This window comes from Heterodontus francisci, unplaced genomic scaffold, assembly GCF_036365525.1.
Source record: "Heterodontus francisci isolate sHetFra1 unplaced genomic scaffold, sHetFra1.hap1 HAP1_SCAFFOLD_52, whole genome shotgun sequence".
Classification (NCBI taxonomy): domain Eukaryota; kingdom Metazoa; phylum Chordata; class Chondrichthyes; order Heterodontiformes; family Heterodontidae; genus Heterodontus; species Heterodontus francisci.
In genome coordinates this window covers 7640594-7712682 of record NW_027141175.1, presented here as the reverse complement: position 1 = coordinate 7712682, position 72089 = coordinate 7640594, and positions in this window count along the sequence as shown.

Below are 72089 nucleotides of genomic sequence, written 5' to 3'. Positions count from 1 at the left end.
TTTGACATACACTGACACCAAGTAACAAAGACATACACTGATACCCAGTCACACAGACACACACTTACAACAAGTAACAAAGACGTACACTGACACCAAGTAACAACGACACACACTTACACCAAGTAACACAGACATACACTGACACCAAGTAACAAAGACATACACTGATACCCAGTAACACAGACACACACTTACACAAAGTAACAAAGACATCCACTGACACCAAGTCACAAAGACACACACTGACACCCAGTAACAAAGACATACACTGACACTAAGTCACAAAGACATACACTGATACCCAGTAACACAGACACACACTTACACCAAGTAACACAGACATACACTGACACCAAGTAATAAAGACATACACTGATACCCAGTAACACAGACACGCACTTACACCAAGTAACAAAGATACACACTGACACCAAGTAACACGGACACACACTGACACCCAGTAACAAAGACATACACTGATACCAAGTCACAAAGACACACACTTCTACCAAGTAACAGAGACACACAGTGACAACCAGTAACACAAACAAACACACTGACACCAAGTGAAACAGACATACACTGACACCAAGTCACAAAGACATACACTGACAGCATGTAACAAAGACACACACTTCCACCAAGTAGCACAAACACGCACTTACACCAAGTAACAAAGACATTCACTGACACCAAGTAACAAAGACATGCACTGATACCCAGTAACACAGACACACACTTCCACCAAGTAACAAAGACAGACACTGCTACCCAGTAACACAGACACACGCGGACACCAAGTAACAAAGACACACACTTCTACCAAGTAACAGAGACACACAGTGACACCCAGTAACACAAACAAACACACTGACACCAAGTGAAACAGACATACACTGACACCAAGTCACAAAGACATACACTGACACCAAGTAACAAAGACACACACTTACACCAAGTAGCACAAACACGCACTTACACCAAGTAACAAAGACATTCACTGACACCAAGTAACAAAGACATGCACTGATACCCAGTAACACAGACACACACTTCCACCAAGTAACAAAGACATACACTGATACCCAGTAACACAGACACACACTTACACAAAGTAACAAAGACATCCACTGACACCAAGTCACAAAGACACACACTGACACCCAGTAACAAAGACATACACTGACACCAAGTCACACAGACATACACTGATACCCAGTAACACAGACACACACTTACACCAAGAAACACAGACATACACTGACACCAAGTAACAAAGACATACACTGATACCCAGTAACACAGACACGCACTTACACCAAGTAACAAAGATACACACTGACACCAAGTCACAAAGACATACACTGACACCAAGTAACACAGACACACACTTACACCAAGTAGCACAAACACACACTTACACCAAGTGACAAAGACATTCACTGACACCAAGTAACAAAGACATGCACTGATACCCAGTAACACAGACACACACTTCCACCAAGTAACAAAGACAGACTCTGCTACCCAGTAACACAGACACACACGGACACCAAGTAACAAAGACACACACTTCCACCAAGTAACACAGACACACACTGACACCCAGTAACACAAACAAACACACTGACACCAAGTAACACAGACATACACTGACACCAAGTAACAAAGACATGCACTGATACAAAGTAACACAGACACACACTTCCACCAAGTAACAAAGACAGACACTGACACCAAGTCACAAAGACATACACTGACACCAAGTAACACAGACACACACTTACACCAAGTAGCACAAACACACACTGACACCAAGTAACACAGACATACACTGACACCAAGTAACAAAGACATGCACTGATACAAAGTAACACAGACACACACTTCCACCAAGTAACAAAGACAGACACTGCTACCCAGTAACACGGACACACACGGACACCAAGTAACAAAGACACACACTTCTAACAAGTAACACAGACACACACTGACACCCAGTAACACAAACAAACACACTGACACCAAGTAACACAGACATACACTGATACCCCGTAACACAGACACACACTTACACCAAGTAACAAAGACATACACTGACACCAAGTAACAAAGACATACACTAATACCCAGTAACACAGACACACACTTACACCAAGTAACAAAGACAGACACTGATACCCAGTAACACAGACACACGCTTACACACTGTAACAAAGACATACACTGACACCCAGCAACAAAGACACACACTTACACCAAGTAACACAGACATACACTGACACCAAGTAACAGAGACATACACTGATACCCAGTAACACAGGCACACACTGGGGGTGTGGGTGGGGGATGGGGGGCACATCGGCGCTGTGGTTAGCACCGCAGCCTCACAGCTCCAGGGACCCGGGTTCGATTCTGGGTACTGCCTGTGGTGAGTTTGCAAGTTCTCCCTGTGTCTGCGTGGGTTTCCACCGGGTGCTCCGGTTTCCTCCAACATGCCATAGACTTGCAGGTTGATAGGTTAATAGGCCATCATAAATTGCCCCTACTATAGGTAGGTGGTAGGGAAATATATATGGATAGGTGGGGATGTGATAGGAATACGGGATTAGTGTAGGATTAGTATAAATGAGTGGTTGATGGACGGCACAGACTCGGTGGGCCGAAGGGCCTGTTTAAGTGCTGTATCACTAAACTAAACTAAATACTGACTCCTAGTGTCACTGTCACCCAGTAACACAAACAAACACATACTGACACCCAGTGACACAGAGAAACACTGATACACAGTAACAAAGACATACACTGACACCAAGTAAAACAGACACACACTGACACCCAGTAACAAAGACATACACTGATACCAAGTCACAAAGTCATACACTGATACCCAGTAACACAGCCACACACTTACACCAAGTAACAAAGACGTACACTGACACCAAGTAACAAAGACACACACTTACACCAAGTAACACAGACATACACTGACACCAAGTAACAAAGACAAACACTGATACCCAGTAACACAGACACACACTTACACAAAGTAACAAAGACATACACTGACACCAATTAACAAAGACACACACTGACACCCAGTAACAAAGACATACACAGACACCAAGTCACAAAGACATACACTGCTACCCAGTAACACAGACACACACTTACACCAAGTAACACAGACATACACTGACACCAAGTAACAAAGACATACACTGATACCCAGTAACACAGACACACACTTACACCAAGTAACAAAGACAGACACTGATACCCAGTAACACAGACACACACTTACACCAAGTAACAAAGACATACACTGACACCCAGTAACAGAGAAACACTGATACACAGTAACAAAGACATACACAGACAAGAAGTAACACAGACACACACTGACACCCAGTAACAAAGACATACACTGATACCAAGTCACAAAGACATACACTGATACCCAGTAACACAAACAAACACACACTGACACACAGTAACACAGAGAAACACTGATACACAGTAACAATGACATGCACTGACACCAAGTAACACAGACACACACTGACACTTAGTAAAAAAGACATATACACTGACACCAAGTCACAAAGGCATACACTGATACCAAGTCACAAAGACAGACACTTACACCAAGTATTTTGACATACACTGACACCAAGTAACAAAGACATACACTGATACCCAGTAACACAGACACACACTTACACCAAGTAACAAAGACATACACTGACACCAAGTCACAAAGACACACACTGATACCCAGTAACACAGACACACACTTACACCCAGTAACAAAGTCATTCACTGACACCAAGTCACAAAGACATACACTGATACCCAGTAACACAGACACAAACTTACACCAAGTAACACATGCATACACTGACACCAAGTAACAAAGACATACACTGATACCCAGTCACACAGACACACTCTTACAACAAGTAACAAAGACGTACACTGACACCAAGTAACAACGACACACACTTACACCAAGTAACAAAGACATACACTGACACCAAGTAACAAAGTCATACACTGATACCCAGTAACACAGACACACAATTATACAAAGTAACAAAGACATCCACTGACACCAAGTCACAAAGACACACACTGACACCCAGTAACAAAGACATACACTGACACCAAGTCACAAAGACATACACTGATACCCAGTAACACAGACACACACTTACACCAAGTCACACAGACATACACTGACACCAAGTAACAAAGACATACACTGATACCCGGTAACACAGACACGCACTTACACCAAGTAACAAAGATACACACTGACACCAAGTAACACGGACACACACTGACACCCAGTAACAAAGACATACACTGATACCAAGTCACAAAGACACACACTTCTACCAAGTAACAGAGACACACAGTGACACCCAGTAACACAAACAAACACACTGACACCAAGTGAAACAGACATACACTGACACCAAGTCACAAAGACATACACTGACACCAAGTAACAAAGACACACACTTACACCAAGTAGCACAAACACGCACTTACACCAAGTAACAAAGACATTCACTGACACCAAGTAACAAAGACACACACTTACACCAAGTAACACAGACATACACTGACACCAAGTAACAAAGACATACACTGATACCCAGTAACAAAGACAGACACTGATACCCAGTCACAAAGACATACACTGATACCCAGTAAAAGAAACAAACACACACTGACACACAGTAACACAGAGAAACACTGATACACAGTAACAATGACATGCACTGACACCAAGTAACACAGACACACACTGACACCCAGTAAAAAAGACATATACACTGACACCAAGTCACAAAGGCATACACTGATACCAAGTCACAAAGACATACACTTACACCAAGTATTTTGACATACACTGACACCAAGTAACAAAGACATACACTGATACCCAGTAACACAGACACACACTTACACCAAGTAACAAAGACATACACTGACACCAAGTCACAAAGACACACACTGATACCCAGTAACACAGACACACACTTACACCTAGGAACACATGCATACACTGACACCAAGTAACAATGACATACACTGATACCCAGTCACACAGACACACACTTGCAACAAGTAACAAAGACGTACACTGACACCAAGTAACAACGACACACACTTACACCAAGTAACACAGACATACACTGACACGAAGTAACAAAGACATACACTGATACCCAGTAACACAGACACACACTTACACAAAGTAACAAAGACATCCACTGACACCAAGTCACAAAGACACACACTGACACCCAGTAACAAAGACTTACACTGACACCAAGTCACAAAGACATACACTGATACCCAGTAACACAGACACACACTTACACCAAGTAACACAGACATACACTGACACCAAGTAACAAAGACATACACTGATACCCAGTAACACAGACACGCACTTACACCAAGTAACAAATACATACACTGACACCAAGTAACACGGACACACACTGACACCCAGTAACAAAGACATACACTGATACCAAGTCACAAAGACACACACTGATACCCAGTAACACAGACACACAATTACACAAAGTAACAAAGACATCCACTGACACCAAGTCACAAAGACACACACTGACACCCAGTAACAAAGACATACACTGACACCAAGTCACAAAGACATACACTGATACCCAGTAACACAGACACACACTTACACCAAGTAACACAGACATACACTGACACCAAGTAACAAAGACATACACTGATACCCAGTAACACAGACACGCACTTACACCAAGTAACAAAGATACACACTGACACCAAGTAACACGGACACACACTGACACCCAGTAACAAAGACATACACTGATACCAAGTCACAAAGACACACACTTCTACCAAGTAACAGAGACACACAGTGACACCCAGTAACACAAACAAACACACTGACACCAAGTGAAACAGACATACACTGACACCAAGTCACAAAGACATACACTGACACCAAGTAACAAAGACACACACTTACACCAAGTAGCACAAACACGCAATTACACCAAGTACCAAAGACATTCACTGACACCAAGTAACAAAGACACACACTTACACCAAGTAACACAGACATACACTGACACCAAGTAACAAAGACATACACTGATACCCAGTAACAAAGACAGACACTGATACCAAGTCACAAAGACATACACTGATACCCAGTAAAAGAAACAAACACACACTGACACACAGTAACACAGAGAAACACTGATACACAGTAACAATGACATGCACTGACACCAAGTAACACAGACACACACTGACACCCAGTAAAAAAGACATATACACTGACACCAAGTCACAAAGGCATACACTGATACCAAGTCACAAAGACATACACTTACACCAAGTATTTTGACATACACTGACACCAAGTAACAAAGACATACACTGATACCCAGTAACACAGACACACACTTACACCAAGTAACAAAGACATACACTGACACCAAGTCACAAAGACACACACTGATACCCAGTAACACAGACACACACTTACACCTAGGAACACATGCATACACTGACACCAAGTAACAATGACATACACTGATACCCAGTCACACAGACACACACTTGCAACAAGTAACAAAGACGTACACTGACACCAAGTAACAACGACACACACTTACACCAAGTAACACAGACATACACTGACAACAAGTAACAAAGACATACACTGATACCCAGTAACACAGACACACACTTACACAAAGTAACAAAGACATCCACTGACACCAAGTCACAAAGACACACACTGACACCCAGTAACAAAGACTTACACTGACACCAAGTCACAAAGACATACACTGATACCCAGTAACACAGACACACACTTACACCAAGTAACACAGACATACACTGACACCAAGTAACAAAGACATACACTGATACCCAGTAACACAGACACGCACTTACACCAAGTAACAAAGACATACACTGATACCAAGTCACAAAGACACACACTTCTACCAAGTAACAGAGACACACAGTGACACCCAGTAACACAAACAAACACACTGACACCAAGTGAAACAGACATACACTGACACCAAGTCACAAAGACATACACTGACACCAAGTAACAAAGACACACACTTACACCAAGTAGCACAAACACGCACTTACACCAAGTAACAAAGACATTCACTGACACCAAGTAACAAAGACATGCACTGATACCCAGTAACACAGACACACACTTCCACCAAGTAACAAAGACAGACACTGCTACCCAGTAACACAGACACACGCGGACACCAAGTAACAAAGACACACACTTCCACCAAGTAACACAGACACACACTGACACCCAGTAACACAAAAAAACACACTGACACCAAGTAACACAGACATACACTGATACCCCGTAACACAGACACACACTTACACCAAGTAACACAGACATACACTGACACCAAGTAACAAAGACATACACTAATACCCAGTAACACAGACACACTCTTACAGCAAGTAACAAAGACAGACACTGATACCCAGTAACACAGGCACACACTGGGGGGGGGGGGGGGGGGGGGGGGGGTTGGGGGGCACATCGGCGCTGTGGTTAGCACCGCAGCCTCACAGCTCCAGGGACCCGGGTTCGATTCTGGGTACTGCCTGTGCTGAGTTTGCAAGTTCTCCCTGTGTCTGCGTGGGTTTCCACCGGGTGCTCCGGTTTACTCCCACATGCCATAGACTTGCAGGTTGATAGGTTAATAGGCAATCATAAATTGCCCCTACTATCGGTAGGTGGTAGGGAAATATATCGGGACAGGTGGGGATGTGATAGGAATACGGGATTAGTGTAGGATTAGTATAAATGGGTGGTTGATGGACGGCACAGACTCGGTGGGCCGAAGGGCCTGTTTAAGTGCTGTATCACTAAACTAAACTAAATACTGACTCCTAGTGTCACTGACACCCAGTAACACAAACAAACACATACTGACACCCAGTAACACAGAGAAACACTGATACACAGTGACAAAGACATACACTGACACCAAGTAAAACAGACACACACTGACACCCAGTAACAAAGACATACACTGATACCAAGTCACAAAGTCATACACTGATGCCCAGTAACACAGCCACACACTTACACCAAGTAACAACGACGTACACTGACACCAAGTAACAAAGACACACACTTACACCAAGTAACACAGACATACACTGACACCAAGTAATAAAGACAAACACTGATACCCAGTAACACAGACACACACTTACACAAAGTAACAAAGACATACACTGACACCAAGTCACAAAGACACACACTGACACCCAGTAATAAAGACATACACAGACACCAAGTCACAAAGACATACATTGCTACCCAGTAACACAGACACACACTTACACCAAGTAACACAGACATACACTGACACCAAGTAACAAAGACATACACTGATACCCAGTCACACAGACACACACTTACACCAAGTAACAAAGACAGACACTGATACCCAGTAACACAGACACACACTTACACCAAGTAACAAAGACATACACTGACACCCAGTAACAGAGAAACATTGATACACAGTAACAAAGACATACACTGACACGAAGTAACACAGACACACACTGACACCCAGTAACAAAGACATACACTGATACCAAGTCACAAAGACATACACTGATACCCAGTAACACAAACAAACACACACTGACACACAGTAACACAGAGAAACACTGATACACAGTAACAAAGACATACACTGATACCCAGTAACACAGACACGCACTTACATCAAGTAACAAAGATACACACTGACACCAAGTAACACGGACACACACTGACACCCAGTAACAAAGACATACACTGATACCAAGTCACAAAGACACACACTTCTACCAAGTAACAGAGACACACAGTGACACCCAGTAACTCAAACAAACACACTGACACCAAGTGAAACAGACATACACTGACACCAAGTCACAAAGACAGACACTGACACCAAGTAACAAAGACACACACTTGCACCAAGTAGCACAAACACGCACTTACACCAAGTAACAAAGACATTCACTGACACCAAGTAACAAAGACATGCACTGATACCCAGTAACACAGACACACACTTCCACCAAGTAACAAAGACAGACACTGCAACCCAGTAACACAGACACACGCTGACACCAAGTAACAAAGACACACACTTCCACCAAGTAACACAGACACACACTGACACCCAGTAACACAAACAAACACACTGACACCAAGTAACACAGACATACACTGATACCCCGTAACACAGAAACACACTTACACCAAGTAACACAGACATACACTGACACCAAGTAACAAAGACATACACTAATACCCAGTAACACAGACACACTCTTACAGCAAGTAACAAAGACAGACACTGATACCCAGTAACACAGGCACACACTGGGGGGGGTGGGGGGGGGAGGGATGGGGGGCACATCGGCGCTGTGGTTAGCACCGCAGCCTCACAGCTCCAGGGACCCGGGTTCGATTCTGGGTACTGCCTGTGCTGAGTTTGCAAGTTCTCCCTGTGTCTGCGTGGGTTTCCACCGGGTGCTCCGGTTTCCTCCCACATGCCATAGACTTGCAGGTTGATCGGTTAATAGGCAATCATAAATTGCCCCTACTATAGGTGGGTGGTAGGGAAATATATAGGGACAGGTGGGGATGTGATAGGAATACGGGATTAGTGTAGGATTAGTATAAATGGGTGGTTGATGGACGGCACAGACTCGGTGGGCCGAAGGGCCTGTTTAAGTGCTGTATCACTAAACTAAACTAAATACTGACTCCTAGTGTAACTGACACCCAGTAACACAAACAAACACATACTGACACCCAGTAACACAGAGAAACACTGATACACAGTAACAAAGACATACACTGACATCAAGTAAAACAGACACACACTGACACCCAGTAACAAAGACATACACTGATACCCAGTCACACAGACACACACTTACACCAAGTAACAAAGACAGACACTGATACCCAGTAACACAGACACACACTTACACCAAGTAACAAAGACATACACTGACACCCAGTAACAGAGAAACATTGATACACAGTAACAAAGACATACACTGACACGAAGTAACACAGACACACACTGACACCCAGTAACAAAGACATACACTGATACCAAGTCACAAAGACATACACTGATACCCAGTAACACAAACAAACACACATAGACACACAGTAACACAGAGAAACACTGATACACAGTAACAAAGACATACACTGATACCCAGTAACACAGACACGCACTTACATCAAGTAACAAAGATACACACTGACACCAAGTCACAAAGGCACACACTGACACCCAGTAATAAAGACATACACAGACACCAAGTCACAAAGACATACATTGCTACCCAGTAACACAGACACACACTTACACCAAGTAACACAGACATACACTGACACCAAGTAACAAAGACATACACTGACACCCAGTAACACAGACACACACTTACACCAAGTAACAAAGACATACACTGACACCAAGTAACAAAGACATACACTGATACCCAGTAACACAGACACACACTTACACCAAGTAACAAAGACATGCACTGACACCAAGTAACAAAGACATAGACTGACACCCAGTAACACAGACACACACTTACACCAAGTAACAAAGACATACACTGACACCAAGTAACAAAGACGTACACTGATACCCAGTAACACAGACACACACTTACACCAAGTAACAAAGACAGACACTGCTACCCAGTAACACAGACACACACTTACACCAAGTAACAAAGACATACACTGACACCCAGTAACAAAGACATACACTGACACCCAGTAACACAGACGCACACGGACACCAAGTAACAAAGACACACACTTACACCAAGTAACACAGACGCACAATGACACCCAGTAACACAAACAAACACACACTGACACCCAGTAACACAGAGAAACACTGATACACAGTAACAAAGACATACACTGACACCAAGTAACGCAGACATACACTTACACCCAGTAACAAAGACATACACTGATACAAAGTCACAAAGTCATACACTGATACCCAGTAACACAGCCACACACTTACAACAAGTAACAAAGACGTACACTGACACCAAGTAACAAAGACACACACTTACACCAAGTAACACAGACATACACTGACACCAAGTAACAAAGACATACACTGATACCCAGTAACACAGACACACACTTACACAAAGTAACAAAGACATCCACTGACACCAAGTCACAAAGACACACACTGACACCCAGTAACAAAGACATACACTGACACCAAGTCACAAAGACATACACTGATACCCAGTAACACAGACACACACTTGCACCAAGTAACACAGACATACACTGACACCAAGGAACAAAGACATACACTGATACCCAGTAACACAGACACGCACTTACACCAAGTAACAAAGATACACACTGACACCAAGTCACAAAGACATACACTGACACCAAGTAACACAGACACACACTTACACCAAGTAGCACAAACACACACTTACACCAAGTAACAAAGACATTCACTGACACCAAGTAACAAAGACATGCACTGATACCCAGTAACACAGACACACACTTCCACCAAGTAACAAAGACAGACACTGCTACCCAGTAACACAGACACACACGGACACCAAGTAACAAAGACACACATTTCCACCAAGTAACACAGACACACACTGACACCCAGTAACACAAACAAACACACTGACACCAAGTAACACAGACATACACTGACACCAAGTAACAAAGACATGCACTGATACAAAGTAACACAGACACACACTTCCACCAAGTAACAAAGACAGACACTGCTACCCAGTAACACGGACACACACGGACACCAAGTAACAAAGACACACACTTCCACCAAGTAACACAGACACACACTGACACCCAGTAACACAAACAAACACACTGACACCAAGTAACACAGACATACACTGATACCCCGTAACACAGACACACACTTACACCAAGTAACAAAGACATACACTGACACCAAGTAACAAAGACATACACTAATACCCTGTAACACAGACACACACTTACACCAAGTAACAAAGACAGACACTGATACCCAGTAACACAGACACACGCTTACACACTGTAACAAAGACATACACTGACACCCAGCAACAAAGACACACACTTACACCAAGTAACACAGACATACACTGACACCAAGTAACAGAGACATACACTGATACCCAGTAACACAGGCACACATTGGGGGTGTGGGTGGGGGATGGGGGGCACATCGGCGCTGTGGTTAGCACCGCAGCCTCACAGCTCCAGGGACCCGGGTTCGATTCTGGGTACTGCCTGTGCTGAGTTTGCAAGTTCTCCCTGTGTCTGCGTGGGTTTCCACCGGGTGCTCCGGTTTCCTCCCACATGCCATAGACTTGCAGGTTGATAGGTTAATAGGCCATCATAAATTGCCCCTACTATAGGTAGGTGGTAGGGAAATATATATGGATAGGTGGGGATGTGATAGGAATACGGGATTAGTGTAGGATTAGTATAAATGAGTGGTTGATGGACGGCACAGACTCGGTGGGCCGAAGGGCCTGTTTAAGTGCTGTATCACTAAACTAAACTAAATACTGACTCCTAGTGTAACTGACACACAGTAACAGAAACAAAGACATACACTGACACCAAGTAAAACAGACACACACTTACACCAAGTAACAAAGACAGACACTGATACCCAGTAACACAGACACACACTTACACCAAGTAACAAAGACATACACTGACACCCAGTAACAGAGAAACACTGATACACAGTAACAAAGACATACACTGACACGAAGTAACACAGACACACACTGACACCCAGTAACAAAGACATACACTGATACCAAGTCACAAAGACATACACTGATACCCAGTAACACAAACAAACACACACTGACACACAGTAACACAGAGAAACACTGATACACAGTAACAATGACTTGCACTGACACCAAGTAACAAAGACACACACGGACACCCAGTAAAAAACACATATACACTGACACCAAGTCACAAAGGCATACACTGATACCAAGTCACAAAGACATACACTTACACCAAGTATTTTGACATACACTGACACCAAGTAACAAAGACATACACTGATACCCAGTAACACAGACACACACTTACACCAAGTAACAAAGACATACACTGACACCAAGTCACAAAGACACACACTGATACCCAGTAACACAGACACACACTTACACCAAGTAACACATGCATACACTGACACCAAGTAACAAAGACATACACTGATACCCAGTCACACAGACACACACTTACAACAAGTAACAAAGACGTACACTGACACCAAGTAACAACGACACACACTTACACCAAGTAACACAGACATACACTGACACCAAGTAACAAAGACAAACACTGATACCCAGTAACACAGACACACACTTACACAAAGTAACAAAGACATCCAATGACACCAAGTCACAAAGACACACACTGACACCCAGTAACAAAGACATACACTGACACCAAGTCACAAAGACATACACTGATACCCAGTAACACAGACACACACTTACACCAAGTAACACAGACATACACTGACACCAAGTAACAAAGACATACACTGATACCCAGTAACACAGACACGCACTTACACCAAGTAACAAAGATACACACTGACACCAAGTAACACGGACACACACTGACACCCAGTAACAAAGACATACAATGATACCAAGTCACAAAGACACACACTTCTACCAAGTAACAGAGACACACAGTGACACCCAGTAACACAAACAAACACACTGACACCAAGTGAAACAGACATACACTGACACCAAGTCACAAAGACATACACTGACACCAAGTAACAAAGACACACACTTACACCAAGTAGCACAAACACGCACTTACACCAAGTAACAAAGACATTCACTGACACCAAGTAACAAAGACATGCACTGATACCCAGTAACACAGACACACACTTCCACCAAGTAACAAAGACAGACACTGCTACCCAGTAACACAGACACACGCGGACACCAAGTAACAAAGACACACACTTCCACCAAGTAACACAGACACACACTGACACCCAGTAACACAAACAAACACACTGACACCAAGTAACACAGACATACACTGATACCCCGTAACACAGACACACACTTACACCAAGTAACACAGACATACACTGACACCAAGTAACAAAGACATACACTAATACCCAGTAACACAGACACACACTTACACCAAGTAACAAAGACAGACACTGATACCCAGTAACACAGGCACACACTGGGGGGGGGGGGGGGGGGGGGTGGGGGGGGGGATGGGGGGCACATCGGCGCTGTGGTTAGCACCGCAGCCTCACAGCTCCAGGGACCCGGGTTCGATTCTGGGTACTGCCTGTGCTGAGTTTGCAAGTTCTCCCTGTGTCTGCGTGGGTTTCCACCGGGTGCTCCGGTTTCCTCCCACATGCCATAGACTTGCAGGTTGATAGGTTAATAGGCAATCATAAATTGCCCATACTATAGGTAGGTGGTAGGGAAATATATAGGGACAGGTGGGGATGTGATAGGAATACGGGATTAGTGTAGGATTAGTATAAATGGGTGGTTGATGGACGGCACAGACTCGGTGGGCCGAAGGGCCTGATTAAGTGCTGTATCACTAAACTAAACTAAATACTGACTCCTAGTGTCACTGACACCCAGTAACACAAACAAACACATACTGACACCCAGTAACACAGAGAAACACTGATACACAGTGAAAAAGACATACACTGACACCAAGTAAAACAGACACACACTGACACCCAGTAACAAAGACATACACTGATACCAAGTCACAAAGTCATACACTGATACCCAGTAACACAGCCACACACTTACACCAAGTAACAAAGACGTACACTGACACCAAGTAACAAAGACACACACTTACACCAAGTAACACAGACATACACTGACACCAAGTAACAAAGACAAACACTGATACCCAGTAACACAGACACACACTTACACAAAGTAACAAAGACACACACTTACACCAAGTCACAAAGACACACACTGACACCCAGTAACAAAGACATACACAGACACCAAGTCACAAAGACATACACTGCTACCCAGTAACACAGACACACACTTACACCAAGTAACACGGACATACACTGACACCAAGTAACAAAGACATACACTGATACCCAGTCACACAGACACACACTTACACCAAGTAACAAAGACAGACACTGATACCCAGTAACACAGACACACACTTACACCAAGTAACAAAGACATACACTGACACCAAGTAACAAAGACACACACTTACACCAAGTAACACAGACATACACTGACACCAAGTAACAAAGACAAACACTGATACCCAGTAACACAGACACACACTTACACAAAGTAACAAAGACATACACTGACACCAAGTCACAAAGACACACACTGACACCCAGTAACAAAGACATACACAGACACCAAGTCACAAAGACATACACTGCTACCCAGTAACACAGACACACACTTACACCAAGTAACACGGACATACACTGACACCAAGTAACAAAGACATACACTGATACCCAGTCACACAGACACACACTTACACCAAGTAACAAAGACAGACACTGATACCCAGTAACACAGACACACACTTACACCAAGTAACAAAGACATACACTGACACCCAGTAACAGAGAAACACTGATACCCAGTAACACAGACACACACTTATACCAAGTAACAAAGACATACACTGTCACCCAGTAACACAGAGAAGCAATGATACACAGTAACAAAGATGTACACTGACACGAAGAAACACAGACACACACTGACACCCAGTAACAAAGACATACACTGATACCAAGTAACAAAGACATACACTGATACCCAGTAACACAGACACACACTTACACCAAGTAACAAAGATACACACTGACACCAAGTAACACGGACACACACTGACACCCAGTAACAAAGACATACACTGATACCAAGTCACAAAGACATACACTGATACCCAGTAACACAAACAGACACACACTGACACACAGTCACACAGAGAAACACTGATACACAGTAACAATGACATACACTGACACCAATTAACACAGACACACACTGACACCCAGTAAAAAAGACATACAAAGACACCAAGTCACAAAGACATACACTGATACCAAGTCACAAAGACATACACTTACACCAAGTATTTTGACATACACTGACACCAAGTAACAAAGACATAAACTGATACCCAGTAACACAGACACACACTTACACCAAGTAACAAAGACATACACTGACACCAAGTCACAAAGACACACACTGACACCCAGTAACAAAGTCATGCACTGACACCAAGTCACAAAGACATACACTGATACCCAGTAACACAGACACACACTTACACCAAGTAACACATGCATACACTGACACCAAGTAACAAAGACATACACTGATACCCATTAACACAGACACACACTTACAACAAGTAACAAAGACAGACACTGACACCCAGTAACACAGACACACATTTACACCAAGTAACAAAAACATACAGTGACACCCAGTAACACAGAGAAACACTGATACACAGTAACAAAGATACGCACTGACACCAAGTAACACAGACACACACTGACACAAAGTAACAAAGACTTACACTGATACCAAGTCACAAAGACATACACTGATACCCAGTAACACAAGCAAACACACACTGACACCCAGTAACACAGAGAAACACTGATACACAGTAACAATGACATACACTGATACCCAGTAACACAGACACACACTTACACCAAGTAACAAAGATACACACTGACACCAAGTAACAAAGACACACACTGACACCCAGTAAAAAAGACATACAATGACACCCAGCAACAAAGACACACACATACACCAAGTAACACAGACATACACTGACACCCAGTAACAAAGTCATGCACTGACACCAATTCACAAAGACATGCACTGATACCCAGTAACACAGACACACACTTACACCAAGTAACAAAGACAGACACTGCTACCCAGTAACACAGACACACACTTACACCAAGTAACAAAGAATTACACTGACACCCAGTAACGCTGACACACACGGACACCAATTAACAAAGACACACACTTACACCAAGTAACACAGACACACAATGACACCCAGTAACACAAACAAACACACACTGACACCCAGTAACACAGAGAAACACTGATGAACAGTAACAAAGACATACACTGACACCAAGTAACACAGACACACACTGACACCCAGTAACAAAGACATACACTGACACCAAGTCCCAAAGACGTACACTGACACCAAGTAACACAGACACACACTGACACCCAGTAACAAAGACATACACAGATACCCAGTAACACAGACACACACTGACACCAAGTAACAAAGACAGACAATTACACCAAGTAACAAAGACATACACTTACACCAAGTATTTTGACATACACAGACACCAAGTAACAAAGACATACACTGATACCCAGCAACAAAGACACACACTTACACCAAGTAACAAAGACATACACTGACACCAAGTCACAAAGATACACACTGACACCCAGTAACAAAGACATGCACTGATACCCAGTAACACAGACCCAAACTTACACCAAGTAACACAGACATACACTGACACCCAGTAACACAGACACACACTTACACCAAGTAACAAAGACATACACTGACACCCAGTAACGCTGACACACACGCACACCAAGTAACAAAGACACAGACTTACACCAAGTAACACAGACATACACTGACACCAAGTAACCAATACATACAGTGATTCCCAGTAACACAGGCACACATTGGGGGTGGGGGGGGGGGCACATTGGCACAGTGGTTAGAACCGCAGCCTCACAGCTCCAGGGACCCGGGAACGATTCTGGGTACTGCTTCTGCGGAGTTTGCAAGTTCTCCCTGTGCCTACGTGGGTTTCCTCCGGGTGCTCCGGTTTCCTCCCACATGCCAAAGACTTGCAGGTTGATAGGTTAATTGGCCATCATAAATTGCCCATAGTATAGGTAGGTGGTAGGGAAATATATAGGGACAGGTGGAGATGTGAGAGGAACACGGGATTAGTGTAGGATTAGTATAAATGGGTGGTTGATGGTCGGCACAGACTCGGTGGGCCGAAGGGCCTGTTTAAGTGCTGTATCTCTAAACTAAACTAAATACTGACACCTAGTGTCACTGACACCCAGTGACACAAACAAACACACACTGACACCCAGTAACACAGAGAAACACTGACACACAGTAACAGAGACATACACTGACACCAGGTAACACAGACACACACTGACACCCAGTAACAAAGACATACACTGATACCGAGTCACAAAGACGTACACTGACACCAAGTAACAAAGACGTACACTGCTACCCAGTAACACAGACACACACTTACACCAAGTAACAAAGACGTACACTTACACTTAGTAACAAAGACTTACACTGACACCAAGTAACAAAGACGTACACTGCTACCCAGTAACACAGACAAACACTTACACCAAGTAACAAAGACATACACTGACATCAAGGAACAAAGACACACACTTACACCAAGTAACACAGACATACACTGACACCAAGTAACACAGACACACACTGACACCCAGTAAAAAAGACATACAATGACACCAAGTCACAAAGACATACACTGATACCAAGTCACAAAGACAAACACTTACACCAAGTATTTTGACATACACTTACACCAAGTAACAAAGACATACACTGATACCCAGTAACACAGACACACACTTACACCAAGTAACAAAGACATACACTGACACCAAGTCATAAAGACACACACTGACACCCTGTAACAAAGTCATACACTGACACCAAGTCACAAAGACATACACTGATACCCAGTAACACAGACACACACTTACACCAAGTAACACAGACATACACTGACACCAAGTAACAAAGACATGCACTGATACCCAGTAACACAGACACACACTTACACCAAGTAACAAAGACAGACACTGCTACCCAGTAACACAGACACACACTTACACCAAGTAACAAAGACATACACTGACACCCAGTAACAAAGACATACAGTGACACCCAGTAACACTGACACACACGGACACCAAGTAACAAAGACACACACTGCTACCCAGTAACACAGACACACACTTACACCAATTAACAAAGACACACACTTACACCAAGTAACACAGACATACACTGACACCAAGTAACAAAGACATGCACTGATACCCAGTAACACAGACACACACTTACACCAAGTAACAAAGACAGACACTGCTACCCAGTAACACAGACACACACTTACACCAAGTAACACAGACACACAATGACACCCAGTAACACAAACAAACACACACTGACACCCAGTAACACAGAGAAACACTGATGAACAGTAACAAAGACTTACACTGACACCAAGTAACACAGACACACACTGACACCCAGTAACAAAGACATACACTGACACCAAGTCACAAAGACGTACACTGACACCAAGTAACACAGACACACACTGACACCAAGTAACAAAGACAGACAATTACACCAAGTAACAAAGACATGCACTTACACCAAGTATTTTGACATACACAGACACCAAGTAACAAAGACATACACTGATACCCAGTAACAAAGACACACACTTACACCAAGTAACAAAGACATACACTGACACCAAGTCACAAAGACACACACTGACACCCAGTAACAAAGACATGCACTGATACCCAGTAACACAGACACACACTTACACCAAGTAACACAGACATACACTGACACCCAGTAACACAGACACACACTTACACCAAGTAACAAAGACATACACTGACACCCAGTAACGCAGACACACACGCACACCAAGTAACAAAGACACAGACTTACACCAAGTTCACAGACATACACTGACACCAAGTAACCAATACATACACTGATTCCCAGTAACACAGGCACACATTGGGGGTGGGGGGGGCACATTGGCACAGTGATTAGAACAGCAGCCTCACAGCTCCAGGGACCCGGGAACGATTCTGGGTACTGCTTCTGCGGAGTTTGCAAGTTCTCCCTGTGTCTACGTGGGTTTCCTCCGTTTGCTCCGGTTTCCTCCCACATGCCAAAGACTTGCAGTTTGATAGGTTAATTGGCCATCATAAATTGCCCATAGTATAGGTAGGTGGTAGGGAAATATATAGGGACAGGTGGGGATGTGATAGGAATACGGGATTAGTGCAGGATTAGTATAAATGGATGGTTGATGGTCGGCACAGACTCGGTGGGCCGAAGGGCCTGTTTAAGTGCTGTATCTCTAAACTAAACTAAATACTGACACCTAGTGTCACTAACACCCAGTGACACAAACAAACACACACTGACACCCAGTAACACGGAGAAACACTGACACACAGTAACAAAGACATACACTGACACCAAGTAACACAGACACACACTGACACCCAGTAACAAAGACATACACTGATAACAAGTCACAAAGACGTACACTGCTACCCAGTAACACAGACACACACTTACACCAAGTAACAAAGACATACTCTTACACTTAGTAACAAAGACTTACACTGACACCAAGTAACAAAGACGTACACTGCTACCCAGTAACACAGACAAACACTTACACCAAGTAACAAAGACATACACTGACATCAAGGAACAAAGACACACACTTACACCAAGTAACACAGACATACACTGACACCAAGTAACAAAGACATACACTGATACCCAGTAACACAGACACACACTGACACCAAGTAACAAAGACATACACTGACACCAAGTCACAAAGACACACACTGACACCGAGTAACACAGACACACACTTACACCAAGTAACACAGAGAAACACTGATACACAGTAACAAAGACATACACTGACACGAAGTAACACAGACACACACTGACAGCCAGTAACAAAGACATACACTGATACCAAGTCACAAAGACATACACTGATACCCAGTAACACAGACACACACTTACACCAAGTAACAAAGACATACACTGACACCAAGTAACAAAGACACACACTTACACCAAGTAACACAGACATACACTGACACCCAGTAACAAAGACATACAATGATACCCAGTAAGAAAGACACACACTTACACCAAGTAACAAAGACATGCACTGACGCCAAGTCACAAAGACACACACTGACACCCAGTAACAAAGACATACACTCACACCAAGTCACAAAGACATACACTGATACCCAGTAACACAGACACACACTTACACTAAGTAACAAAGACAGACACTGATACCCAGTATCACAGACACACACATACACCAAGTAACAAAGACATACACTGACACCCAGTAACAAAGACATACACTGACACCCAGTAACACAGACACACACGGACACCAAGTAACAAAGACATACACTGACACCAAGTAACAAAGACACACACTTACACCAAGTAACACAGACATACACTGACACCAAGTAACAAAGACACACACGTACACCAAGTAACAAAGACATACACTGATACCCAGTAACACAGGCACTCACTGTGGCGGGGGGGGGGAGGGGGGGCACATTGGCGCAGTGGTTAGCACCGCAGCCTCACAGTTCCAGGGACCCGGGTTCTATTCTGGGTACTGCCTGTGCGGAGTTTGCAAGTTCCCCCTGTGTCTGCGTGGGTTTCCTCCGGGTGCTCCAATTTCCTCTCTCATGCCAAAGACTTGCCGGTTGATTGGTTAATTGGCTATCATAAATTGCCCCTAGTATAGATAGGTGGTAGGGAAATATATAGGGACAGGTGGGGATGTGATAGGAATACGGGATTAGTGTGGGCTTAGTATAAATGGGTGGTTGATGGTCGGCACAGACTCGGTGGGCCGAAGGGCCTGTTTAAGTGCTGTATCACTAAACTAAACTAAATACTGACACCCAGTGTCACTGACACCCAGTAACACAAACAAACACGCACTGACAAACAGTAACAAAGACATACACAGACACCATGTAACACAGACACCCACTGACACCCAGTAACAAAGGCATACACTGATACCAAGTCACAAAGACATACACTGATCCCCAGTATCACAGCCACAAACTTACACCAAGTAACAAAGACATACACTGACATCAAGTAACAAAGACACACACTTACACCAAGTAACACAGACATACACTGACACCAAGTAACAAAGACATACCCTGATACCCAGTAGCACAGACACACACTTACACCAAGTAACAAAGACATACACTGACACCAAGTCACAAAGACACACACTGAAACCCAGTAACAAAGACATACACTGACACCAAGTCACAAAGACATACACTGATACCCAGGAACACAGACACACACTTACACCAAGTAACACTGACATACACTGACACCAAATCACAAAGACACACACTGACACCCATTAACAAAGACATACACTGTCACCAAGTCACAAAGACATACACTGATACCCAGTAACACAGACACACACTTACACCAAGTAACACAGACATACACTGACACCAAGTAACAAAGACATACACTGACACCCATTAACACAGACACACACTTACACCAAGTAACAAAGACAGACACTGATACCCAGTAACACAGACACACACTTACACCAAGTAACAAAGACGTACAATGACACCCAGTAACAAAGACACACACTGACACCCAGTAACAAAGACACACACTTACACCAAGTAACACAGACATACACTGACACCAAGTAACAAAGACATACACTGATACCCAGTAACACAGGCACACACTGGGAGGGGGCGGGGGGGGGGCGGGTGGAGGCACATCGGCGCTGATGTGAGCACCGCAGCCTCACAGTTCCAGGGACCCGTGTTCGATTCTGGGTAATGCCTGTGCGGAGTTTGCAAGTTCTCCCTGTGTCTGCCTGGGTTTCCTCCGGGTGCTCCGGTTCCCTCCCACATGCCAAAGACTTGAAGGTTGATAGGTTAATTGGCCATCATAAATTGCCCCTCGTATAGGTAGGTGGGAGGGAAATATATCGGGACAGGTGGGGATGTGATAGGAATACGGGATTAGTGTAGGATGAGTATAAATGGGTGGTTGATGGTCGGCACAGACTCGGTGGGCCGAAGGGACTGTTTAAGTGCTGTATCTCTAAACTAAACTAAATACTGACACGTAGTGTCACTGACACCCAGTAACACAGACATACACTGATACCAAGTCACAAAGACATACACTGATACCCAGTAACACAGACAAACAATGACACCCACTAACAAAGACATACACTGACACGAAGTAACACAGACACACACTGACACCCACTAACAAAGACATACACTGATACCAAGTCACAAAGACATACACTGATACCCAGTAACACAGACAAACAATTACACCAAGTAACAAAGACATACACTGACACCAAGTAACAAAGACATACACTTACACCAAGTAACACAGACATACACTGACACCCAGCAACAAAGACATACACTGATACCCAGTAACACAGACACACACTTACAGCAAGTAACAAAGACATACACTGACACCAAGTCACAAAGACACACACTGACACCCAGTAACAAAGACATAAACTGACACCAAGTCACAAAGACATACACTGATACCCAGTAACACTGACACACACTTACACCAATTAACACAGACATACACTGACACCAAGTAACAAAGACATACACTGATACCCAGTAACACAGACACACAATTACACCAAGTCACAAAACAATACACTGATACCCAGTAACACAAACAGACACTTACACCAAGTAACACAGACATACACTGACACCAAGTAACAAAGACATACACTGATACCCCGTAACACAGACACACACTTACACCAAGTCACAAAAAAATACAATGATACCCAGTAACACAGACACACACTTACACCAAGTAACACAGACATACACTGACAGCAAGTAACAAAGACATACATTGATACCCAGTAACACAGACACACACTTAAACCAAGTAACACAGACATACAGTGATACCCAGTAACACAGACACACACTTACACCAAGTAACAAAGACAGACACTGATACCCAGTAACACAGACACACACATGCACCAAGTAACAAAAACATACACTGACACCCAGTAACAAAGACATAGACTGACACCAGGTAACACAGACACACACTGACACCCAGTAACAAAGACATACACTGACACCAAGTCACAAAGACGTACACTGATACCAAGTCACAAAGACATACACTGATACCCAGTAACACAGACACACACTGACACCAAGTAACAAAGACAGACAATGACACCAAGTAACAAAGACATACACTTACACCAAGTATTTTGACATACACAGACACCAAGTAACAAAGACATACACTGATACCCAGTAACAAAGACACACACTTACACCAAGTAACAAAGACATACACTGACACCAAGTCACAAAGACACACACTGACACCCAGTAACAAAGACATGCACTGATACCCAGTAACACAGACACACACTTACACCAAGTAACACAGACATACACTGACACCCAGTAACACAGACACACACTTACACCAAGTAACAAAGACATACACTGACACCCAGTAACAAAGACATACACTGACACCCAGTAACGCAGACACACACGCACACCAAGTAACAAAGACACAGACTTACACCAAGTAACACAGACATACACTGACACCAAGTAACAAAGACATACACTGATTCCCAGTAACACAGGCACACACAGGGGGTGTGGGGGGCACATTGGCACAGTGGTTAGAAACGCAGCCTCACAGCTCCAGGGACCCGGGAACGATTCTGGGTACTGCCTTTGCGGAGTTTGCAAGTTCTCCCTGTGTCTACGTGGGTTTCCTCCGGGTGCTCCGGTTTCCTCCCACATGCCAAAGACTTGCAGGTTGATAGGTTAATTGGCATCATAAATTGCCCATAGTATAGGTAGGTGGTCGGGAAATATATAGGGACAGGTGGGGATGTGATAGGAATACGGGATTAGTGTAGGATTAGTATAAATGGGTGGTTGATGGTCGGCACAGACTCGGTGGGCCGAAGGGCCTGCTAAAGTGCTGTATCTCTAAACTAAACTAAATACTGACACCTAGTGTCACTGACACCCAGTGACACAAACAAACACACTCTGACACCCAGCATCACAGAGAAACACTGACACACAGTAACAAAGACATACACTGACACCAAGTAACACAGACACACACTGACACCCAGTAACAAAGACATACACTGATACCAAGTCACAAAGACATACACTGACACCAAGTAACAAAGACGTACCCTGCTACACAGTAACACAGACACACACTTACACCAAGTAACAAAGACATACACTTACACTTAGTAACGAAGACTTACACTGACACCAAGTAACAAAGACGTACACTGCTACCCAGTAACACAGACACACACTTACACCAAGTAACAAAGACATACACTGACATCAAGGAACAAAGACACACACTTACACCAAGTAAAACAGACAGACACTGACACCAAGTAACAAAGACATACACTGATACTCAGTAACACAGACACACACTGACACCAAGTAACAAAGACATACACTGACACCAAGTCACAAAGACACACACTGACACCGAGTAACACAGACACACACTTACACCAAGTAACAAAGACATACACTGACACCAAGTAACAAAGACACACACTTACACCAAGTAACACAGACATACACTGACACCCAGTAACAAATACATACACTGATACCCAGTAAGAAAGACACACACTTACACCAAGTAACAAAGACATGCACTGACGCCAAGTCACAAAGACACACACTGACACCCAGTAACAAAGACACACACTTACACTAAGTAACAAAGACAGACACTGATACCCAGTAACACAGACACACACATACACCAAGTAACAAAGACATACACTGACACCCAGTAACAAAGACATACACTGACACCCAGTAACACAGACACACACGGACACCAAGTAACAAAGACATACACTGACACCAAGTAACAAGACACACACTTACACCAAGTAACACAGACATACACTGACACCAAGTAACAAAGACATACACTGACACCCAGTAACAAAGACATACAGTGACACCCAGTAACACTGACACACACGGACACCAAGTAACAAAGACACACACTGCTACCCAGTAACACAGACACACACTTACACCAATTAACAAAGACACACACTTACACCAAGTAACACAGACATACACTGACACCAAGTAACAAAGACATGCACTGATACCCAGTAACACAGACACACACTTACACCAAGTAACAAAGACAGACACTGCTACCCAGTAACACAGACACACACTTACACCAAGTAACACAGACACACAATGACACCCAGTAACACAAACAAACACACACTGACACCCAGTAACACAGAGAAACACTGATGAACAGTAACAAAGACTTACACTGACACCAAGTAACACAGACACACACTGACACCCAGTAACAAAGACATACACTGACACCAAGTCACAAAGACGTACACTGACACCAAGTAACACAGACACACACTGACACCAAGTAACAAAGACAGACAATTACACCAAGTAACAAAGACATGCACTTACACCAAGTATTTTGACATACACAGACACCAAGTAACAAAGACATACACTGATACCCAGTAACAAAGACACACACTTACACCAAGTAACAAAGACATACACTGACACCAAGTCACAAAGACACACACTGACACCCAGTAACAAAGACATGCACTGATACCCAGTAACACAGACACACACTTACACCAAGTAACACAGACATACACTGACACCCAGTAACACAGACACACACTTACACCAAGTAACAAAGACATACACTGACACCCAGTAACGCAGACACACACGCACACCAAGTAACAAAGACACAGACTTACACCAAGTTCACAGACATACACTGACACCAAGTAACCAATACATACACTGATTCCCAGTAACACAGGCACACATTGGGGGTGGGGGGGGGGCACATTGGCACAGTGATTAGAACAGCAGCCTCACAGCTCCAGGGACCCGGGAACGATTCTGGGTACTGCTTCTGCGGAGTTTGCAAGTTCTCCCTGTGTCTACGTGGGTTTCCTCCGTTTGCTCCGGTTTCCTCCCACATGCCAAAGACTTGCAGTTTGATAGGTTAATTGGCCATCATAAATTGCCCATAGTATAGGTAGGTGGTAGGGAAATATATAGGGACAGGTGGGGATGTGATAGGAATACGGGATTAGTGCAGGATTAGTATAAATGGATGGTTGATGGTCGGCACAGACTCGGTGGGCCGAAGGGCCTGTTTAAGTGCTGTATCTCTAAACTAAACTAAATACTGACACCTAGTGTCACTAACACCCAGTGACACAAACAAACACACACTGACACCCAGTAACACGGAGAAACACTGACACACAGTAACAAAGACATACACTGACACCAAGTAACACAGACACACACTGACACCCAGTAACAAAGACATACACTGATACCAAGTCACAAAGACGTACACTGCTACCCAGTAACACAGACACACACTTACACCAAGTAACAAAGACATACTCTTACACTTAGTAACAAAGACTTACACTGACACCAAGTAACAAAGACGTACACTGCTACCCAGTAACACAGACAAACACTTACACCAAGTAACAAAGACATACACTGACATCAAGGAACAAAGACACACACTTACACCAAGTAACACAGACATGCACTGACACCAAGTAACAAAGACATACACTGATACCCAGTAACACAGACACACACTGACACCAAGTAACAAAGACATACACTGACACCAAGTCACAAAGACACACACTGACACCGAGTAACACAGACACACACTTACACCAAGTAACACAGAGAAACACTGATACACAGTAACAAAGACATACACTGACACGAAGTAACACAGACACACACTGACAGCCAGTAACAAAGACATACACTGATACCAAGTCACAAAGACATACACTGATACCCAGTAACACAGACACACACTTACACCAAGTAACAAAGACATACACTGACACCAAGTAACAAAGACACACACTTACACCAAGTAACACAGACATACACTGACACCCAGTAACAAAGACATACAATGATACCCAGTAAGAAAGACACACACTTACACCAAGTAACAAAGACATGCACTGACGCCAAGTCACAAAGACACACACTGACACCCAGTAACAAAGACATACACTCACACCAAGTCACAAAGACATACACTGATACCCAGTAACACAGACACACACTTACACTAAGTAACAAAGACAGACACTGATACCCAGTATCACAGACACACACATACACCAAGTAACAAAGACATACACTGACACCCAGTAACAAAGACATACACTGACACCCAGTAACACAGACACACACGGACACCAAGTAACAAAGACATACACTGACACCAAGTAACAAAGACACACACTTACACCAAGTAACACAGACATACACTGACACCAAGTAACAAAGACACACACGTACACCAAGTAACAAAGACATACACTGATACCCAGTAACACAGGCACTCACTGTGGCGGGGGGGGGGAGGGGGGGCACATTGGCGCAGTGGTTAGCACCGCAGCCTCACAGTTCCAGGGACCCGGGTTCTATTCTGGGTACTGCCTGTGCGGAGTTTGCAAGTTCCCCCTGTGTCTGCGTGGGTTTCCTCCGGGTGCTCCAATTTCCTCTCTCATGCCAAAGACTTGCCGGTTGATTGGTTAATTGGCTATCATAAATTGCCCCTAGTATAGATAGGTGGTAGGGAAATATATAGGGTCAGGTGGGGATGTGATAGGAATACGGGATTAGTGTGGGCTTAGTATAAATGGGTGGTTGATGGTCGGCACAGACTCGGTGGGCCGAAGGGCCTGTTTAAGTGCTGTATCACTAAACTAAACTAAATACTGACACCCAGTGTCACTGACACCCAGTAACACAAACAAACACGCACTGACACACAGTAACAAAGACATACACAGACACCATGTAACACAGACACCCACTGACACCCAGTAACAAAGGCATACACTGATACCAAGTCACAAAGACATACACTGATCCCCAGTATCACAGCCACAAACTTACACCAAGTAACAAAGACATACACTGACATCAAGTAACAAAGACACACACTTACACCAAGTAACACAGACATACACTGACACCAAGTAACAAAGACATACCCTGATACCCAGTAGCACAGACACACACTTACACCAAGTAACAAAGACATACACTGACACCAAGTCACAAAGACACACACTGACACCCAGTAACAAAGACATACACTGACACCAAGTCACAAAGACATACACTGATACCCAGGAACACAGACACACACTTACACCAAGTAACACTGACATACACTGACACCAAATCACAAAGACACACACTGACACCCATTAACAAAGACATACACTGACACCAAGTCACAAAGACATACACTGATACCCAGTAACACAGACACACACTTACACCAAGTAACACAGACATACACTGACACCAAGTAACAAAGACATACACTGACACCCAGTAACACAGACACACACTTACACCAAGTAACAAAGACAGACACTGATACCCAGTAACACAGACACACACTTACACCAAGTAACAAAGACGTACAATGACACCCAGTAACAAAGACACACACTGACACCCAGTAACAAAGACACACACTTACACCAAGTAACACAGACATACACTGACACCAAGTAACAAAGACATACACTGATACCCAGTAACACAGGCACACACTGGGAGGGGGCGGGGGGGGCGGGTGGAGGCACATCGGCGCTGATGTGAGCACCGCAGCCTCACAGTTCCAGGGACCCGTGTTCGATTCTGGGTAATGCCTGTGCGGAGTTTGCAAGTTCTCCCTGTGTCTGCCTGGGTTTCCTCCGGGTGCTCCGGTTCCCTCCCACAGGCCAAAGACTTGAAGGTTGATAGGTTAATTGGCCATCATAAATTGCCCCTCGTATAGGTAGGTGGGAGGGAAATATATCGGGACAGGTGGGGATGTGATAGGAATACGGGATTAGTGTAGGATGAGTATAAATGGGTGGTTGATGGTCGGCACAGACTCGGTGGGCCGAAGGGACTGTTTAAGTGCTGTATCTCTAAACTAAACTAAATACTGACACGTAGTGTCACTGACACCCAGTAACACAAACAAACACACACTGACACCCAGTAACACAGAGAAACATTGATACACAGTAACAAAGACATACACTGACACGAAGTAACACAGACACACACTGACACCCACTAACAAAGACATACACTGATACCAAGTCACAAAGACATACACTGATACCCAGTAACACAGACAAACAATTACACCAAGTAACAAAGACATACACTGACACCAAGTAACAAAGACATACACTTACACCAAGTAACACAGACATACACTGACACCCAGCAACAAAGACATACACTGATACCCAGTAACACAGACACACACTTACAGCAAGTAACAAAGACATACACTGACACCAAGTCACAAAGACACACACTGACACCCAGTAACAAAGACATAAACTGACACCAAGTCACAAAGACATACACTGATACCCAGTAACACTGACACACACTTACACCAATTAACACAGACATACACTGACACCAAGTAACAAAGACATACACTGATACCCAGTAACACAGACACACAATTACACCAAGTCACAAAACAATACACTGATACCCAGTAACACAAACAGACACTTACACCAAGTAACACAGACATACACTGACACCAAGTAACAAAGACATACACTGATACCCCGTAACACAGACACACACTTACACCAAGTCACAAAAAAATACAATGATACCCAGTAACACAGACACACACTTACACCAAGTAACACAGACATACACTGACAGCAAGTAACAAAGACATACATTGATACCCAGTAACACAGACACACACTTAAACCAAGTAACACAGACATACAGTGATACCCAGTAACACAGACACACACTTACACCAAGTAACAAAGACAGACACTGATACCAAGTAACACAGACACACACATGCACCAAGTAACAAAAACATACACTGACACCCAGTAACAAAGACATAGACTGACACCAGGTAACACAGACACACACTGACACCCAGTAACAAAGACATACACTGACACCAAGTCACAAAGACGTACACTGATACCAAGTCACAAAGACATACACTGATACCCAGTAACACAGACACACACTGACACCAAGTAACAAAGACAGACAATGACACCAAGTAACAAAGACATACACTGATACCCCGTAACACAGACACACACTTACACCAAGTCACAAAAAAATACAATGATACCCAGTAACACAGACACACACTTACACCAAGTAACACAGACATACACTGACAGCAAGTAACAAAGACATACATTGATACCCAGTAACACAGACACACACTTAAACCAAGTAACACAGACATACAGTGATACCCAGTAACACAGACACACACTTACACCAAGTAACAAAGACAGACACTGATACCAAGTAACACAGACACACACATGCACCAAGTAACAAAAACATACACTGACACCCAGTAACAAAGACATAGACTGACACCAGGTAACACAGACACACACTGACACCCAGTAACAAAGACATACACTGACACCAAGTCACAAAGACGTACACTGATACCAAGTCACAAAGACATACACTGATACCCAGTAACACAGACACACACTGACACCAAGTAACAAAGACAGACAATGACACCAAGTAACAAAGACATACACTTACACCAAGTATTTTGACATACACAGACACCAAGTAACAAAGACATACACTGATACCCAGTAACAAAGACACACACTTACACCAAGTAACAAAGACATACACTGACACCAAGTCACAAAGACACACACTGACACCCAGTAACAAAGACATGCACTGATACCCAGTAACACAGACACACACTTACACCAAGTAACACAGACATACACTGACACCCAGTAACACAGACACACACTTACACCAAGTAACAAAGACATACACTGACACCCAGTAACAAAGACATACACTGACACCCAGTAACGCAGACACACACGCACACCAAGTAACAAAGACACAGACTTACACCAAGTAACACAGACATACACTGACACCAAGTAACAAAGACATACACTGATTCCCAGTAACACAGGCACACACAGGGGGTGTGGGGGGCACATTGGCACAGTGGTTAGAAACGCAGCCTCACAGCTCCAGGGACCCGGGAACGATTCTGGGTACTGCCTTTGCGGAGTTTGCAAGTTCTCCCTGTGTCTACGTGGGTTTCCTCCGGGTGCTCCGGTTTCCTCCCACATGCCAAAGACTTGCAGGTTGATAGGTTAATTGGCATCATAAATTGCCCATAGTATAGGTAGGTGGTCGGGAAATATATAGGGACAGGTGGGGATGTGATAGGAATACGGGATTAGTGTAGGATTAGTATAAATGGGTGGTTGATGGTCGGCACAGACTCGGTGGGCCGAAGGGCCTGCTAAAGTGCTGTATCTCTAAACTAAACTAAATACTGACACCTAGTGTCACTGACACCCAGTGACACAAACAAACACACTCTGACACCCAGCATCACAGAGAAACACTGACACACAGTAACAAAGACATACACTGACACCAAGTAACACAGACACACACTGACACCCAGTAACAAAGACATACACTGATACCAAGTCACAAAGACATACACTGACACCAAGTAACAAAGACGTACCCTGCTACACAGTAACACAGACACACACTTACACCAAGTAACAAAGACATACACTTACACTTAGTAACGAAGACTTACACTGACACCAAGTAACAAAGACGTACACTGCTACCCAGTAACACAGACACACACTTACACCAAGTAACAAAGACATACACTGACATCAAGGAACAAAGACACACACTTACACCAAGTAAAACAGACAGACACTGACACCAAGTAACAAAGACATACACTGATACTCAGTAACACAGACACACACTGACACCAAGTAACAAAGACATACACTGACACCAAGTCACAAAGACACACACTGACACCGAGTAACACAGACACACACTTACACCAAGTAACAAAGACATACACTGACACCAAGTAACAAAGACACACACTTACACCAAGTAACACAGACATACACTGACACCCAGTAACAAATACATACACTGATACCCAGTAAGAAAGACACACACTTACACCAAGTAACAAAGACATGCACTGACGCCAAGTCACAAAGACACACACTGACACCCAGTAACAAAGACACACACTTACACTAAGTAACAAAGACAGACACTGATACCCAGTAACACAGACACACACATACACCAAGTAACAAAGACATACACTGACACCCAGTAACAAAGACATACACTGACACCCAGTAACACAGACACACACGGACACCAAGTAACAAAGACATACACTGACACCAAGTAACAAGACACACACTTACACCAAGTAACACAGACATACACTGACACCAAGTAACAAAGACATACACTGACACCCAGTAACAAAGACATACAGTGACACCCAGTAACACTGACACACACGGACACCAAGTAACAAAGACACACACTGCTACCCAGTAACACAGACACACACTTACACCAATTAACAAAGACACACACTTACACCAAGTAACACAGACATACACTGACACCAAGTAACAAAGACATGCACTGATACCCAGTAACACAGACACACACTTACACCAAGTAACAAAGACAGACACTGCTACCCAGTAACACAGACACACAATTACACCAAGTAACACAGACACACAATGACACCCAGTAACACAAACAAACACACACTGACACCCAGTAACACAGAGAAACACTGATGAACAGTAACAAAGACTTACACTGACACCAAGTAACACAGACACACACTGACACCCAGTAACAAAGACATACACTGACACCAAGTCACAAAGACGTACACTGACACCAAGTAACACAGACACACACTGACACCAAGTAACAAAGACAGACAATTACACCAAGTAACAAAGACATGCACTTACACCAAGTATTTTGACATACACAGACACCAAGTAACAAAGACATACACTGATACCCAGTAACAAAGACACACACTTACACCAAGTAACAAAGACATACACTGACACCAAGTCACAAAGACACACACTGACACCCAGTAACAAAGACATGCACTGATACCCAGTAACACAGACACACACTTACACCAAGTAACACAGACATACACTGACACCCAGTAACACAGACACACACTTACACCAAGTAACAAAGACATACACTGACACCCAGTAACGCAGACACACACGCACACCAAGTAACAAAGACACAGACTTACACCAAGTTCACAGACATACACTGACACCAAGTAACCAATACATACACTGATTCCCAGTAACACAGGCACACATTGGGGGTGGGGGGGGGGCACATTGGCACAGTGATTAGAACAGCAGCCTCACAGCTCCAGGGACCCGGGAACGATTCTGGGTACTGCTTCTGCGGAGTTTGCAAGTTCTCCCTGTGTCTACGTGGGTTTCCTCCGTTTGCTCCGGTTTCCTCCCACATGCCAAAGACTTGCAGTTTGATAGGTTAATTGGCCATCATAAATTGCCCATAGTATAGGTAGGTGGTAGGGAAATATATAGGGACAGGTGGGGATGTGATAGGAATACGGGATTAGTGCAGGATTAGTATAAATGGATGGTTGATGGTCGGCACAGACTCGGTGGGCCGAAGGGCCTGTTTAAGTGCTGTATCTCTAAACTAAACTAAATACTGACACCTAGTGTCACTAACACCCAGTGACACAAACAAACACACACTGACACCCAGTAACACGGAGAAACACTGACACACAGTAACAAAGACATACACTGACACCAAGTAACACAGACACACACTGACACCCAGTAACAAAGACATACACTGATACCAAGTCACAAAGACGTACACTGCTACCCAGTAACACAGACACACACTTACACCAAGTAACAAAGACATACTCTTACACTTAGTAACAAAGACTTACACTGACACCAAGTAACAAAGACGTACACTGCTACCCAGTAACACAGACAAACACTTACACCAAGTAACAAAGACATACACTGACATCAAGGAACAAAGACACACACTTACACCAAGTAACACAGACATACACTGACACCAAGTAACAAAGACATACACTGATACCCAGTAACACAGACACACACTGACACCAAGTAACAAAGACATACACTGACACCAAGTCACAAAGACACACACTGACACCGAGTAACACAGACACACACTTACACCAAGTAACACAGAGAAACACTGATACACAGTAACAAAGACATACACTGACACGAAGTAACACAGACACACACTGACAGCCAGTAACAAAGACATACACTGATACCAAGTCACAAAGACATACACTGATACCCAGTAACACAGACACACACTTACACCAAGTAACAAAGACATACACTGACACCAAGTAACAAAGACACACACTTACACCAAGTAACACAGACATACACTGACACCCAGTAACAAAGACATACAATGATACCCAGTAAGAAAGACACACACTTACACCAAGTAACAAAGACATGCACTGACGCCAAGTCACAAAGACACACACTGACACCCAGTAACAAAGACATACACTCACACCAAGTCACAAAGACATACACTGATACCCAGTAACACAGACACACACTTACACTAAGTAACAAAGACAGACACTGATACCCAGTATCACAGACACACACATACACCAAGTAACAAAGACATACACTGACACCCAGTAACAAAGACATACACTGACACCCAGTAACACAGACACACACGGACACCAAGTAACAAAGACATACACTGACACCAAGTAACAAAGACACACACTTACACCAAGTAACACAGACATACACTGACACCAAGTAACAAAGACACACACGTACACCAAGTAACAAAGACATACGCTGATACCCAGTAACACAGGCACTCACTGTGGCGGGGGGGGGGAGGGGGGGCACATTGGCGCAGTGGTTAGCACCGCAGCCTCACAGTTCCAGGGACCCGGGTTCTATTCTGGGTACTGCCTGTGCGGAGTTTGCAAGTTCCCCCTGTGTCTGCGTGGGTTTCCTCCGGGTGCTCCAATTTCCTCTCTCATGCCAAAGACTTGCCGGTTGATTGGTTAATTGGCTATCATAAATTGCCCCTAGTATAGATAGGTGGTAGGGAAATATATAGGGACAGGTGGGGATGTGATAGGAATACGGGATTAGTGTGGGCTTAGTATAAATGGGTGGTTGATGGTCGGCACAGACTCGGTGGGCCGAAGGGCCTGTTTAAGTGCTGTATCACTAAACTAAACTAAATACTGACACCCAGTGTCACTGACACCCAGTAACACAAACAAACAAGCGCTGACACACAGTAACAAAGACATACACAGACACCATGTAACACAGACACCCACTGACACCCAGTAACAAAGGCATACACTGATACCAAGTCACAAAGACATACACTGATCCCCAGTATCACAGCCACAAACTTACACCAAGTAACAAAGACATACACTGACATCAAGTAACAAAGACACACACTTACACCAAGTAACACAGACATACACTGACACCAAGTAACAAAGACATACCCTGATACCCAGTAGCACAGACACACACTTACACCAAGTAACAAAGACATACACTGACACCAAGTCACAAAGACACACACTGACACCCAGTAACAAAGACATACACTGACACCAAGTCACAAAGACATACACTGATACCCAGGAACACAGACACACACTTACACCAAGTAACACTGACATACACTGACACCAAATCACAAAGACACACACTGACACCCATTAACAAAGACATACACTGACACCAAGTCACAAAGACATACACTGATGCCCAGTAACACAGACACACACTTACACCAAGTAACACAGACATACACTGACACCAAGTAACAAAGACATACACTGACACCCAGTAACACAGACACACACTTACACCAAGTAACAAAGACAGACACTGATACCCAGTAACACAGACACACACTTACACCAAGTAACAAAGACGTACAATGACACCCAGTAACAAAGACACACACTGACACCCAGTAACAAAGACACACACTTACACCAAGTAACACAGACATACACTGACACCAAGTAACAAAGACATACACTGATACCCAGTAACACAGGCACACACTGGGAGGGGGCGGGGGGGGGCGGGTGGAGGCACATCGGCGCTGATGTGAGCACCGCAGCCTCACAGTTCCAGGGACCCGTGTTCGATTCTGGGTAATGCCTGTGCGGAGTTTGCAAGTTCTCCCTGTGTCTGCCTGGGTTTCCTCCGGGTGCTCCGGTTCCCTCCCACAGGCCAAAGACTTGAAGGTTGATAGGTTAATTGGCCATCATAAATTGCCCCTCGTATAGGTAGGTGGGAGGGAAATATATCGGGACAGGTGGGGATGTGATAGGAATACGGGATTAGTGTAGGATGAGTATAAATGGGTGGTTGATGGTCGGCACAGACTCGGTGGGCCGAAGGGACTGTTTAAGTGCTGTATCTCTAAACTAAACTAAATACTGACACGTAGTGTCACTGACACCCAGTAACACAAACAAACACACACTGACACCCAGTAACACAGAGAAACATTGATACACAGTAACAAAGACATACACTGACACGAAGTAACACAGACACACACTGACACCCACTAACAAAGACATACACTGATACCAAGTCACAAAGACATACACTGATACCCAGTAACACAGACAAACAATTACACCAAGTAACAAAGACATACACTGACACCAAGTAACAAAGACATACACTTACACCAAGTAACACAGACATACACTGACACCCAGCAACAAAGACATACACTGATACCCAGTAACACAGACACACACTTACAGCAAGTAACAAAGACATACACTGACACCAAGTCACAAAGACACACACTGACACCCAGTAACAAAGACATAAACTGACACCAAGTCACAAAGACATACACTGATACCCAGTAACACTGACACACACTTACACCAATTAACACAGACATACACTGACACCAAGTAACAAAGACATACACTGATACCCAGTAACACAGACACACAATTACACCAAGTCACAAAACAATACACTGATACCCAGTAACACAAACAGACACTTACACCAAGTAACACAGACATACACTGACACCAAGTAACAAAGACATACACTGATACCCCGTAACACAGACACACACTTACACCAAGTCACAAAAAAATACAATGATACCCAGTAACACAGACACACACTTACACCAAGTAACACAGACATACACTGACAGCAAGTAACAAAGACATACATTGATACCCAGTAACACAGACACACACTTAAACCAAGTAACACAGACATACACTTACACCAAGTAACACAGACATACACTTACACCAAGTAACAAAGACAGACACTGATACCAAGTAACACAGACACACACATGCACCAAGTAACAAAAACATACACTGACACCCAGTAACAAAGACATAGACTGACACCAGGTAACACAGACACACACTGACACCCAGTAACAAAGACATACACTGACACCAAGTCACAAAGACGTACACTGATACCAAGTCACAAAGACATACACTGATACCCAGTAACACAGACACACACTGACACCAAGTAACAAAGACAGACAATGACACCAAGTAACAAAGACATACACTTACACCAAGTATTTTGACATACACAGACACCAAGTAACAAAGACATACACTGATACCCAGTAACAAAGACACACACTTACACCAAGTAACAAAGACATACACTGACACCAAGTCACAAAGACACACACTGACACCCAGTAACAAAGACATGCACTGATACCCAATAACACAGACACACACTTACACCAAGTAACACAGACATACACTGACACCCAGTAACACAGACACACACTTACACCAAGTAACAAAGACATACACTGACACCCAGTAACAAAGACATACACTGACACCCAGTAACGCAGACACACACGCACACCAAGTAACAAAGACACAGACTTACACCAAGTAACACAGACATACACTGACACCAAGTAACAAAGACATACACTGATTCCCAGTAACACAGGCACACACAGGGGGTGTGGGGGGCACATTGGCACAGTGGTTAGAAACGCAGCCTCACAGCTCCAGGGACCCGGGAACGATTCTGGGTACTGCCTTTGCGGAGTTTGCAAGTTCTCCCTGTGTCTACGTGGGTTTCCTCCGGGTGCTCCGGTTTCCTCCCACATGCCAAAGACTTGCAGGTTGATAGGTTAATTGGCATCATAAATTGCCCATAGTATAGGTAGGTGGTCGGGAAATATATAGGGACAGGTGGGGATGTGATAGGAATACGGGATTAGTGTAGGATTAGTATAAATGGGTGGTTGATGGTCGGCACAGACTCGGTGGGCCGAAGGGCCTGCTAAAGTGCTGTATCTCTAAACTAAACTAAATACTGACACCTAGTGTCACTGACACCCAGTGACACAAACAAACACACTCTGACACCCAGCATCACAGAGAAACACTGACACACAGTAACAAAGACATACACTGACACCAAGTAACACAGACACACACTGACACCCAGTAACAAAGACATACACTGATACCAAGTCACAAAGACATACACTGACACCAAGTAACAAAGACGTACCCTGCTACACAGTAACACAGACACACACTTACACCAAGTAACAAAGACATACACTTACACTTAGTAACAAAGACTTACACTGACACCAAGTAACAAAGACGTACACTGCTACCCAGTAACACAGACACACACTTACACCAAGTAACAAAGACATACACTGACATCAAGGAACAAAGACACACACTTACACCAAGTAAAACAGACAGACACTGACACCAAGTAACAAAGACATACACTGATACTCAGTAACACAGACACACACTGACACCAAGTAACAAAGACATACACTGACACCAAGTCACAAAGACACACACTGACACCGAGTAACACAGACACACACTTACACCAAGTAACAAAGACATACACTGACACCAAGTAACAAAGACACACACTTACACCAAGTAACACAGACATACACTGACACCCAGTAACAAATACATACACTGATACCCAGTAAGAAAGACACACACTTACACCAAGTAACAAAGACATGCACTGACGCCAAGTCACAAAGACACACACTGACACCCAGTAACAAAGACACACACTTACACTAAGTAACAAAGACAGACACTGATACCCAGTAACACAGACACACACATACACCAAGTAACAAAGACATACACTGACACCCAGTAACAAAGACATACACTGACACCCAGTAACACAGACACACACGGACACCAAGTAACAAAGACATACACTGACACCAAGTAACAAGACACACACTTACACCAAGTAACACAGACATACACTGACACCAAGTAACAAAGACACACACTTACACCAAGTAACAAAGACGTACACTGATACCCAGTAACACAGGCACACACTGTGGCGTGGGGGTGGGGGGCACATTGGCGCAGTGGTTAGCACCGCAGCCTCACAGCTCACGGGACCCGGGTTCTATTCTGGGTACTGCCTGTGCGGAGTTTGCAAGTTCTCCCTGTGACTGCGTGGGTTTCCTCCGGGTGCTCCGGTTTCCTCCCACATGCCAAAGACTTGCCGGTTGATTGGTTAATTGGCCATCATAAATTGCCCCTAGTATAGGTAGGTGGTAGGGAAATATATAGGGACAGGTGGGGATGTGATAGGAATACGGGATTAGTGTAGGATTAGTATAAATGGGTGGCTGATGGTCGGCACAGACTCGGTGGGCCGAAGGGCCTGTTTAAGTGCTGTATCTCGAAACTAAACTAAATACTGACACCCAGTGTCACTGACACCCAGTAACACAAACAAACACGCACTGACACCCAGTAACACAGACACCCACTGACACCCAGTAACAAAGGCATACACTGATACCAAGTCACAAAGACATACGCTGATCCCCAGTATCACAGCCACACACTTACACCAAGTAACAAAGACATACACTGACATCAAGTAACAAAGGCACACACTTACACCAAGTAACACAGACATACACTGACACCAAGTAACAAAGACATACACTGATACCCAGTAACACAGACACACACTTACACCAAGTAACAAAGACATACACTGACACCAAGTCACAAAGACACACACTGACACCCAGTAACAAACACATACACTGACACCAAGTCACAAAGACATACACTGATACCCAGTAACACAGACACACACTTACACCAAGTAACACAGACATACACTGACACCAAATCACAAAGACACACACTGACACCCAGTAACAAAGACATACACTGACACCAAGTCACAAAGACATACACTGATCCCAAGTAACAAAGACATACACTGATACCCAGTAACACAGACACACACTTACACCAAGTAACACAGACATACACTGACCCCAAGTAACAAAGACATACACTGATACCCAGTAACACAGACACACACTTACACCAAGTAACAAAGACAGACACTGATACCCAGTAACACAGACACACACGGACACCAAGTTACAAAGACGTACAATGACACCCAGTAACAAAGACACACACTGACACCCAGTAACAAAGACACACACTTACACCAAGTAACACAGACATACACTGATACCAAGTAACAAAGACATACATTGATACCCAGTAACACAGGCACACACTGGGGGGGGGGGGGCGGGAGGGGGGCACATCGGCGCTGTTGTTAGCACCGCAGCCTCACAGCTCCAGGGACCCGGGTTCGATTCTGGGTACTGCCTGTGCGGAGTTTGCAATTTCTCCCTGTGTCTGCCTGGGTTTCCTCCGGGTGCTCCGGTTCCCTCCCACATGCCAAAGACTTGAAGATTGATAGGTTAATTGGCCATCATAAATTGCCCCTCGTATAGGTAGGTGGGAGGGAAATATATAGGGACAGGTGGGGATGTCATAGGAATACGGGATTAGTGCAGGATTAGTATAAATGGGTGGTTGATGGTCGGCACAGACTCGGTGGGCCGAAGGGCCTGTTTAAGTGCTGTATCTCTAAACTAAACTAAATACTGACACATAGTGTCACTGACACCCAGTAACACAAACAAATACACACTGACACCCAGTAACACAGAGAAATATTGATACACAGTAACAAAGACATACACTGACACGAAGTAACACAGACACACACTGACACCCAGTAACAAAGACTTACACGGATACCAAGTCACAAAGACATACACTGATACCCAGTAACACAGACACACACTTACACCAATTAACACAGACACACACTTACACCAAGTAACACAGACATACACTGACACCAAGTTAGAAAGACATACACTGATACTCAGTAACACAGGCACACACTGGGGGGGCGGGGGGGGGGGGGGGGGGGGGCACATCGGCGCTGTGGTTAGCACCGCAGCCTCACAGCTCCAGGGACCCGGGTTCGATTCTGGGTACTGCCTGTGCGGAGTTTGCAAGTTCTCCCTGTGTCTGCCTGGGTTTCCTCCGGGTGCTCCGGTTCCCTCCCACATGCCAAAGACTTGAAGGTTGATAGGTTAATTGGCCATCATAAATTGCCCCTCGTATAGGTAGGTGGGAGGGAAATATATAGGGACAGGTGGGGATGTGATAGGAATACGGGATTAGTGCAGGATTAGTATAAATGGGTGGTTGATGGTAGGCACAGACTCGGTGGGCCGAAGGGCCTGTTTAAGTGCTGTATCTCTAAACTAAACTAAATACTGACACATAGTGTCACTGACACCCAGTAACACAAACAAATACACACTGACACCCAGTAACACAGAGAAATATTGATACACAGTAACAAAGACATACACTGACACGAAGTAACACAGACACACACTGACACCCAGTAACAAAGACATACACTGATACCAAGTCACAAAGACATACACTGATACCCAGTAACACAGACACACACTTACACCAATTAACACAGACACACACTTACACCAAGTAACACAGACATACACTGACACCAAGTCACAAAGACATACACTGATACCCAGTAACACAGACACACACTTACACCAAGTAACAAAGACATACACTGACACCAAGTAACAAAGACATACACTTACACCAAGTAACACAGACATACACTGACACCCAGCAACAAAGACATACACTGATACCCAGTAACACAGACACACACTTACAGCAAGTAACAAAGACATACACTGACACCAAGTCACAAAGAGACATACTGACACCCAGTAACAAAGACATACACTGACACCAAGTCACAAAGACATACACTGATACCCAGTAACACAGACACACACTTACACCAATTAACACAGACATACACTGACACCAGGTAACAAAGACATACACTGATACCCAGTAACACAGACACACACTTGCACCAAGTCACAAAACAATACACTGATACCCAGTAACACAAACACACACTTACACCAAGTAACACAGACATACACTGACACCAAGTAACAAAGACATACACTGATACCCAGTAACACAGACACACACTTACACCAAGTAACAAAGACATACACTGATACCCAGTAACACAGACACACACTTACACCAAGTAACAAAGACAGACACTGATAACCAGTAACACAGACACACACATACACCAAGTAACAAATACATACACTGCACCCAGTAACAAAGACATACACTGACACCCAGTAACACAGACATACACGGACACCAAGTAGCAAAGACACACACTTACACCAAGTAACACAGACACACACTGACACCCAGTAACACAGACACACACTTACACCAAGTAACACAGACATACACTGACATCAAGTAACAAAGACATACACTGATACCCAGTAACACAGACACACACTTACACCAAGTATCAAAGACAGACACTGCTACCCCGTAACACAGACACACACGGACACCAAGTAACAAAGACACACACTTACGCCAAGTAACACAGACACACACTGACAGCCAGTAACACAATCAAACACACAGACACCAAGTAACACAGACATACACTGACACCAAGTAACAAAGACATACACTGATACCCAGTAACACAGGCACACAATTACACCAAGTAACACAGACATACACTGACACCCAGTAACAAAGACATACACTGATACCTAGTAACACAGACACACACTTACACCAAGTAACAAAGACATACACTGACACCAAGTCACAAAGACACACACTGACACCCAGTAACAAAGACATACACTGACACCAAGTAACAAAGACAGACACTGATACCCAGTAACACAGACACACACATGCACCAAGTAACAAAGACATACACTGACACCCAGTAACAAAGACATACACTGAAACCCAGTAACACTGACACACACGGACACCAAGTAACAAAGACACACACTTACACCAAGTAACACAGACACCCAGTAACACAGATACACACTTGCACCAAGTAACACAGACATACACTGACACCAAGTAACAAAGACATACACTGATACCCAGTCACACAGACCCACACTTACACCAAGTAACAAAGACAGACACTGCTACACAGTAACACAGACACACACGTACACCAAGTAACACAGACATACACTGACACCAAGAAACAAAGACATACACTGATACCCAGTAACACAGACACACACTTACACCAAGTAACAAAGACATACACTGACACCAAGGAACAAAGACATACACATACAACAAGTAACAAAGACAGACAATTACACCAAGTAACAAAGACATACACTTACACCAAGTCTTTTGACATGCACTGACAACAAGTAGCAAAGACATACACTGATACCCAGTTACACAGACACACACTTACAACAAGTAACAAAGACATACACTGACACCAAGTCACAAAGAGACACACTGACACCCAGTAACAAAGACATACACTGACACCAAGTCACAAAGACAAACACTGATACCCAGTAACACAGACACACACTTACACCAAGTAACACAGACATACACTGACACCAAGTTACAAAGGCATACACTGATACCCAGTAACGCAGACACACACTTACACCCAGTAACACAGACAAACACTTACACCAAGTAACACAGACATACACTGACACCAAGTAACAAAGACATACACTGATACCAAGTGACAAACACACACACTGACACGAAGTAACAAAGACATACACTGATACCCAGTAACACAGACACACACGGACACCAAATAACAAAGACACACACTTACACCAAGCAACACAGTCACACACTGACACCCAGTAACACAAACACACACTCTGACACCCAGTAACACAGACACACACTGACACCAAGTAACAAAGACATACACTGACACCCAGTAACACAGACACACACTGGGAGGCACAGTGGCGCATTGGTTAGCACTGCAGCCTCACAGCTCCAGGGACCCGATTTCGATTCTGGGTACTGCCTGTGCGGAGTTTGCAAGTTCTCCCTGTGTCTGCGTGTGTTTCCTCCGGGTGCTCTGGTTTCCTCCCACATGCCAAAGACTTGCAGGTTGATAGGTTAATTGGCCAAAATAAATTGCCCCTAGTATAGGTAGGTGGTAAAGAAATATATATGGACCGGTGGGGATGTTATTGGAATATGGGATTCGTGTAGGATTAGTATAAATGGGTGGTTGATGGTCGGCACAGGCTTGGTGGGCCGAAGGGCCTGTTTCAGTGCTGTATCTCTAAACTAAACTAAATACTGACACCTAGTGTCACAGACACACACTGACACCAAGTAACAAAGACATACACTTACACCAAGTAACAAAGACACACATTTACACCAAGTCACACAGACATACACTGACACCAATTAACAAAGACATACACTGACACCAAGTAACAAATACATACACTTACACCAAGTAACAAAGACAGACAATTACACCAAGTAACAAAGACATACACTTACACCAAGTAACAAAGACATACACTGACACCAACTAAAAAGACATACACAGATACCCAGTAACACAGACACACACTTACACCAAGTAACAAAGACATACACTGACACCAAATCACAAAGACACACACTGACACCCAGTAACAAAGACATACACTGACACCAAGTCACAAAGACATACACTGATACCCAGTAACACAGACACACACTTACACCAAGTAACACAGACATACACTGACCCCAAGTAACAAAGACATACACTGATACCCAGTAACACAGACACACACTTACACCAAGTAACAAAGACAGACACTGATACCCAGTAACACAGACACACACGGACACCAAGTTACAAAGACGTACAATGACACCCAGTAACAAAGACACACACTGACACCCAGTAACAAAGACACACACTTACACCAAGTAACACAGACATACACTGATACCAAGTAACAAAGACATACATTGATACCCAGTAACACAGGCACACACTGGGGGGGGGGGGGGGGGCGGGAGGGGGGCACATCGGCGCTGTGGTTAGCACCGCAGCCTCACAGCTCCAGGGACCCGGGTTCGATTCTGGGTACTGCCTGTGCGGAGTTTGCAATTTCTCCCTGTGTCTGCCTGGGTTTCCTCCGGGTGCTCCGGTTCCCTCCCACATGCCAAAGACTTGAAGATTGATAGGTTAATTGGCCATCATAAATTGCCCCTCGTATAGGTAGGTGGGAGGGAAATATATAGGGACAGGTGGGGATGTCATAGGAATACGGGATTAGTGCAGGATTAGTATAAATGGGTGGTTGATGGTCGGCACAGACTCGGTGGGCCGAAGGGCCTGTTTAAGTGCTGTATCTCTAAACTAAACTAAATACTGACACATAGTGTCACTGACACCCAGTAACACAAACAAATACACACTGACACCCAGTAACACAGAGAAATATTGATACACAGTAACAAAGACATACACTGACACGAAGTAACACAGACACACACTGACACCCAGTAACAAAGACTTACACGGATACCAAGTCACAAAGACATACACTGATACCCAGTAACACAGACACACACTTACACCAATTAACACAGACACACACTTACACCAAGTAACACAGACATACACTGACACCAAGTTAGAAAGACATACACTGATACTCAGTAACACAGGCACACACTGGGGGGGCGGGGGGGGGGGGGCACATCGGCGCTGTGGTTAGCACCGCAGCCTCACAGCTCCAGGGACCCGGGTTCGATTCTGGGTACTGCCTGTGCGGAGTTTGCAAGTTCTCCCTGTGTCTGCCTGGGTTTCCTCCGGGTGCTCCGGTTCCCTCCCACATGCCAAAGACTTGAAGGTTGATAGGTTAATTGGCCATCATAAATTGCCCCTCGTATAGGTAGGTGGGAGGGAAATATATAGGGACAGGTGGGGATGTGATAGGAATACGGGATTAGTGCAGGATTAGTATAAATGGGTGGTTGATGGTAGGCACAGACTCGGTGGGCCGAAGGGCCTGTTTAAGTGCTGTATCTCTAAACTAAACTAAATACTGACACATAGTGTCACTGACACTCAGTAACACAAACAAATACACACTGACACCCAGTAACACAGAGAAATATTGATACACAGTAACAAAGACATACACTGACACGAAGTAACACAGACACACACTGACACCCAGTAACAAAGACATACACTGATACCAAGTCACAAAGACATACACTGATACCCAGTAACACAGACACACACTTACACCAATTAACACAGACACACACTTACACCAAGTAACACAGACATACACTGACACCAAGTCACAAAGACATACACTGATACCCAGTAACACAGACACACACTTACACCAAGTAACAAAGACATACACTGACACCAAGTAACAAAGACATACACTTACACCAAGTAACACAGACAGACACTGACACCCAGCAACAAAGACATACACTGATACCCAGTAACACAGACACACACTTACAGCAAGTAACAAAGACATACACTGACACCAAGTCACAAAGAGACATACTGACACCCAGTAACAAAGACATACACTGACACCAAGTCACAAAGACATACACTGATAGCCAGTAACACAGACACACACTTACACCAATTAACACAGACATACACTGACACCAGGTAACAAAGACATACACTGATACCCAGTAACACAGACACACACTTGCACCAAGTCACAAAACAATACACTGATACCCAGTAACAGAAACACACACTTACACCAAGTAACACAGACATACACTGACACCAAGTAACAAAGACATACACTGATACCCAGTAACACAGACACACACTTACACCAAGTAACAAAGACATACACTGATACCCAGTAACACAGACACACACTTACACCAAGTAACAAAGACAGACACTGATAACCAGTAACACAGACACACACATACACCAAGTAACAAATACATACACTGCACCCAGTAACAAAGACATACACTGACACCCAGTAACACAGACATACACGGACACCGAGTAGCAAAGACATACACTTACACCAAGTAACACAGACACACACTGACACCCAGTAACACAGACACACACTTACACCAAGTAACACAGACATACACTGACATCAAGTAACAAAGACATACACTGATACCCAGTAACACAGACACACACTTACACCAAGTATCAAAGACAGACACTGCTACCCAGTAACACAGACACACACGGACACCAAGTAACAAAGACACACACTTACACCAAGTAACACAGACACACACTGACACCCAGTAACACAATCAAACACACAGACACCAAGTAACACAGACATACACTGACACCAAGTAACAAAGACATACACTGATACCCAGTAACACAGGCACACAATTACACCAAGTAACACAGACATACACTGACACCCAGTAACAAAGACATACACTGATACCTAGTAACACAGACACACACTTACACCAAGTAACAAAGACATACACTGACACCAAGTCACAAAGACACACACTGACACCCAGTAACAAAGACATACACTGACACCAAGTAACAAAGACAGACACTGATACCCAGTAACACAGACACACACATGCACCAAGTAACAAAGACATACACTGACACCCAGTAACAAAGACATACACTGAAACCCAGTAACACTGACACACACGGACACCAAGTAACAAAGACACACACTTACACCAAGTAACACAGACACCCAGTAACACAGATACACACTTGCACCAAGTAACACAGACATACACTGACACCAAGTAACAAAGACATACACTGATACCCAGTCACACAGACCCACACTTACACCAAGTAACAAAGACAGACACTGCTACACAGTAACACAGACACACACGTACACCAAGTAACACAGACATACACTGACACCAAGAAACAAAGACATACACTGATACCCAGTAACACAGACACACACTTACACCAAGTAACAAAGACATACACTGACACCAAGGAACAAAGACATACACATACAACAAGTAACAAAGACAGACAATTACACCAAGTAACAAAGACATACACTTACACCAAGTCTTTTGACATGCACTGACAACAAGTAGCAAAGACATACACTGATACCCAGTTACACAGACACACACTTACAACAAGTAACAAAGACATACACTGACACCAAGTCACAAAGAGACACACTGACACCCAGTAACAAAGACATACACTGACACCAAGTCACAAAGACAAACACTGATACCCAGTAACACAGACACACACTTACACCAAGTAACACAGACATACACTGACACCAAGTTACAAAGGCATACACTGATACCCAGTAACGCAGACACACACTTACACCCAGTAACACAGACAAACACTTACACCAAGTAACACAGACATACACTGACACCAAGTAACAAAGACATACACTGATACCAAGTGACAAACACACACACTGACACGAAGTAACAAAGACATACACTGATACCCAGTAACACAGACACACACGGACACCAAATAACAAAGACACACACTTACACCAAGCAACACAGTCACACACTGACACCCAGTAACACAAACACACACTCTGACACCCAGTAACACAGACACACACTGACACCAAGTAACAAAGACATACACTGACACCCAGTAACACAGACACACACTGGGAGGCACAGTGGCGCATTGGTTAGCACTGCAGCCTCACAGCTCCAGGGACCCGATTTCGATTCTGGGTACTGCCTGTGCGGAGTTTGCAAGTTCTCCCTGTGTCTGCGTGTGTTTCCTCCGGGTGCTCTGGTTTCCTCCCACATGCCAAAGACTTGCAGGTTGATAGGTAATTGGCCAAAATAAATTGCCCCTAGTATAGGTAGGTGGTAAAGAAATATATATGGACCGGTGGGGATGTTATTGGAATATGGGATTCGTGTAGGATTAGTATAAATGGGTGGTTGATGGTCGGCACAGGCTTGGTGGGCCGAAGGGCCTGTTTCAGTGCTGTATCTCTAAACTAAACTAAATACTGACACCTAGTGTCACAGACACACACTGACACCAAGTAACAAAGACATACACTTACACCAAGTAACAAAGACACACATTTACACCAAGTCACACAGACATACACTGGCACCAATTAACAAAGACATACACTGACACCAAGTAACAAATACATACACTTACACCAAGTAACAAAGACTGACAATTACACCAAGTAACAAAGACATAAACTTACACCAAGTAACAAAGACATACACTGACACCAACTAAAAAGACATACACTGATACCCAGTAACACAGACACACACTTACACCAAGTAACAAAGACATACACTGACACCAAGTCACAAAGACACACACTGAAACCCAGTAACAAAGACATACACTGACACCAAGTCACAAAGACATACACTGATAACCAGATACACAGGCACACACTTACACCAAGTAACACAGACATACACTGACAACAAGTAACAAAGACATACACTGATACCCAGTAACACAGACACACACTTACACCCAGTAACACAGACACACACTGACACCCAGTAACACAGACACACACTTGCACCAAGTAACACAGACATACACTGACACCAAGTAACAAAGACATACACTGATACCAAGTCACAAAGACACACACTGACACCAAGTAACAAAGACATACACTGACACCCAGTTACACAGACACACACGGACACCAAGTAACAAAGACACACAGTTACACCAAGTAACACAGACATACACTGACACCCAGTAACACAAACAAACACACTGACACCCAGTAACACAGACACACACTGACACCAAGTAACAAAGACATACACTGACACCCAGTAACACAGACACACACTGGGAGGCACAGTGGCGCAGTGGTTAGCACTGCAGCCTCACAGCTCCAGGGACCCGGGTTCGATTCTGGGTACTGCCTGTGCGGAGTTTGCAAGTTCTCCCTGTGTCTGCGAGGGTTTCCTCCCACATGCCAAAGACTTGCAGGTTGATAGGTTAACTGGCCATTATAAATTGCCCCTCGTATAGGTAGGTGGTAAAGAAATATATAGGGACCGGTGGGGATGTTATTGGAATATGGGATTCGTGTAGGATTAGTATAAATGGGTGGTTGATGGTCGACACAGACTCGGTTGCCGAAGGGCCTGTTTCAGTGCTGTATCTCTAAACTAAACTAAATACTGACACCTAGTGTCACAGACACACACTGACACCAAGTAACAAAGACATACACTTACACCAAGTAACAAAGACACACACTTACACCAAGTAACACAGACATACACTGACAACAAGTAACAAAGACATACACTGACACCAAGTCACAAATACATACACTTACACCAAATAACAAAGGCATAAACTTACACCAAGTAACAATGACATACACTGACACCAAGTCACAAAGACACACACTGACACCCAGTAACACAGACACACACCTCCACCAAGTAACACAGACATACACTGACACCAAGTAACAAAGACATACACTGACACCAAGTAACAAAGACATACACTTACACCAAGTAACAAAGTCAGACAATTACACCAAGTAACAAAGACATACACTTACACCAAGTATTTTGACATACACTGACACCAAGTAACAAAGACATACACTGATACCCAGTAACAAAGGCACACACTTACACCCAGTAACGCACACACTCACTGACACCAAGTAACAAAGACATTCACTGACACCCAGGAACACAGACACACACTGACAACAAGTAACAAAGACACACACTTACACCAAGTAAAAAGACATACACTGACACCAGATAACCAAGACACACACTTACTCCAAGTAACAAAGACATACACTTACACCAAGTAACAAAGACATACACTGACACCCAGTAACACAGACACACACGGACACCAAGTAACAAAGACACACACTTACACCAAGTCACACAGACACACACTGTCACCCATTAACACAAACAAACACACTGACACCCTGTAACACAGACACACACTGACACCAAGCAACAAAGACATACAGTGTCATCCAGTAACAAAGACATCCACTGACACCAAGTCACAAACACATACAATGACACCAAGTAACAAAGACATCCACTTACACCAAGTAACAAAGACATACACTGACACCCAGTAACACAGACACACATTGGGCGGCACAGTTGTGCAGTGGTTAGCACTGCAGCCTCACAGCTCCAGGGTCCCGGGGTCGATTCTGGGTACTGCCTGTGCGGAGTTTGCAAGTTCTCCCTGTGTCTGCGTGGGTTTCCCCCGGGTGCTCCGGTTTCCTCCCACATGCCAAAGACTTGCAGGTTGATATGTTAATTGGCCATTATAAATTGCCCCTAGTATAGATAGGTGGGAAAGAAATATATTGGGACCGGTGGGGATGTTATTGGAATATGGCATTCGTATAGGATTAGTATAAATGGGTGGCTGATGGTCGGCACAGACTCGGTGGGCCGAAGGGCCTGTTTCAGTGCTGTATCTCTAACCTAAACTATATACTGACACCTAGTGTCACAGACACACACTGACACCCAGTAACAAAGACATACACTTACACCAAGTAACAAAGACAGACAATTACACCAAGTAACAAAGACATACACTTACACCAAGTAACAAACACATACGCTGATACCCAGTAACACAGACACACATTTACATCAAGTAACAAAGACAGACACTTACACCAAGTAACAAAGACATACACTGACACCAAGTAACAAAGACATACAATTGCACCAAGTAACAAAGACAGACAATTACACCAAGTAACACAGACATACACTGACACCAAGTAACACAGACATACACTGACACCAAGTAACAAAGACATTCACTGATACCCAGTAACACAGACACACACTTACACCCAGTAACACAGACACACACTGACACCCAGTAACACAGACAAACACTTACACCAAGTAACACAGACATACACTGATACCAAATAACAAAGACATACACTGATACCAAGTGGCAAAGACACACACTGACACCAAGTAACAAAGACATACACTGATACCCAGTAACACAGACACACACGGACACCAAGTAACAAAGACATACACTGACACGAAGTAACAAAGACGGACAATTACACCAAGTAACAAAGACATACACTTACACCAAGTAACAAAGACATACACTGACACCAAGTAACAAAGACATACACTGATACCCAGTAACACAGACACACACTTACACCCAGTAACAAAGACATACACTGACACCAAGTCACAAAGACACACACTGAAACCCAGTAACAAAGACATACACTGAAACCAAGTCATAAAGACATACACTGATACCCAGATACACAGACACACACTTACACCAAGTAACACAGACATACACTGACAACAAGTAACAAAGACATACACTGATACCCAGTAACACAGACACACACTTACACCCAGTAACACAGACACACACTGACACCCTGTAACACAGACACACACTTACACCAAGTAACACAGACATTCACTGACACCAAGTAACAAAGACATTCACTGATACCAAGTCACAAAGACACACACTGACACCAAGTAACAAAGACATACACTGACACCCAGTAACACAGACACACACGGATACCAAGTAACAAAGACACACAGTTACAGCAAGTAACACAGACATACACTGACACCCAGTAACACAAACAAACAAACTGACACCCAGTAACACAGACACACACTGATACCAAGTAACAAAGACATACACTGACACCAATTAACAAAGACACACACTTACACCAAGTAACACAGACATACACTGACACCAAGTAACAAATACATACACTTACACCAAGTAACAAAGACAAACACTGACATCAAGGCACAAAGACACACACTTACACCAAGTAACAAAGACAGACACTTTCACCAAGTAACAAAGACATACACTGACACCAAGTAACAAAGACACACACTTACATCAAGTAACAATGACAGACAATTACACCAAGTAATAAAGACATACACTGACACCAAGTCACAAAGACACACACTGAAACCCTGTAACAAAGACATACAATGTCACAAAGACATACACTGATACCCAGATACACAGACACACACTTACACCCAGTAACACAGACATACACTGACACAAAGTAACACCGACATACACTGACACCAAGTAACACCGACATACACTGACACCAAGTAACAAAGTCATACACTGATACCAAGTCACAAAGACACACACTGACACCAAGTAACAAAGACATACACTGACACCCAGTAACACAGACACACACGGAACCAAGTAACAAAGACACACAGTTACACCAAGTAACACAGACATACACTGACACCCAGTAACACAAACAAACTCACTGACACCCAGTAACACAGACACACACTGACACCAAGTAACAAAGACATACACTGACACCCAGTAACACAGACACACACTGGGAGGCACAATGGCGCAGAGTTTAGCACTGCAGCCTCACAGCTCCAGGGACCCGTGTTCGATTCTGGGTACTGCCTGTGCGGAGTTTGCAAGTTCTCCCTGTGTCTGCGAGGGTTTCCTCCGGGTGCTCCGGTTTCCTTCCACATGCCGAAGACTTGCAGGTTGATAGGTTAATTGGCCATTATAAATTGCCCCTAGTATAGGTAGGTGGTAAAAAATATATAGGGACCGGTGCGGATGTTATTGGAATATGGGATTCGTGTAGGATTAGTATAAATGGGTGGTTGATGGTCGGCACAGACTCGGTGGGCCGAAGGGCCTGTTTCAGTGCTGTATCACTAAACTAAACTAAATACTGACACCTAGTGTCACAGACACGCACTGACACCAAGTAACAAAGACATACACTTACACCAATTAACAAAGACACACACTTGCACCAAGTAACATAGACATACACTGACACCAAGTAACAAATACATACACTTACACCAAGTAACAAAGACAAACACTGACACCAAGTCACAAAGACACACACTTACACCAAGTAACAAAGACAGACACTTACACCAAGTAACAAATACATACACTGACACCAAGTAACAAAGACATACACTTACACCAAGTAACAAATACATACACTTACACCAAGTAACAAAGACAAACACGGACACCAAGTAACAAAGACATACACTTACACCAAGTAACACAGTCACACACTGACACCCAGTAACACAAACAAACACACTGACACCCAGTAACACAGAAACACACTGATACCAAGTCACAAAGACACACACTGACACCCAGTAACACAGACACACACCTCCACCAAGTAACACAGACATACACTGACACCAAGTAACAAAGACATACACTGACACCAAGTAACAAAGACATACACTTACACCAAGTAACAAAGTCAGACAATTACACCAAGTAACAAAGACATACACTTACACCAAGTATTTTGACATGCACTGACACCAAGTAACAAAGACATACACTGATACCCAGTAACAAAGGCACACACTTACACCCAGTGACGCACACACTCACTGACACCAAGTAACAAAGACATTCACTGACACCCAGGAACACAGACACACACTGACACCAAGTAACAAAGACACACACTTACACCAAGGAAAAAGACATACACTGACACCAGGTAACCAAGACTCACACTTACTCCAAGTAACAAAGACATACACTTACACTAAGTAACAAAGACATACACTGACACCCAGTAACACAGACACACAAGGACACCAAGTAACAAAGACACACACTTACACCAAGTCACACAGACACACACTGACACCCAGTAACACAAACAAACACACTGACACCCTGTAACACAGACACACACGGACACCAAGCAACAAAGACATACAGTGTCATCCAGTAACAAAGACAACCACTGACACCAAGTCACAAACACATACAATGACACCAAGTAACAAATACATACAGTTACACCAAGTAACAAAGACAGACAATTACACCAAGTAACAAAGACATACACTTACACCAAGTAACAAACACATACGCTGATACCCAGTAACACAGAGACACATTTACATCAAGTAACAAAGACAGACACTTACACCAAGTAACAAAGACATAAACTGACACCAAGTAACAAAGACATACAATTGCACCAAGTAACAAAGACAGACAATTACACCAAGTAACACAGACATACACTGACACCAAGTAACACAGACATACACTGACACCAAGTAACAAAGACATTCACTGATACCCAGTAACACAGACACACACTTACACCAAGTAACAAAGACAGACAATTACACCAAGTAACAAAGACATACACTTACACCAAGTAACAAAGACATACACTGACACCAAGTAGCAAAGACATACACTGATACCCAGTAACACAGACACACACTTAAACCAAGTAACGAAGACATACACTGACACCAAGTCACAAAGACACACACTGAAACCCAGTAACAAAGACATACACTGACACCAAGTCACAAAGACATACACTTACACCCGGTAACACAGACACACACTGACACCCAGTAACACAGACACACACTTACACCAAGTAACAAAGACAGACAATTACACCAAGTAACAAAGACATACACTTACACCAAGTAACAAAGACATACACTGACACCAAGTAGCAAAGACATACACTGATACCCAGTAACACAGACACACACTTACACCAAGTAACGAAGACATACACTGACACCAAGTCGCAAAGACACACACTGAAACCCAGTAACAAAGACATTCACTGACACCAAGTCACAAAGACATACACTGATACCCAGATACACAGAAACACACTTACACCAAGTAACACAGACATACACTGACAACAAGTAACAAAGACATACACTGATACCCAGTAACACAGACACACACTTACACCCAGTAACACAGACACACACTTACACCAAGTAACACAGACATACACTGACACCAAGTAACAAAGACATACACTGATGCCAAGTCACAAAGACACACACTGACACCAAGTAACAAAGACATACACTGACACCCAGTAACACAGACACACACGGACACCAAGTAACAAAGACACACAGTTACACCAAGTAACACAGACATACACTGACACCCAGTAACACAAACAAACACACTGACACCCAGTAACACAGACACACACTGACACCAAGTAACAAAGACATACACTGACACCCAGTAACACAGACACACACTGGGAGGCACAGTGGCGCAGTGGTTAGCACTGCAGCCTCACAGCTCCAGGGACCCGGGTTCGATTCTGGCTACTGCCTTTGCGGAGTTTGCAAGTTCTCCCTGTGTCTGCGAGGGTTTCCTCCGGGTGCTCTGGTTTCCTCCCACATACCAAAGACTTGCAGGTTGATAGGTTAATTGGCCATTATAAATTGCCCCTAGTATAGGTAGGTGGTAAAGAAATATATAGGGACCGGTGGGGATGTTATTGGAATATGGGATTCGTGTAGGATTAGTATAAATGGGTGGTTGATGGTCGGCACAGACTCGGTGGGCCGAAGGGCCTGTTTCAGTGCTGTATCTCTAAACTAAACTAAATACTGACACCTAGTGTCACAGACACACACTGACACCAAGTAACAAAGACATACACTTACACCAATTAACAAAGACACACACTTACACCAAGTAACAAAGACAGACAATTACACCAAGTAACAAAGACAAACACTGACATCAAGTCACAAAGACACACACTTACACCAAGTAACACAGACATACACTGACACCAAGTAACAAAGACATACACTGATACCCAGTAACACAGACACACACTGACACCCAGTAACACAGACACACACTTACACCAAGTAACACCGACATACACTGATACCAAGTCACAAAGACACACACTGACACCAAGTAACAAAGACATACACTGACACCCAGTAACACAGACACACACGGACACCAAGTAACAAAGACACACAGTTACACCAAGTAACACAGACATACACTGACACCCAGTAACACAGACATACACTGGGAGGCACAGTGGCGCAGTGGTTAGCACTGCAGCCTCACAGCTCCAGGGACCCGGGTTCGATTCTGGGTACTGCCTGTGCGGAGTTTGCAAGTTCTCCCTGTGTCCGCAAGGGTTTCCTCCGGGTGCTCCGGTTTCCTTCCACATGCCAAAGACTTGCAGGTTGATAGGTTAATTGGCCATTATAAATTGCCCCTAGTATAGGTAGGTGGTAAAAAATATATAGGGACCGGTGCGGATGTTATTGGAATATGGGATTCGTGTAGGATTAGTATAAATGGGTGGTTGATGGTCGGCACAGACTCGGTGGGCCGAAGCACCTGTTTCAGTGCTGTATCACTAAACTAAACTAAATACTGACACCTAGTGTCACAGACACGCACTGACACCAAGTAACAAAGACATACACTTACACCAATTAACAAAGACACACACTTGCACCAAGTAACATAGACATACACTGACACCAAGTAACAAATACATACACTTACACCAAGTAACAAAGACAAACACTGACACCAAGTCACAAAGACACACACTTACACCAAGTAACAAAGACAGACACTTACACCAAGTAACAAAGAAATACACTGACACCAAGTAACAAAGACATACACTTACACAAAGTAACACATACATACACTTACACCAAGTAACAAAGACAAACACGGACACCAAGTAACAAAGACATACACTTACACCAAGTAACACAGTCACACACTGACACCCAGTAACACAAACAAACACACTGACACCCAGTAACACAGACACACACTGACACCAAGTAACAAAGACATACACTTACACCAAGTAACAAAGACACACACTTACACCAAGTAACACAGACATACACTCACTCCAAGTAACAAAGACATACACTGACACCAAGTCACAAATACATACACTTACACCAAATAACAAAGACAGACAATTGCACCAAGTAACAAAGGCATAAACTTACACCAAGTAACAAAGACATACACTGACACCAAGTCACAAAGACACACACTGACACCCAGTAACACAGACACACACCTCCACCAAGTAACACAGACATACACTGACAGCAAGTAACAAAGACATACACTGACACCAAGTAACAAAGACATACACTTACACCAAGTAACAAAGTCAGACAATTACACCAAGTAACAAAGACATACACTTACACCAAGTGTTTTGACATTCACTGACACCAAGTAACAAAGACATACACTGATACCCAGTAACAAAGGCACACAGTTACACCCAGTGACGCACACACTCACTGACACCAAGTAACAAAGACATTCACTGACACCCAGGAACACAGACACACACTGACACCATGTAACAAAGACACACACTTACACCAAGGGAAAAGACATACACTGACACCAGGTAACCAAGACACACACTTACTCCAAGTAACAAAGACATACACTTACACCAAGTAACAAAGACATACACTGACACCCAGTAACACAGACACACACGGACACCAAGTAACAAAGACACACACTTACACCAAGTCACACAGACACATACTGACACCCAGTAACACAAACAAACACACTGACACCCTGTAACACAGACACACACTGACACCAAGCAACAAAGACATACAGTGTCATCCAGTAACAAAGACATCCACTGACACCAAGTCACAAACACATACAATGACACCAAGTAACAAATACATACACTTACACCAAGTAACAAAGACAGACAATTACACCAAGTAACAAAGACATACATTTACACCAAGTAACAAACACATACGCTGATACCCAGTAACACAGAGACACATTTACATCAAGTAACAAAGACAGACACTTACACCAAGTAACAAAGACATAAACTGACACCAAGTAACAAAGACATACAATTGCACCAAGTAACAAAGACAGACAATTACACCAAGTAACACAGACATACACTGACACCAAGTAACACAGACATACACTGACACCAAGTAACAAAGACATTCACTGATACCCAGTAACACAGACACACACTTACACCCGGTAACACAGACACACACTGACACCCAGTAACACAGACACACACTTACACCAAGTAACAAAGACAGACAATTACACCAAGTAACAAAGACATACACTTACACCAAGTAACAAAGACATACACTGACACCAAGTAGCAAAGACATACACTGATACCCAGTAACACAGACACACACTTACACCAAGTAACGAAGACATACACTGACACCAAGTCACAAAGACACACACTGAAACCCAGTAACAAAGACATACACTGACACCAAGTCACAAAGACATACACTGATACCCAGATACACAGAAACACACTTAAACCAAGTAACACAGACATACACTGACAACAAGTAACAAAGAGATACACTGATACCCAGTAACACAGACACACACTTACACCCAGTAACACAGACACACACTTACACCAAGTAACACAGACATACACTGACACCAAGTAACAAAGACATACACTGATGCCAAGTCACAAAGACACACACTGACACCAAGTAACAAAGACATACACTGACACCCAGTAACACAGACACACACGGACACCAAGTAACAAAGACACACAGTTACACCAAGTAACACAGACATACACTGACACCCAGTAACACAAACAAACACACTGACACCCAATAACACAGACACACACTGACACCAAGTAACAAAGACATACACTGACACCCAGTAACACAGACACACACTGGGAGGCACAGTGGCGCAGTGGTTAGCACTGCAGCCTCACAGCTCCAGGGACCCGGGTTCGATGCTGGGTACTGCCTGTGCGGAGTTTGCAAGTTCTCCCTGTGTCTGAGAGGGTTTCCTACCACATGCCAAAGACTTGCAGGTTGATAGGTTAATTGGCCATTATAAATTGCCCCTAGTATAGGTAGGTGGTAAAGAAATATATAGGGACCGGCGGGGATGTTATTGGAATATGGGATTCGTGTAGGATTAGTATAAATGGGTGGTTGATGGTCGGCACAGACTCGGTGGACCGAAGGGCCTGTTTCAGTGCTGTATCACTAAACTAAACTAAATACTGACACCTAGTGTCACAGACACACACTGACACCAAGTAACAAAGACATACACTTACACCAATTAACAAAGACACACACTTACACCAAGTAACACAGACATACACTGACACCAAGTAACAAATACATACACTTACACGAAGTAACAAAGACAGACAATTACACCAAGTAACAAAGACAAACACTGACACCAAGTCACAAAGACACACACTTACACCAAGTAACAAAGACAGACACTTACACCAAGTATCAAAGACATACACTGACACCAAGTAACAAAGACATACACTTACACCAAGTAACAATGACAGACAATTACACCAAGTAATAAAGACATACACTGACACCAAGTCACAAAGACACACACTGAAACCCAGTAACAAAGACATACAATGTCACAAAGACATACACTGATACCCAGATACACAGACACACACTGACACCAAGTAACACAGACATACACTGACACCAAGTAACAAAGACATACACTGATACCCAGTAACACAGACACACACTGACACCCAGTAACACAGACACACACTTACACCAAGAAACACCGACATACACTGACACCAAGTAACAAAGACATACATTGATACCAAGTCACAAAGACACACACTGACACCAAGTAACAAAGACATACACTGACACCCAGTAACACAGACACACACTTACACCAAGTAACACAGACACACACTGACACCCAGTTACACAAACGAACACACTGACACCAAGTAACACAGACATCCACTGACACCAAGTAACAAAGACATACACTGATACCCAGTAACACAGACACACACTGGGGGGGCCGGGGCGGAGCACATTGGCGCAGTGGTTAGCACCGCAGCCTCACGTCTCCAGGGACCCGGGTTCGATTCTGGGTACTGCCTGTGCAGAGTTTGCAAGTTCTCCCTGTGTCTGCGTGGGTTTCCTCCGCGTGCTCCGGTTTCCTCCCACATGCCAAAGACTTGCAGGTTGATTGGTTAATTGGCCATCATAAATTACCCCTAGTATAGGTAGGAGGTAGGGAAATATATCGGGACAGGTGGGGATGTGATAGGTATACGGGATTAGTGTAGGATTAGTATAAATGGGTGGTTGATGGTCGGCACTGACTCGGTGGGCCGAACGGCCTGTTTAAGTGCTGGATCTCTAAGCTTAACTAAATACTGACTCCTAGTGTCACTGACACCCAGTAACACAAACAAACACACACTGACACCCAGTAACACAGAGAAAAACTAATACACAGTAACAAAGAAATACACTGACACCAAGTAAAACAGACACACACTGACACCCAGCAACAAAGACATACACTGATACCAAGTCACAAAGACAGACAATGATACCCAGTAACACAGCCACACACTTACACCAAGTAACAAAGATATACACTGACACCAAGTAACAAAGACACACACTTACACCAAGTAACACAGACACACACATACAACAAGTAACAAAGACATACACTGACACCAAGTCACAAAGACACACACTGACACCCAGTAAAAAAGATATACTCTGACACCAAGTCACAAAGACATACAGTGATACCAAGTAACACAGACACACACTTTCACCAAGTAACACAGACATACACTGACACCAAGTAACAAAGACATGCACTGATTCCCAGTAACACAGACACACACTTACACCAAGTAACAAAGACAGACACTGATACCCAGTAACACAGACACACACTTACACCAAGTAACAAAGACATACACTGACAGCCAGTAACGAAGACACACACTGACACCCAGTAACAAAGACACACACTTACAAAAAGTAACATAGACATACACTGACACCAAGTAACAAAGACATACACTGATACCCAGTAACACAGGCACACACTGGGGGGTGGGGGGGGCACATCACCACTGTGGTTAGCACCGCAGCCTCACAGATCGAGGGACCCGGGTTCGATTCTGGGTACTGCCTGAGCGGAGTTTGCAATTTCTCCCTGTGTCTGCGTGAGTTTCCTCCGGGTGCTCCGGTTTCCTCCCACATGCCAAAGACTTGCAGGTTGATAGGTTAATTGGCCATCATAAATTGCCCCTAGTACAGGTAGGTGGTAGGGAAATATATAGGGACAGGTGGGGATGTGATAGGAATACGGGATTAGTGTAGGATTAGTATAAATGGGTGGTTGATGGTCGGCCCAGACTCGGTGGGCCGAAGGGCCTGTTTAAGTGCTGTATCTCAAAACTAAACTAAATACTGACACCGAGTGTCACTGACACCCAGTAACACAAACAAACACACACTGACACCCAGTAACACAGAGAAACTCTGAGACACAGTAACAAAGACAAAAACTGACACGAAGTAACACAGACACACATTGACACCCAGTAACAGAGACATACACTGACAGCCAGTAACGAAGACACACACTGACACCCAGTAACAAAGACACACACTTACACCAAGTAACACAGACATACACTGACACCAAGTAACAAAGACATACACTGATACCCAGTAACACAGGCACACACTGGGGGGTGGGGGGGGGGGGGGGCACATCACCACTGTGGTTAGCACCGCAGCCTCACAGATCGAGGGACCCGGGTTCGATTCTGGGTACTGCCTGAGCGGAGATTGCAAGTTCTACCTGTGTCTGCGTGGGTTTCCTCCGGGTGCTCCGGTTTCCTCCCACATGCCAAAGACTTGCATGTTGTTAGGTTAATTGGCCATCATAAATTGCCCCGAGGACAGGTAGGTGGTAGGGAAATATATAGGGACAGGTGGGGATGTAATAGGAATACGGGATTAGTGTAGGATTAGTATAAATGGGTGGTTGATGGTCGGCCCAGACTCGGCGGGCCGAAGGGCCTGTTTAAGTGCTGTATCTCTAAACTAAACTAAATACTGACACCTAGTGTCACTGATACCCAGTAACACAAACAAACACACACTGACACCCAGTAACACAGAGAAACACTGATACACAGTCACAAAGACATACACTGACACGAAGTAACACAGACACACACTGACACCCAGTAACAAAGACATACACTGATACCAAGTGAGAAAGACATACACTGATACCCAGTAACGCAGACACACACTTACACCAAGTAACAAAGACATACACTGACACCAAGTAACAAAGACACACATACACCAAGTAACACAGACATACACGGACACCCAGTAATAAAGACATACACTGATACCCAGTAACACAGAAACACACTTACACCAAGTAACAAAGACATACACTGACACCAAGTCACAAAGACACACACTGACACCCAGTAACAAAGACATACACTGACACCAAGTCACAAAGACATGCACTGATACCCAGTAACAAAGTCATGCACTTACACCAAGTAACACACACATATACTGATACAAAGTAACACAGACACACACTTACACCAAGTAACACAGACGCAAAATTACACCAAGTAACAAAGACATACACTGACACCAAGTAACATAGTCATACACTTACAACATGTAACACGGACATACACTGACACCAAGTAACAAAGACATACAATTACACCAAGTAACAAAGACACACACTTACACGAAGTAACACAGACATACACGGACACCAAGTAACAAATACATACACTGACACCCTGTAAGAAAGACACACACTGACATCATGTAAGACAGACATACAATGATACCAAGTAACAAAGACATACACTGACACCCAGTAACACAGACACACACTTACACCAAGTAACAAAGACATACACTGACACCAAGTAACAAAGAAATACACTGATACCCAGTAACGCAGACACACACTTACACCAAGTAAAAAAGACACACACTTACACCAAGTAACACAGACATACACTGACACCAAGTAACAAAGACATACACTGTTACCCAGTAACACAGACACACAATTACAGCAAGTAACAAAAACACACACTTACACCAAGAAACAAAGACATACACTGACACCAAGTAACAAAGACATACAATTACACCAAGTAACAAAGAAATACACTTACACCATGTAACACAGACATACACTGACACCAAGTAACAAAGACATACACTGTTACCCAGTAACACAGACACACACTTACGCCAAGTCACAAAGACATACACTGATACCAAGTAACACAGACACAAACTTACACCAAGTAACAAAGACATACACTGACACCAAGTAACAAAGTCATACAAATACACCAAGTAACACAGACATACACTGACACCAAGTAACAAAGACATACACTGACACCAAGTAACAAAGACACACACTGACATCATGTAACACAGACATACAATGATACCAAGTAACAAAGACATACACTGACACCCAGTAACACAGACACACACTTACACCAAGTAACAAAGACATACACTGACACCAAGTAATAAAGACATACACTGATACCCAGTAACGCAGACACACACTTACACCAAGTAAAAAAGACACACACATACACCAAGTAACACAGACATACACTGACACCAAGTAACAAAGACATACACTGTTACCCAGTAACACAGACACACAATTACAACAAGTAACAAAAACACACACTTACACCAAGAAACAAAGACATACACTGACACCAAGTAACAAAGACATACAATTACACCAAGTAACAAAGAAATACACTTACACCATGTAACACAGACATACACTGACACCAAGTAACAAAGACATACACTGTTACCCAGTAACACAGACACACACTTACACCAAGTAACAAAGACATACACTGACACCAAGTAACAAAGTCATACAAATACATCAAGTAACACAGACATACACTGACACCAAGTAACAAAGACATACAATTACACCAAGTAACAAAGACACACACTTACACCTTTTAACACAGACATACACTGACACCATGTAACAAAGACATGCACTGATACCCAGTAACACAGACACACACTTACACCAAGTAACAAAGATATACACTGTTACCCAGTAACACAGACACACACTTACGCCAAGTCACAAAGACATACACTGATACCAAGTAACACAGACACAAACTTACACCAAGTAACAAAGACATACACTGACACCAAGTAACAAAGTCATACAAATACACCAAGTAACACAGACATACACTGACACCAAGTAACAAAGACATACAGTTACACCAAGTAACAAAGACACACACTTACACCTTTTGACACAGACATACTCTGACACCATGTAACAAAGACATGCACTGATACCCAGTAACACAGACACACACTTACACCAAGTAACAAAGATATACACTGTTACCCAGTAAAACAGACACAAACTTACACCAAGTAACAAAGACATACACTGACACCAAGTTACAAAGACATACACTGACACCAAGTAACGAAGACAGACACTGACACCCAGTAACAAAGACGTACACTTGCACCAAGTAACACAGACATACACTGACACCATGTAACAAAGACATGCAGTGATACCTAGTAACACAGACATACACTGACATCAAGTAACAAAGACACACACTGACACCCAGTAAAAAAGACATACACTGACACCAAGTCACAAAGACATACACTGATACCCAGTAACACAGACACACACTTACACCAAGTAACACAGACAAACACTGACACGAAGTAACAAAGACATACACTGATACCCAGTAACACAGACACCCACATACACCAAGTAACAAAGACATACACTGACACCCAGTAACAAAGACATACACTGACACCAAGTCACAAAGACACACACTGACACCCAGTAAAAAAGACATACACTGACACCAAGTCACAAAGACATACACTGATACCCAGTAACACAGACACACACTTACACCAAGTAACACAGACATACACTGACACCAAGTAACAAAGACATACACTGATTCCCAGTAACACAGACACACACTTACACCAAGTAACAAAGACAGACACTGATACCCAGCAACACAGACACACACTTACACCAAGTCACAAAACAATACACTGATACCCAGTAACACAGACACACACTTACACCAAGTAACACAGACATACACTGACACTAAGTAACAAAGACATACACTGATACCCAGTAACACAGACACACACCTACACCAAGTAACAAAGACATACACTGATACCCAGTCACACAGACACACACTTACACCAAGTAACAAAGACAGACACTGATACCCAGTAACACAGACACACACATACACCAAGTAACAAAGACATACACTGACACCCAGTAACAAAGACATACACTGACACCAAGTCACAAAGACATACACTGATACCCAGTAACACAGACACGCACTTACACCAAGTAACACAGACATACACTGTCACCAAGTAACAAAGACATACACTGATACCAGGTAACACAGGCACACACTGGGGGGTGGGGGGTGGGGGGGGGGCACATCACCGCTGTGGTTAGTACCGCAGCCTCACATCTCCAGCGACCCGGGTTCAATTCTGGGTACTGCCTGTGCGGAGTTTGCAAGTTCTTCCTGTGTCTGCGTGGGTTTCCTCCGGGTGCTCCGGTTTCCTCCCACATGCCAAAGACTTGCAGGTTGATAGGTTAATTGGCCATCATAAATTGCCCCGAGTACATGTAGGTGGTAGGGAAATATATAGGGACAGGTGGGGATGTGATAGGAATACGGGATTAGTGTAGGATTAGTATAAATGGGTGGTTGATGGTCGGCCCAGACTCGGTGGGCCGAAGGGCTCGTTTAAGTGCTGTATCTCTAAACTAAACTAAATACTGACACCTCGTGTCACTGACACCCAGTAACACAGAGAAACACTGATACACAGTCACAAAGACATACACTGACACGAAGTAACACAGACACACACTGACACCCTGTAACAAAGACATACACTGATACCAAGTGACAAAGACATACACTGATACCCAGTAACACAGACACACACTTACACCAAGTAACAAAGACATACACTGACACCAAGTAACAAAGACACACATACACCAAGTAACACAGACATACACGGACACGCAGTAACAAAGACATACACTGATACCCAGTAACACAGAAACACACTTACACCAAGTAACAAAGACATACACTGACACCAAGTCACAAAGACACACACAGACACCCAGTAACAAAGACATACACTGACACCAAGTCACAAAGACATACACTGATACCCAGTAACAAAGTCATGCACTTACACCAAGTAACACAGACATATACTGATACAAAGAAACACAGACACACACTTACACCAAGTAACACAGTCGCAAAATTACACCAAGTAACAAAGACATACACTGACACCAAGTAACATAGTCATACACTTACAACAAGGAACACGGACATACACTGACACCAAGTAACAAAGACATACAATTACACCAAGTAACAAAGACACACACTTGCACGAAGTAACACAGACATACACGGACACCAAGTAACAAAGACATACACTGACACCCTGTAAGAAAGACACACACTGACATCATGTAACACAGACATACAATGATACCAAGTAACAAAGACATACACTGACACCCAGTAACACAGACACACACTTACACCAAGTAACAAAGACATACACTGACACCAAGTAACAAAGACATACACTGATACCCAGTAACGCAGACACACACTTACACCAAGTAAAAAAGACACACACTTACACCAAGTAACACAGACATACACTGACACCAAGTAACAAAGACATACACTGTTACCCAGTAACACAGACACACAATTACAACAAGTAACAAAAACACACACTTACACCAAGTAACAAAGACATACACTGACACCAATTAACAAAGACATACAATTACACCAAGTAACAAAGAAATACACTTACACCATGTAACACAGACATACACTGACACCAAGTAACAAAGACATACACTGTTACCCAGTAACACAGACACACACTTACGCCAAGTCACAAAGACATACACTGATACCAAGTAACACAGACACAAACTTACACCAAGTAACAAAGACATACACTGACACCAAGTAACAAAGTCATACACTAACACCAAGTAACACAGCATACACTGACACCAAGTAACAAAGACATACAATTACACCAAGTAACAAAGACACACACTTACACCTTTTAACACAGACATGCACTGACACCATGTAACAAAGACATGCACTGATACCCAGTAACACAGACGCACACTTACACCAAGTAACAAAGATATACACTGATACCCAGTAAAACAGACACAAACTTACACCAAGTAACAAAGACATACACTGACACCAAGTTACAAAGACATACACTGACACCAAGTAACGAAGACAGACACTGACACCCAGTAACAAAGACGTACACTTGCACCATGTAACACAGACATACACTGACACCATGTAACAAAGACATGCAGTGATACCCAGTAACACAGACATACACTGACATCAAGTAACAAAGACACACACTTACACCAAGTAACACAGACATACACTGACACCATGTAACAAAGACATGCACTGATACCCAGTAACACAGACATACACTGACACCAAGTAACAAAGAGATAAACTTTCACCAACGAACAAAGACATATACTGATACCCAGTAACACAGAAACAGACTTACACCAAGTAACAAAGACAGACACTGAGAACAAGTCACAAAGACATCCACTGATACCCAGTAACACAGAAACACACTTACACCAAGTAACAAAGACAAACACTGACACCAAGTAACAAAGACATACACTGACACCAAGAAACAAAGACATACACTTACACCAAGTAACACAGACACACACTGACATCCAGTAACACAAAAAAACACACACTAACACCCAGTAACATAGAGAAACACAGACACAAAGTAACAAAGACATACACAGACTCACACTGACACCAAGTAACAAAGACTAACACAGACACACACTGTCACCAAGTAACAAAGACACACACTTACACCTTTTAACACAGACGTACACTGACACCATGTAACAAAGACATGCACTGATACCCAGTAACACAGACACACACTTACACCAAGTAACAAAGATATACACTGATACCAAGTAAAACAGACACAAACTTACACCAAGTAACAAAGACATACACTGACACCAAGTTACAAAGACATACACTGACACCAAGTAACGAAGACAGACACTGACACCCAGTAACAAAGACGTACACTTGCACCAAGTAACACAGACATACACTGACACCATGTAACAAAGACATGCAGTGATACCCAGTAACACAGACATACACTGACATCAAGTAACAAAGACACACACTTACACCAAGTAACACAGACATACACTGACACCATGTAACAAAGACATGCACTGATACCCAGTAACAGAGACATACACTGACACCAAGTAACAAAGAGATAAACTTTCACCAACGAACAAAGACATACACTGATACCCAGTAACACAGAAACAGACTTACACCAAGTAACAAAGACAGGCACTGACAACAAGTCACAAAGACATCCACTGATACCCAGTAACACAGAAACACACTTACACCAAGTAACAAAGACAAACACTGACACCAAGTAACAAAGACATACACTTACACCAAGTAACACAGAAACACACTGACACCCAGTAACACAAACAAACACACACTAACACCCAGTAACATAGAGAAACACAGACACAAAGTAACAAAGACATACACAGACTCACACAGACACCAAGTAACAAAGACTAACACAGACACACACTGTCACCAAGTAACAAAGACATACACTGACACCCAGTAGCAAAGGCATAGACTGACAGCAAGTCAAAAAAACATACACTGATACCCAGTAACACAGACACACACTTCCACCAAGTAACAAATACTTAAACTTACACCAAGTAACACAGACATCCACTTACACCAAGTAAAAAAGACACACACTTACATGACGTAACACAGACATACAATGACACCAAGTAACAAAGACATACACTGATACCCAGTAACAGAGACACTCACTTACACCAAGTAACAAAGACATACACTGACACCCAGTTAAAAAGACACACACTGACACCATGTAACACAGACATACACTGACACCAAGTAACAAAGACATACACGGACACCCAGTAACACAGACACACACTTACGCAAAGTAACAAAGACATCCACTGACACCAAGTAACAAAGACATAAACTGACACACAGTAACAAAGACATACACTGACACCAAGTCAAAAGACATACACTGACACCCAGTCACAAAGACATACACTGACACCAAGTAACAATGACTTACACTGATACCCAGTAGCACAGACACACACTTACACCAAGTAACCAAGACATACACTGACACAAAGTAACAAAGACATACACTTACACCAAGTAACACAGACATACACTGACACCAAGTAACAAAGACATACAATTACACCAAGTAGCAAAGACACACACTTACACCAAGTAACACAGACATA